Source organism: Pinus tabuliformis, chromosome Q (genome assembly GCF_031772625.1).
Source record: "Pinus tabuliformis cultivar Carrire ecotype Pingquan chromosome Q, CPIR1, whole genome shotgun sequence".
NCBI lineage: Eukaryota > Viridiplantae > Streptophyta > Pinopsida > Pinales > Pinaceae > Pinus > Pinus tabuliformis.
The window spans coordinates 386,353,730-386,425,818 of record NC_142296.1 but is presented as its reverse complement, the minus strand read 5'-3'; positions in this window follow the sequence as shown (position 1 = coordinate 386,425,818).

The following is a 72,089-nucleotide window of genomic DNA, read 5'->3' as shown; positions in this document are numbered from 1 at the left end:
AAGTGGAGGAATCACCCAACCTATGATGAAAAAGATAGTTACCAGGCTTTACAACACTGGAATACATCTCTAGCCTAGACTTCTAGATGTTGTGCGTTAATTTCCAAAGCATTTTTATATTCATTGAAATTTATTTTACAGTTGATATTTCTTAAGAAGTTTTCCTTTAATGTTCACCGGGTGATGTAGATATATAATTCCTAAATATGAAATATAAGATGATAAATAGTCGTTTACTTTATTTTTGCAATGAAAGTCCTAGCTACTAAGGAAAGAGAAGTAAAATTCTTTCAACATAGAGTAGAGAGCACATGCTAAGATGCACTATCCTAAATCAATTTCCGCATGCAGTCTAAATGCAAATGCACATGCATGTATTTGTTTTCTACTTTCTTAATGTGTGAATGACAAAAAGAATGCTAAGTACAGATCTGAACTATTTTTCTTTCAAAGCGACAGTACTAACAATTTTTCCTTCAAAAACAAAAGGAAGAGTAAGACGACACTTTGCGATTTCGAATTCAAAAAATGAAAGGAAGACCACTTTGTGATTTCGAATTCAAAAAATGAAAGGAAGGCTAAGATGACACTTTGCAATTTCGAATTTGAAAAATGAAAGGAAGACTAAGACCGACACTTACAATTTCGAATTTAAAATTGCTTTCGACACTTGAAATACCATTAATTCAAATCAAATACAATGGAAAAAGTGTAATCAACTGTCAAAAAGAGGAAGACTATTTTCTTTGATTGAAAACAACACTTGCGACACTTTCAAATCAAAAGACGACAGTTTGATTAAGCTACTGTTTGCAAAGGAGAACTGTAAATGACGAAAAATACATAAAAACATTCACAATTCTTTAAAAAATGGAGGCTGAATAATGCAAAGGAAGGGAGTTTCAATAGTGATATATTGATCATAGACAACAAAACTACTGAATAAAGCTAAAGACAATGAAGAAAAAACCAAAATCTTGAGGCAGAAACAGTCTTATCTAATCATCACACCTGTAACACAGGGAAACAGGGATGCATCTCACCTGTAGCACACGGGAGGTGCGATGCATCCAGACTGCCAATGAGAGATAGTTCAATGGTCCAGGGACGAGACTGAGCTTGGTTTTTTCTCACAGTTTGCAGCTTAGTTCAAGGATTTAGGCTGAGCTAATGATAGGCAATAAACACAAAGCATAGGGGCTGATCTAATGAGGTTACTTGAGCTACCACCAGGGCACTTAGGATGTTTGCAAGTTAGATGTTCAATTCATAAACTAACCTAGAGATTAACTGAAGCAGCATTGATCTACTTTGCAGTTGCATAGAAAAAGCAATTCAAAGGCTAGCTGGCTTAACTTCAAGCTCCATCTCTAGTTTATAAAGCAAACAAATAGAAACACGAAAACAAGCTATCTTGTCCCCAGTGGAGTCACCATTTTTTTATCAGGAAAATTAGTGTCCATTCAGAGCTGCTAGTCCCACTAATATGGGTAGCTATCTTAGAAACAAACAAACTAAAGTCACTTGTGTTTTCATTTATGATAGATAGATGAGAGAGAAGCAAAGAGTACCAACCTTAGTCTTTCGCTTGGTTCCTTGCTTGTTTCCTCTCCCATTTGACAGAGCTTTGCCACTCTTTCCTTACTTGTCCCAGTTCAAAGAACACCTGTAGAGTCAAAGCAACATCATATCATCAAAGCATAGAGATCTATAACCATAAAAAATATAGGATCAGATATATATTAACCATACAAATCCATATATAAATACAAGATTCAGAGATATACAAGAATATGGAGGAAAACTCAAATAGCTTTATTGATAGAAGTAGTAGAAGAGAGGATTACAATGAATTGGTCTAACCCAGCACCATCCTCCCAGCATGAAAGCCATCTTCACCTCATGAAAATCTAGATCACCCAACACTATGATGTTCCACAGAGAAACCAACAACACTTCCTTACAAGATACAAAATTCCAGCCTCTGGATCTCTAGGATGAGGGATTCATATATAGATATTTTCAGGTGGGTGAGTCAGCTTTTGGGATTTTGATTAGTGTCATTTCTCTGATAGTTCTTGGTTCCACTTGGATATTTCATGATATCTTACTCATCCCTGGGTGAATTCAGAGAGGCAAGTGTCAAATGGGCAGTTTCTAGAAGATTCTTTGGGTTTCCACCTAGCCAACTGCCTCTGCCATTTTTCTGCTCTCACTCATCGTACCCTACAGAAGGGATTTTTAGTATGCATCACACTTTCTACATGTAGTAGGTGAGATCCATTGCACCCTTAGCACTGAGCAGTCTGTATGGTCCAGTTTTGACTAGTTCTGAGTAGTTTTTCAGGGAGAACTTCTAGGAGATGATGTAATCAATTGACCTTGTTCCTTTAGGGTATGAAACAACACTTTTAGGGGCTTAAAAGCCCTTGGTTTATGGACATATGAGATTGGGGTTGCAGTGCCCAAATATGTCTATAACATAGTGGGTGAGGTTTTTACCTTCCTCACAGGCTTCCTTACACACATTGTTTTGATTGTTTTGGCATAAATGGGAACATCTTAAATGGACTGGAGGAGAGGGATCTTAATACACAAATTTTTTAGTTCCCCTACAAGATCAAAATCACGGTAGGAAATTAGTTTAGGTATCGTTAGTCTTTCAGGGAATGAAGGAGAAGTGACTATATGTTTTTTAGGGTCATCATGATGATCTATTTCTTCCCATTGCTTTGGTTCAGTATTATTTACAAGTGGTGGAACATGTATAGGTGATGGAATATGTACAGGTGGTGTTACATTTTCAATTGAAGGCTGGTCCCTATTTTCCTCAGGGATGATGACACGTCTTGACCTCAATTTGAGCTCATTACATTGTTTCTACTAAATATCATACTCTGGGTTTTTAATAATCTATACCAATTGGATTGGTCTATTATTAGGATTCGGGTTCGGCCAAGCTAGTAACTATGGTCACAGAAGAGGTTGAGAATTCTGTTGTAATGTATAAGGAGCTAACAGTGCAGGTTGAGGCTGAGGGTCCATCCCCATAGGTACATTAGATATCCCCAGAGGTCGCTGCCAATTAGTAGACCAATTCAAATTTTGAGAGGTGGAAGTAGACCACTAGGATTGATAGGGATTTCCTTGCCAAACAGGAGTAAAATGAGAATTCAGTCAGCCATTTCCTAGAAAAGATTGTGCTGGCCAGTATATCATAGGGAATGACAGACTCTACCAATTAGGGGAGGGTGATTGGCCTTGCTAAGCTTCCACAAGGTTTTGTTGTTGATTAAACTACAAGGAAGGAAAGAATTGAGATGTGTCTTGTGACATACCTGTAGATTTAGCTTGCCATTGTCGACCCTAGTTCATTAGATATACCAGTTTTGTTTCTTCCTCTTCTTCTTTGAATACTACTTTCAGCCCAGGTAATGATGGACATTGCTCAATGTTGTGATCTTTAGTATAGATGGCGTGCATCTGAACCATGTCTAACGAGCATTCCCGCTAGCTGTGTTTCTTTCGATAACGTGGGCAGAAGATGGCCAAATTTTGTTCTGTTAAAGCATGTTTTTAGTTAGCCTGTAGGACTTCTAGTTGTGTTGTAAGAGTGCCCAAGATATCTGTCTTAAAATCTTCTAGGTGGTTTCTGATCTCCATCAGTGTTACACCTCCACTATGTGGTTTGCTTCCTCTACTCATGGGATCTCGGCTAGCTGCTCCTGTGTGTGTGCTTCACCATGAACACCTGATACACAAAAGAATAATTTCATCATAATCTTCCTAAGAAATATATCCTTTTCCCATTAATTTTACAGTTTCTACCCATTCCTCTTTCATTCCATTAATCAAGAAATCTCTTAGGACTTCTTTCGATAGGGCAGTGTGTGGAGACCTCTGCCAATTATAATTAAATCGTTCTACATATTCTTCTAGTGTTTCATTATATTTTGCAGTCATCTTGAAAATCTCATCTTTCAATTCCCTAGTTTTACAAAAGTCCTGGTATCTTTTAAGGAAGGAGGTTTTCATTTCATCCCAAGAATTAATGGTTCTCCCTTAGCCTCATAAACCATCTCAGAGCTGTCGCTTTCAGAGTGGAAGGGAATAGTTTTAGCTTTTGGGGGTTGACGGTATACTCATACCCTCTACAGAGGACATCAAACTCAAATAGGAAACATGAGGATCCTTTGTGATCATCCCATGGAAGGTTGGGATGCTCTATAGAGGAATAGCCTTCATAGGGGCATTGGCCACCTAGTCGACTATGGGGTACTCTAACGTCGAGGTTTGACCTTGGGGTGACTGATATGCCATTAGATCAAAGATATGCAATAATATTTGGGGATTTCAAGGAGTGCTTATGGAGTAAGCAGAGAGTTAGCAACCCGAGTTGGCTTTACAACACTTCCTAGGTTTAGAATCTCATGAGATCCTTGTTCAGGCAATTGTGGTTCTACTTTAGAAGCCTCACTAGTTTCTCCTTTTCCTTCTCTTAAGTTACAGAATTTTCCATCTTGTATAGGATCAAAGTGTAAACTTACTATAGCTTGAAAACTCTATTCCAATCCTCCTACTTGGCTTTGAATCTCAACATGAGCTGTAGATGGTGAGCCTGCTGCTTGAGGGATAACAGTAGAACTTTTTCTAGGTATAGCGTGGAATCCTACTGATGCTTGAGACTCTGCTCTTCTTATGATTTCATCTATAAAGGTTGTTCTCCCAAGGTTCACCAATCCTTTGGGTTTTGTGGGTTTTGGTGGAGGATTCTGCTCTTTTTCTATCTTTTTATTTCTAGTCATTCATAAAAACAAATTCCTATTTAACCTCTAAGGTTTTGTTGTAAAGCAGGTAGGTAAGCAAGCACTTTACTTGCTAGGTACACAGGTTCTTACCTTCTATTTTTAAAACCCAATTCTCCTACAACAAAGAAATAAAAACAATCACTTGAAACACTCTCCCCGACAACAATGCCAAAATGTTGGGTCACTAAGATGTCTTTTTACAGGCAATCTTAATCCCTACATTAGTTTTCAACTCGGGGTAATTCTTTTTATCTCGAGAGTTCTAGCACAGTATGTGCAGTGAATCTAGAGGTTATCTAGTTATGAATCGTTGCAATCACTAAAGGCTAATTCTTCAATTCAATTCACACAATTCTGAAAAGAACTATCTATGGTAGAAATACTCTTTAGCACACATTGCAATTCTATGCAACTTGTTCTGAAATCAATTGAAACTGAATGAATATAAGAATTACACTTAGAATCGTTCAAATAAACTTAATACTAATAATACTCAATCAAGTAAAGAAACTATAACTATTGAATCATCACTGTTAATCTATAACAACCCAAATCAATCTGCATTTCCAAATTGAACAACAATAGTAAATGAACATCAATCAACAATCAGTAATCGAATAGGAATTGGTAATTGAACAACAAATAGTGATAAAGGATTCCTAAATAGCAAACAATCTATATTGCAATCTATAGAAGTTAATCAGTCTTATCTCTCAAGATCTATGATAACATCTATTCATATTAACAACAATCTGTTATCAATGTGAATTCACTCATTCCAATCAAAGTGCTACTTTAAGTGTATCTCATGGCTTCACTCTGAATCTAATTGAACAACAGTTTGAATCAATATCACAAATATTCATGATAAATGAAATAACTGAACATTAAATGAATAAACAAGAATAAATATAAAACTATAACACAAAGGAGCAGTTGAACTTCTTGTGATTGGGCCTAGAGTTGCTAGAAGCCTCTGCTTAATAAGAACTCAGAATACGAAGATGTATCAAACACAACCTTCATTCATTAATTTCAAGTAACAACTGACAGAGTCACTAAAATAACAATGTATATGTTTTCAAAAAATAATAATTACATATTATCAAAGTCTGAACTGTATCTAATTTCCTTTCGAGCCTATATATAATGTAAAAGAGGAACTCAATAAAAACGAATCCTTAGGATCAGGGGATCCTGAGGATTTCACAATATAAAAATTGATCATGTGATAAAATAGGAATGTTCAAACTGATCTTCTGCATCCTTGTCTACCCAAGATGCCATAGCTTTTCCCTTTTATGGCCTTGTGCTGTTCTATCAACTGGACAACTTTTTCCCAATCCGCATCTCTACATACAAAGATAACAAAGAATCAGTTTTTCATATTATATTTTCCTATTCTATCACCAAATAGTTCTATCCAACTTTAGCTGATATTTTCCTCATTTTAATCTATAAACAAAGATGATCATATAAAGATGAATGATAAATGAAGAATTTTATGAAGACAAATCATACCTTTTTCCTGTCCCAACACAGCTACAACATGCTTCATTACAGGCATTAACATGCATGTGTATTTTCCTTCCTAGATTTGTCATGCATGGGATTGCATGTGTTTCATTTATACCATGGAATGAGTTTTTCCAGGTGTGATATTATTTTTCGGCCTAGCCTTTCCATTTCCTGATAGGTTTGATGAGATGTGTTCTCTCATGCGTTTTGTGGGGGATGGCCGGATTGGATTCGAAGCTGAGTGGGGTGGATCTGTGAATTGAAAAACACATGGTGGTAGTGGTCCCTGAACCGGACTGAGGATGCATGAAGCTACTAGCCTAGTAACACCTGAATAGTCTATGGGTTGCGGGAAAGCCATATTGTGTGCCTCGGTGGGCCTAGGAATCCTTGCTAGTGAATGGTAGTAGGATATATGGTAAAGCCAAGAGGTGGATTTTCTCTTCATTGGGCCTAGTGATTCGAGGATGGAATGCAAGGTAAATCCTTGAGAGTATGTCTCGATGTATGGCCTAGTGATCCCTGGATCAGACTGTGGATGCATGGTAAAGCCTGAGAAAATAGGAGGCACTCAAATTCCTCACAGTGTAGGTGGAGAACTCTGGTGTCATCCACATTGATTGGTTTTTTTCATTTGTTCTATGAGTCCCACATTCATGCTTGGAATATGGCAGAGGGGTGATTGGAACGTGGTAGTCCCATCACCAGTTGGTTCATTACATTTATTAATGAGAAATTGATTCCCTTGATTTTCATGTGCAAATGTACTGATATATATATATATATATGGATTTTGATGGCTGATATGTTCATTATATTTATGTTCCTATTATGTTGGTTGTATGTGTATTTTATGGAAGCAGCTATGTTTGGATCTCAACATGTTTTTACTTGTGTTTGAATGGATATTGTATTTATGACCCAATAAGTGATAAGGCAGCAAAAGACATGAGGAAACAATGTTTCATTGTGATTATTAGATAAGTATGAGATCCCTACACTTAATTATGTTATTTACTCCTATAGGTTACATTTTGATGATATGTTTGACGAAATTTCTGTCATGGCTAGTCGGGGTCTGGTTATGATTTTGTTCATATTATTTCTTTTCTATCCTTGTTACCTTGTATCCTTACCAATCCTAAATGATCATTCCATTATGGGCAGTGTCGCGAGCTTTTGGTGGAAAAAGGTGGCTCAAATCTCAGAATGCTAGCATTAGTGCTGATACTAATTTGCATGGGTAGTGTCTAGGGAGCGTTAGTCTTGAAACTAACTCACCTGGGCAGTGTTTAGGGAGCGTTACCTTGCCCTTAAGTCTATCAATCCACAGTAGACCCCATGCACAGGTAGTCTAAGTGGCTGAATTGTCTTCTAAGGGTTATGTGGATGATGTTGGATGACTATATGTGATGTTCTGTCTATTCCATTTCCTTAAAGTCACCAGGGAGGCTGAATATTATCATAGTGGCCTCTCGCTGCATGTTTACCTCGGCTAGCTGATTACTTGGGTAGATGTGGGAGGAGGGTGTTACAGTTCCAACTACCCTAACCATTCCATTGCGTGGAGTCATCCATTCTTCCAGCCAATCATGCATTACCACGGGGAGATCATTCAAAGTATGCCTTGAACTCTGCAATATGTCGTTATTGTTTGTACAAGCTCAGTGACATTCTAGAATATTGATTCACCACCATATGGAGATCCATCACCATGATTACAAAGAATATCTTGTCCTCTCTTGTGCACACCAACTCCTTTGTAAACCATAGAAAACCATACCTCGCTTCTTCACATACATCTACCTCAACAGCTGAAAATTGAGAATCTTCCATCTCCTTCCATGTAATAAGTGCAACAAGAATTAGCAGTGAGGCATAGTGTAAGGCATTGCCTTCTTCCTATGCTTCCTTGAATTCCATAAAAAAAATGGCCTAAATGGACTTGAGATAGAGATCCCTGATATAACGAAGTCATTGAAGATTAGGAAGGTAAATATAGGGTCAGGGGCTAAACCGAAATACGCAACAATAGGAGATTATTAGGATGAAGATATTGTCAGCAAGATAATAGTTTTGTTGCATGAATACCTGGAATTATTTCCCACTAAATTTTCAGACATGAAAGGCATCATAGGGGATTTGGGATTTATGGGGATTCCTCTAAAGCTTGATGCAGAGCCTATTAAGTAGAGGTCTTATAGACTGAATCTAAAGTATAAGGAAAAGGTGAAAGAATAATTGTACAAGATGTTAACAATGGGGATAATTGAGCCTATTGAAGAGTCTGAATGGATCAGTGCCATGTTAGTTCAAGAGAGGAAAGTGAAAGGAGAAATTAGAATCTACGTGGGCTTAAGGAAATTTAATGATGCATTCCTCCATGACCCTTATCCTACACCATTTACAGATGAAGTGTTGGACAATGTAGGAGGAAAAGAGGCTTACTCTTTTACAAATAACTTCTCAGGGTATCATCAGGTAAGATTTGCACCAGAAGACAAACATAAGACAATGTTTGCCACATAATGGGGTTCCTATCAATATACAATGATGTCTTTTGGATTGAAGAATGAACCTGCTATATTTTCCAGAGTTGTAATTGCAGCTGTCAAGGAGTACATACACAAATTTCTAGAATTTTACTTCGACGATTGGACAATATTTCGGTTATTAAAGAAGCATGTGGCAAGCTTAATATTGATGTTGGATACATGTAGGAAGTATCAAATATCATTGAACCTAAAGAAGTGCATATTTTGTGTGCCATTTGGAATATTGTTGGGACATGTGGTTTGTAAATATGGATTGATGGTGGATCCGACGAAGATCACAATCATTGTGAACTTGCGAGCAGCGAAAATTGTAAGACAACTATGTACTACACTAGGACTACGTAATCGGATACATGTAGGAAGTATCAAATATCATTGAACCTAAAGAAGTGCATCTTTTATGTGCCATTTGAATATTTTTGGGACATGTGGTTTGTAAATATGGATTGATGGTGGATCCGGCGAAGATCGCAATCATTGTGAACTTGCAAGCAACGAAAATTGTAAGACAACTACGTACTACACTAGGACTACATAATTTTTACAATTGGTTAGTTTATTTACTTAAACATTCAGAGCATAAACCAAACATAAACATCATTTTCACATCAAATGAATAATACATAGGAATTGTCATCTCAACAAATGCTTTGTTATGTATGATGTACATACAAATTTCCCAGTTGAACTGGAAGGAAGTACAAGAATCCTAAAAGATTTTTACCAGGGAAGCCAAAAGGAAGGAAATGTTCCCTAAAAAGTTAGGGATCCTGTAACAGATATAATGATCCAAATACAATCAAGCTATACGCCTGTCGTTGGACTCTACTGCCACTTCTTCTACTATTGTTGCATTATCACTATCCATTGTTGTTGCCTCTATTACCCCTGTTGCTATTGTTGTCTATGTCTCCAATAGTCTTGTGCTACTGTTACCGTTGTCTACTTCCATTGTTTTTTTTATTCTTCCTCTACTCTTATTATTTCTCCTCCTAGAATGGGGCTATCACAATATCATTATTTTCATTACAATCATCAACATTGTTTCAAGATCATTGTCAAGTTACCATGCTACCATGCATCTATGTCTTAGAAAGACTTCCATATCACATAAACATAGGGATCACCACCATATATTGAGAGTACACTACAAACATATGTTCCTCTAGATCACTATTCATGTTAGGGTTTACAGTCATGACATAGCCAACACTATAATAAATGCATCTTCCTTTCGTCACTATCATGTCATTGTCTCATTGTCTTCTCTATTGTGCATCTAAATCATATACCAAGGTCACTTCCATGCATCTAAGGTTTTGTTAATCAAGGTGTATCAAATGATATTGTCATACAAGTTTTGTGACAATATTTCATATGTTACATTCATAAGATCATTAATCTATCATAATCAATGAGTCATTATTATACATATCTAGGTTACTATTATAGTGGTTATTTCTACATAAAACTTTGCATACATACAACGTGTTCTCACATATCAAGGATAACTATAGTGACTAGAAGATTGTCATATCAACTCTTCCTTTGTTGATATCTGTTCTACTATTGTAGAAAAAATAATGGTTCAATAATGAGAAATTTCTAGTTCTTAAAACATGTCCTCTGACTTCTAATAAATTAAGGGGTTTTCAAATACTGAAGGTTGATCTCTGCAACTACAATAACAACCTCTCAATAATCATCTTGGCACTTTATACCTACTTTATATAGGTTACTCATCTACATTTAGAGTTGGCAATCATTTTAACCACAACAAGCCATACAATATTTGGTCTCTATCATTGCATACATAGGTCTCGGTATACATCACACTATCAACAAGATTATTTTTGTATGTTACTTCAAACCTCTCATAATTCTTCAAGCATGATTTAAACTGCTATTACAGGACCTATGGGCCTTATACTACAAGACACTAATAAGACTCCATGTTCATCTATCTTCTCACTTGTTCTTAGAAAACTTCTCAGTACCCATCAATAAACAAACCAATATACAATAGTTAACAATACTATTGCACAAATCCTTGTCCTTAATTCAACCTGCTTAATAGATGATTGAGCTTCAACAATTAAACTTATAGTATTTTTAGCGCTAAAGTATGTCTCCAAAAAGCTTATCAAATTCAATTTGAGTAGAAGTGTTAAGAGAATAAAGCTCACGAACTTCAGAGATGAATTAGCCTTGTGACAATTCTCAGGATTAATTTGAAGAATTATATGCATAGTGATTCCCTTGGTAAGAAGTTCTCGTCATGGAGTTATGAATAATATATTGGATCAATACTGACCTTTTTTTACTAGTCCACGGTCATAGGATACGTTCTTGATAAATGATAATTAAGAATGCCTGCTCAGATACATAGGACATGAATTAAGAAAGAAGTGTGATCTACTATAATTGAAGGCATTCATAGAGAACATGCAATTCTAGGAGGGTGATGTAGTTAGTTCGCTGACCTAACTTCATCACTGCCTAGAACCCAAACAAATCTTAGTCAAATAGTGAGTGTGCGGATCAATAGATCATCGTAGACGATTGGGGGGGAAGTTTCACAATTTGTTTAGACTGTATATAAGTCAAACCATAGATATTGCAAACTTTAGAACTCAAATACATCTTCCCAAAAATCTATCAAGAAATGGTTGTATACAGATCAAGCTTCAGCCATTGCCTCAGTGCAAGTTTTAAACCATGATTAAATTCATTGTGACATAATTAGAACTTGAGAAGAAAAATAAAATATATTACTCAGGTGAAGTACCAAAGGGTAACAATGAATTGAAAAATTGCATTCAAAACCAAATGAATCCCTTTCCCAAAAACAAATAAAAAACAATCCAATACTTGAGATTTTCCCTTCCTGTTGAGTGTTATGCAGGCCCAAAATAGAATTATAGAGAAATAAGAACACCAATTGATTAGATCCATTTTCAAAATATCACATAAACACAATGAACCCCAGAAATAACTCTCCAATCTCCCTCTTAGACCTCCTTCCACATAGTCACAATTGTATAATAGAAGAGCCAAACAAATTTCTTGATATTCATGGAGAGTAAGGGAACACCATTTTATAAATTCTGAGCCATTATGTTGGGGCAACCTACTATAAAGGAAATATTACTTTTCAAACATTCCACAATCTTATTTTCAAACAAACTCTCTTAGTTCCATAAAATAATCACAGTGATGTCCAAAAATTATTCCCTTGGACCATAATAATTTTTTAATGTTTGGAGCAATAATTAATGTAAATTTAATTCAATAAATTATTCCCTTGATTTTGGACCATAACAAATTCCTCTACTACTAGAAATATATTTTCAACCTTAATAATTTTATTTTAAGCCCAAGAATTAATGATAGTGTTCCATGCCACCTTAGTTAAATTAGTTAATATTGTGCTACCACGTCATCAAGCAAAAATATGATGCCACCTCCTCCAGTTGTTGCCACATCAACATCCCTTGGGGAATTTGACCACAAAATGGGGCTTGGAAATTTGACCAAGCATATCTCACAAACCATGAAACCACTTGAGACACTCCACATATCAACAAAATCAACATTATGAGGAGAATCGATTGGCAAGGGTTGCCAAGGAAAACGTAGTGATTTGTTGCTTCAAAACACTGCAACAAGTGTGCGGTATATCCATCATCAAGGGAATCTAAACCCTAGAGCTAGAGTTTCATCACTGCATCATCTCATTTATGACAACTAGAATATAGAAGACATCAATGATGAAAACCTACACCTACTCGAAATCCTGCAGTTTCTCTTGCTTTAACATCAATGACAACATACTCAATAGAGAGACACCCCCTCTCTATCTTGTCTTTTCATTTGTGGACAACATCCAACTAGGGTTCTCAATTTTAGAACCAATATACTCTGTATCTTATCTATTTATTCTTGTGGATATAGATACCCTTTTCCATGGGTGTGGTTTTGATCAATGAATACCCCCGATGAATTGTTATTACAAGTTGGAAAATTAATTTCCTTTCCTATGTACCACCTAGGTGACTGTATGGGGGGAATACCTACATTACCTAGTGTAGATGTTGTACCACTACTATGGTACTCCTTAAGGGTTCATAATGAAGTGAGGGTAGCACCAGTTAAGACTATATCTAAGAGGTCAGGGTAAATTCTAATGTTACCTTCATTTGTAGGACTTAGGACCTAATCATCCCAAGCTTAACTTTAGAAGGCCCATTGATCCACTCTTTGATAGTTTGGTTTCTTTTCATAATAACTCAAAGTGGAAATATTGGACAATTGTTTTCCTTCTTTTCTCTTTATGGAATTTTAGTTGCATACTCTTTTCTTCTAGTCATCCTTAGGTTGTTTTTGTGTCATGTTGATTTTAAAATTTTAAGGTGGTTGAGAGATCAACTTGTTGATGTAGTAGGCTTTGTGGAATTTCTCCTAAGAGTGGATATTTATCACATCAAAGGTGTAGGCTAGAAAGAAATGGTTCATAAGGAACAATTCTACTAGAAGGTATGAAAGTGAATACTCATGTAGAGGGATCACCTTTAGAGAAATAACTCGAAGAAAAATGGTTTCTTTAATATCTTAATAATTATGTCCTTGGACATAATGTATCTTAGTTATGTTCACAGGGTATTTTATATTTGGTAGAAGTCAAATACACCTTGGATACATCCAATCTTAATACCAATTTCCTAATAGGGGATGATCATATGGTTGTATCTTATTGAGGGTACTCATCTTTATTCTCCTTATTTCATTATGTCTACCGTGAGCAACATTAGCACTGATGCTAGAACTAGGGTAAGGGGATTACCCCTCTTGTGTCCACCATCCCTATGACTACTTTAATTTCTATAGATATTGGGCCTAACTGCACCGCTAACTCTAGTGTGGGAGCTTAGCTTATTATGCTTTATGTTAGTGCTTTTACATTTTTTATTTCATCAATAAGGATTCCCATAATATCATCTATTTTTTCCATAATTTTCCCCTAATCCATGTATAACATGGCAAGTTCATAGACTTCGTTACAAGGTTTTATTTATAGGTTTTGCATATGATTCTAGAAATCACACACAAAAATTAGATTCCACATCTTGGTGATTTATTCTCCTTCTAGCCAGTTGCTTGTGTTTCATGGAAATTATATAGGTGTTGCAACTAAGAATATCTTGGAATGTCATGGAGTACTATGTTGCCATTGAGTTACTCCTAGAATCCATTTTCCATGGAATTCGATCTTTAGTAATTTATCTAGACTCATAGATGGTAATGTCTCAACTCAACAATATATATTTTTTCTCTGACCCATTATTATTCCATAGGTTTCTTTGGCTAAGGTTACTTTAATATTCATTCGATTATATTACTTAGATTCACATTCCCCTATTAAGAAATAAAATTGCTAATTCTATTGCTAATTATGTTTTATCCTACAAAATTAGGCCATTTATCCTGATGATTCTCAATATATCTTATTAGTATAATATATCAGTCAATAACTAAGTTTGAGGCACCTAGTATTGATACGTGTGATGGTAGAAAATGACAATGCTAGCTACCTACTCAAAACCCACAAGCATGGCTAGGGTACTTTAACTACATGGTGTTGTATCCATTAGAAAGGTCCTCCACTTATGCCATAGGGACCTATCAAGTCAATCCATTCAAGTTCCTTTAGACTAGGAATTGTAATCTCTATGTTTCTCTAACAACTTTCTCATTTCCTCTACCTTGATAATTATGGCTTAGGAAGCCCTTAAGTCTCATTACTCCAATTTCTACAATCAACACATATTTTGTTAGTACTTTTTCTTCATGTAGAAAGGATAGTTTGTTCTTGAGTCAATTATTAAAAAAAATAAAAAATGAAATAAATCAAAGGATGAAAACATGGTTACATATGTTAGCACATGCAACATCAAGAGGTAGGGCTAGCTCAAAGTATCCTCAAATGTTAAGACATGCATATAGATTGTCATCATTGTCAATGATCTATTGATTCCACCAGTGGAATAAATCATCATAGGAAATTGAAAGTGCGACTCTCCTACCTTCAATTCCACTCATTGAATCTACTAGTCTAGGCTTGTGAGGTTCTCTTAGATGATATATGTGTGTCATGACCCATGGTTGGAGCATTAGAACTCTTTCAAAAAAGAAGCACAGTATGCTCCCATAGCCTAATTTCTTCATTCGACCCCATAAGCATGTATTCAATTGACTCTTCATATAAATCAACAAGATGGTCTTTTAGTTGTACACTATCAAGTGGAGCCTCTCCACTACTAGGAACATCTATGGTCTAGATGCCTAATGTAGTGAAGATAATCTTGATACACATGGTAGAGTGAAAAATATGATCTTGATAGTTAGAATCTCAATTCTTTTAATCGATATCTAGGTCCCAAAATTTTGGGTACTTGTTTCATAGTATATTTCTATATAGTCCTCAACATCAAGATCCCTGCTACTCTTTCCTTTAAGATTCAGTACCTCTAACTTTCTTGAGAGGCTAGTGATGAAGTAGATATATTCTACTTCATTGCAATGTGGTGTATACTCATTAGTGAAATAACCTTTCTAGTGACTCCAATAATTAACCAATATTTGTAGTAGAGACCTTTATGTGTGCATATTTGAGAAGATAAATAATTTCAGTAATCTATGGTTTTTAAGGCATCCATACATCCTGTCCTTCTAGGTCCTCATTATCCACATCCTCATGCTCTTTTTCTCTCCAGGTAATTGTCATCCTAAAATCAATTCAAATTTGAAAGATATATTTAGTATTTTTAAAGTGGGTGTCTGCATATGTGTACCTTGTTTGAGATAATCACACATATACATGACTATTCATTAAGAAAAGTTTTTATAGGGCCAACCATACGTGGTCCAAAATCATGGGAGTCAAATATGCATAGACACCATTTTATTTTTCAAAAATAAACCTCAAATTTTAATTAAATACAAAACTAAATGGATCAAATCAAAGAGATTTAAGTGTATAATTACATGTATTTCATAAAATATTGATTGGATATTTAGAACCCTTGAATTTTGTGATCAAATTTGTAGAACTTTTGGCTCCAAATGAACTATGAAGGGGTAAAAAGTCATATGAGTGGTAAATTTTTGAAATTTTACTATTTATAAAATCTCAAAACCCACCTTTCTATAGTCTTTTTTGTTTTTTCTCAATAAACTAATCCTTAACCCCATTTCTAAGTGTCTTACTCAATTTTCAAGCTTTGCTATAACAATTCATCACTTTGTGATGATTTTTCAACATCTTTCGATTCACAATAAGATCTATTGTGGTAGGTGTTATTTTCGAAAAGTGTCATATAAGGTAGGAATTTGACATTGCACTCTACATTTTTGACTTTATTTTTAGTACCTAGCCATAGGATCGACCCCACTATTTTGTGACACCACCTTCCACCTATTTTTTTATGTGTCATAACTTAGTGGTAGACAATACCTTCACATGAGCATACTAGTTAGAAACTCACTAGCCATATGGTACCCATGCTACTTTGAAATTTTATGCTTGGGATTTATCTTTAGTTTTTTTATGACTTTGTGTTGCATTCACACACTTATTCTTAAATGTTATTCTAACTTATACCTAAGAGGCTCCCAAATGCTATGTTGTATTACTTCATTTGATACTACCTCTTACACTTTTGAGCTTAGTGTCAACTCTATCATGCTCTCTTATAAGTTTACTAGATATTATTTTCTTAGGTACAATACTTGAAATTATTATATTTGCAACTTATACCTAGATGGAAAATTCCCTAAGTTTCCATATCCTATATGTTTCCCTTGCATTGAGCATAGGAATGCTTGAAGCATTGGAACTAGTTTTGTTATCTTCCATAGTCATTAACACTATTGTATCAAAAGCATAATATTATTCATTTTAAAGGTTTTCTTAATGCCCTCCTTCCATTGGATATTTTCCCATTGACTCCAACTCATTTTCCCTTAGAATAAGGTTTAGAGCCCAATTTTAGTGCCTTGGGTTTTGCATTCATCAGTGGTAGATTCCCTCACTATTCAAAAAGGGAATACATCCATGTCCCCTAATCAATAGAATCTTTCAATAGTTTGAAATCAACACATTTATTCACACTTTTTGGAATGTACAAGGTATATTTATGCCAATTATAATTATTGGTGGGAAGTCATGCATTTTTTTAATGGTATACATCAATTCTTAGTAATCAAATGATTTATCCCATGTTTGACTTCAACTCATTTATTCACATGGTGTAGTGTTCTACCATTGAAAGTCGATTTTCAGGACCTTAGGTTGTGTTAGCAATATTTTTCCCTTTTTAGCCTCTTCATCTTCTACTAGTGACCTCTATCTTGTATGTTACTTCTTATTTCAATATCATCCTATATGTTAACGCCCAAGTTTTGGACAACACCACACGTTACATGATAGCGGGGCTTTAATTGGGGGTCATATATTCACTTCATTTTCTATAGATATCCTCCAACTTTATTGTTGAGACATAGCACCACTAGGTGTTATTCATAGATATGATCTATTTGAGATAGATCTAGTGTGCATTTTCATTGCCATGATTTTCGTTTATTATAGACATGTTTATGGATCGATGTTGTACTTGATTTGGTGACCATGATTTCCTTCCTCTAAGCATGGTATGTCCGCATTAGGAGATGAGCTTATTTTTTTTTGTCATAGGTATTATTTGATATGTCATCCTCTGAATTCATCATGGGTCTTCCTAACAACATCCTCCTAATTATATATTTGTATGTCAGCCATCATATACCCTTATAACCTTATACATTAGGGGGCATCTATTATAGAATCTCTTGCCATGCTTTCCTTGAGATGAAATTATTAGATAGGTGATGTAGGAGCATCATAACAAAAAAATTTAATTTTCCACATGAAAAAATTCCTTTCTTTTGTAATTACTACAATCATGATATTTAACTATTTGTGTTTGTTTGGGAGCTTATGTTGATATGTTCTCATGGGAAAAATGTAAATATTAAACCTAATGAAGTGGCATTTATATTATAGAATATGGGAAACTATAGGATATACTCAAGGCCTATTAGTTACAACCTTTTTTGTCTTAGATGTTTTATTCAGGCCAATATTGATAAAAAGGAAGGGGTCTTTAGTCTATAATCATTGCAGATGCTAATAAATAGAATTTGTAAGTGTAATCTGCATGTGGAATAATTAGGCCGATGTCTTTTTTTCTTGTCCTTGTGTATCAATTCCATGCTCTCAACTATCTTATATTTTGATTAAATTTTTATTATGTGCATGGTCTTTTTTCCTTCTTTCATAAGTGTTAGAAACTCATGATCTAGTCTAATGCAAATTCAGACCATAGAGAGAATCATTATTGGTTTGGTTAAGACAGACATAATGAAAAGGATTTTTTGGTCTGAAGGTGTTGAAACTGGGAAAATAGTTAGGCGTCAACATTTCTTACTATTATATGATATTTATGATTGTGGACAAAAGTATCTCCCCTAGGTCGGTGGCTAACCTAGAAGAATAAAGAGACAAGGAACACAATGATTTTCCTTAAAGTAAATAGATGATGGAGTGAAGCCTACTTGTAATCCTTCATACACTTTGCTCCTCCTTTAGCTTAGAATATCCAATTCCAGCTTTGATTGCCAAAATTAGAACCTACACAATCAGATAACACAAGCCAAGAGACTACGACATCTATGTAGTATCATCTAAGTACTTCATTCAATAGATCAACATGGTATTGAAATAACTGAAATAACAACATCACATATAGGAAAACAATGAATTATTTGCATTAATATAAATGGAAGGAGATTACAACCATAAGTAGAAGTTGGTCTTGTAGAATAACTACTCCAAGTTCTTGACTTGTCCTTACCTTCTCACAATATGCACCTCCAAACGCCCTAAAAGCATGAGATGATGACCACTCACTACAATAACATAAGGGCATAATAACTCTCCAAAAGCCAACCCCAACCACATAGAAGGCTACGAATATATAGAGAAGTATGGTAAGTTGGGAGTTCTTATCCAATTACCAATATAGGTTAAGAGATCCAACTTTGACGGAGGGATAGGATCAAAGGATAAGTGGTGAAAACTCTAATGGAGGGAAGGATAGGTTCTGAATTTTTTATCCAAGGTAAGTAGTTGAAACAAATTTTAGAAACTCCTAGAAGGGGAAGCGTCTAGAATCCTGATCATTCTCTCGGATTTCTAAAACCAACGCAGGTGCAAAGGGGAGCAACCTGTTGGTGACCAATGCAAGCCATAGTGGAGAAACCTGCTATTGAGCATTGGTCCTCGAAACTGACTCAGATGATGCAATTTAGGGCTGAAATTATGGGAAATGAAAGGTGCATGCTTAGGGATTTGTGCAAGATGGTGACAGGGGGGAGAAGGATGTTGATTGATCTCATTAGGAGGCTCACTGATTAGATGTGAAAAAATGGCCTATAACAAAATTCCCCTAAAGTCAAAAGTCAAAGGGGATGCCTGATGACTAAAGTGCTTTACCTTGTGAAAATTAGGGATCAAGGACAACCAACGAGCTTCATATGTTGCAATACATTTAAAACATGACATTTTTGTTTATTGAGGGAAACATACCCATACTCAGTTCATAAGCTAACATAACATGTATAGTTATCAAAAGATGTGTCCACAGATGCAACTCATGGAACCATGACTAGATGAGTGACTATATGATCACAACCATCATACATTTTGATCTTTTTATAATCATGAAATCATAGCCGAGATGGTAGAAACTAGATTCAAGGTCTTTTATCTCGTTCACACAACCAACCAATGTATGAGTCTAACCATGTGAATCATTCAGATGGAGTCAAACATGGTAGACACCATTTGATTATGAGCCAATGGTGTAATATATTAATATATGCAAGAGAAACCACCCATGATATTAATGGATCTCAAGGTACTATAGTACAATTCATATGGTGTGAATGAATCAGTTGATGTTGAACACTACACAGAATCTTTCAGTTGAAGGCCAATGATGTAAACCTTTCAGCAAGAGCGAGGAAGCTTGTCACTAATGTATTCAAGCACCAAGGTACCAAGGGGTATTTCTAAGTCAACTTCCTAGATGATGTGATGATGTCAACAGGAAGACACCCGTCGCAGGAGGGCCTTGATGTATCCCCCACCAATGACATGAAACATGTATGATGATTGAGACAAAATTATCAGAATGATACTAACATAGAATTGGATCAAGAAAGGTAGACATGAAATGAAGGATTAAGAGTATTGTAGCAGAGATCAACTGAATGAAGTCTCTTGAACACATTGGCGACACTGAATGGAGTTGGCAGCATTGACCCAAAACTGAAATGGAGGCTCTAAAAATGGTATGATAACCAGAAGATAAGCAAATTACCCAACCCATTAGCCATGAAGATGAAGCGTAAGAGTATTGTGTTCAAAAGGGACTCACTACCATTAGAAAAATGGAATCCCTTGTTTTTAAATTTCCCCAACCATACTGGTGAGTACCTCTTTATTTTTTAACAAGCTTGAGGAGGATAACATATGCTTAATCTATAACTTCATCCTTTGTATGGATCCCTCCGAGTATATTTAACGAGCCCTGAGAAGGAGTGGTTTAGCCCCATCATGTTCGATGAGTTCATCACTATTTGATGTTTTTATGACTACAGTGAAGGTAAAACTCGACATATTTTTCATGTTTAGGGAGTTTTAAAAGGAGGCGAAAATGAAAACTCTAAATGTCCCTTTTCATAGGTAGTCCCTTAGGTACAAAAAGGTAGAAAACAATACCCAAGAGAACATTTTATCCATGTTTGAATAGTATATTCCTTTTTCATAATTAGTCTATCTCAGTCCAGAAAAGGGTTAAACTTATACTAAGTAGATGTATTTTCATTTACCTTTACAAGTTTGAAAAGACAAGTGCTCAACAATATTTTCATATTTTGGGAGTCTTAAAAGAGTTGAAAGAGGAATGCAAGGGGATTTCTTTTATGTAGTTTTAAGGAGTCCGAAAAATAGATAAAATTATACTCTGTGGTCAAAATAACCTGTTCGAGTATAATGAAAACCTGCTAACAACCGTTGACATTCTCAAAACACCACAATAGGATTAAACATACCTGTTTTATAGGAAAAATGAAGAATATCTTGGTCAAAATAGCAAAGAGGAATAAAATAATGAGAAAATTATCATAAATATTCAAAAAGACTTGTCATTTTTACCATTTCACATTTTAGCTTCAGTAGTGAGCATTTGGAGCCCTTTTACCCTTGATTTTCTTCAGCTGATTGTGGTTAATCTAGGGAACAAATTCAAGTGTCGTCGCTTCCAGGTAGGAAATGAAGCCCTTATCTATCTTTCTACGGTCCATTTTTGTGTTTTCATTCAAAAACATTAAGGTTTTGGCACCCCTCGGTTCATAAAAAATTCCCTAGGACCAACATAACCCCCTTGCGTCAAAAACTATGTTGCACCTAGACATAGTAACACTGCAGAAAGAGGTGCAACGCAATGGTAAACATTGTTGGGGTGCATTTTGTGCATTTTCCTAAGTTGTATTTTAGTTTTGCCTCAAATTTTTTCATTTTTTTTGCATGGGAAAGAGCCTAATGGATTCCTTTTAGATGTTTCATGTACCCATTAGCACAAAATGGGATTCATCTAGTGAGAAAGGGAACATGAGGAACAATTGGAAATAATACTAAGAGTGGGGGTGAATCATTGTTAGTCAAATCATCAAATTTTTCTTTTTATACTCTAATTTATATACGCCACTTCAATGTAGGTAACTTGAGTGTACATGCAATTGTATTTAGGGTAACCAATGTATATCTAGCAAACTTATGATTTAGTTAATTCATCATATGTTGATCTTTAATCAGTGTTGTTGGCATTATGATGCATGTGTTGTAGTTGATGGCAACCCACTCATAGAAGAACATCTCACTTATATAAAATCAGATGAATCTACAGAAGAGATATCAGATGTGACATAATACATGGGATGCAGGACAGCTTAAAGGAATCAAATGACAAGTCCTTAGTATGACAAGTTAGCTTTGCCATCAAGTGCAAAGGGGGAGATTGTTGGCATTATGGCTCAAGTGTTGTCCTTGATGGCAACTCATACAGATGACAGATCATAGTGCAACAGGTCAGTAGCAAAGATTGATGATCAACCTACAAAGAATGAAGAAAATAAGAAGTTTGCAGGTGCACCGATCAATAGGTGCGGTCATAGGCAGGATCTGCATGAACATCATTCAGAAGATGCAGACATGTTCACAGGTTCACAGTTCAAAAGGTGCGGACCCCAGTTCACACACTTTCATGCAGAGAAAAGCGCACGCACGTGGGAAATCTTATGGTTGGTCCATGGTATTAGTCCGACAGTTTTTGATCCTATGGTTTTGGTCCGTGGTATTGCATCCAAAAGAGTTGAACCCAAGTATTGGATCTTTGGTATTGCTTCTCAATGGCTTTGGTCCATGGTTTGAGAAAGGCGTAGACTATAAAAAGGGGAAGGAGATCATTTGGAGGATATACTCACGGGTTGAATATCTTAAGGTGAGCAAGATCTGAAATACTTGTGATCGGTTGGGGAGTGATAGCTAGATCTGAATCAAGGAGAAACCTGAGCTTTATAAGGTGGATCTACTGATGGGTTAAGATCTCCTTAGTGCATGATCAGATCTATAGATCTGAGAATTTGGGGTATGCTTGAAGTCTGAAAAATTGTCTATTCCCGCAGGATCACGGGTATAGAAAAGGCGCAGGTGCGTAGACCCGTAGGCTAGAGATAGCCGCAAGTGCGGAGAAACGTAGGTCAGTGACGGCCGCAGGTGCGGAGGACCTCAGATTAGACACTGCTGCAGGTGCAGAGGCCCGCAGGTCAGCCACGGCCGCAAGTGCGGAGATCCATAGTTTTCACACAGCCGGCATGCGGATGTTCGCAGGTTACTACTGGTGAAGTTGCAGACTTTTCTTAAAATGTGTTTTAGCTGCTTTTGTCTATTCTACAGTGTTCTGGGTTCAGAATTGGTGTTTGGTTACTGTTACTATTTTTCTGGTTACAACATTCTGAGAAGTGGTTGATTGATTCAGTTTTGAGTAATGTAAAGATTAATGTTGGTTAATTATGTGCTTCAAAGATATTGATGGGTCCAGTATGAAAATTGGATGAAACGAGGCCTTTCAGATTATGATGTTGTGTTCCATGAGTATCCAATTTGAAAATGTATGAAATGTGGTACTCGGAGGAGAAAATATTGTAGGTTGGCGCCTACGTACTAGTATCTTAGCTAGTACAAAAGCTAAGGGGGTGGTAGCTCCCTTCCAGTAGCAGTTGGAAAACTTTGGAGCATGTCTGCAGGTTGCAGCCTGCGTACTAGTAAATGGATCAGCTAGTACAAGAGCTATGGGGGTTGTAGCTCCCTTCCAGGAGAGTCTGGAGAGAGAGAGAGAAGGTTGTAGCCTTCTGCAGGTTGAAGCCTATGTATTGGTATAAGTCTGCACGAGTACAAAATATTATAAAAGGAAGTTTCTTATTAAAAGAAGATAGAGACGACTTGCAACAGGTGGTTTTCACCCACATTGGGTTTCCACCTTATATCATGGTGTTCATATGTGCTTCTTGTGTGTGATGATCTGTTCTGTTTTACTGCTTTGGTTTACTATTCATATGGTTAATAATGTTCTAATGCACTCTTTAAGGATCAACTAACTGAATCATAAGTATACTGGATATACACTGGTTGCATTAATCATTGTTATGGAAGTAGCGTATATGAATCTGAATATGGAAATGGAAAAGGTTTTATTGATTTGATAATACTGATTCACCCCCCCTCTCAGTATTATTCCCAACAAGTGCATTAGTACTTCATTAACCATATAAATAGTAACCATGTGTAGTAATAACAAAACAAACCATCACACATAAGAAACACACATGAACACCAAGATTTAAGGTGGAAGCCCAATGTGGGACAAAAACCACCTATTGTAGTCTTCTTTTAATATTAGAAAAAGCTATTTACAATATTGTACTAGTGTAGACTCATACCAGTATGCAATCACCCACCTACAGAAGGCTACATTCTTCTCTCATTCTCCAGCTACTACTGGAAGGGGGATACAACCCCCTAGCTCTTGTACTAGCCAATCCATTTACTAGTACATAGGTGCCGACCTACGGAAGGATCCAACCTTCACTCATTTTCCAGCTGCTACTGGAAGGGAGCTCCAACCCCCTCTCTCTAGTACTAGCTGATCCATTTACTAGTACGTAGGTGCCGACCTACAGATTGCTATGACCTTCACTCATTTTTCAACTACTACTGGAAGGGAGCTCCAACCCCCTAGCTCTTATATTGGCCGATATGTTTACCTATACGTAGGCGCTGACCTACAGAAGGCTACGACCTTCACTCATTTTCCAACTGCTACTGGAAGGGAGCTCCAACCCCTTGGCTCTTGTACTGGCCGATATGTTTACCAGTACGTAGGTGCTAGCCTACATAAGGCTATGAACTTCTCTCTTCCTCCATGGACCACGTTTCATAAATTTTCAGACTAGATACTCTTGGAACACAACACCATAATCTGAAGGCCTCGTTTCATCAAATTTTCATACTGGACCCATTAGCAAAATTGAAGCTCAAAGGCAATCACCACTACTATACAATCAATCACTAACAACTTATCATCAATGAAGTGAATCACAATCAATCAATCTGAACACTTAGAACACTGTCACCAGAATACAGTCACCAGAACAAAAAGCATAACCTAGAGCTTTGCATCAACAACCAGAACCAACTACAACTTCAAACATCATATTTCATAATGCATACGCTACTTCGATGTGCCGAACTAGTGTGTATATGTGCTTATACCAAAGTGAACCGGCGTATAGATCTGCAAATACTAACTTAAAAATTCACTGCTATTCCAGACTTCAGTGATACCCAGATCATAACATTTACAGAATAAAACATGTGTCAGTATTCAGATCTAGACTATCCATGATCAAACCACATAATGATAATTCATTTCAGGCCTTATGATCCCGATCCATCATCCATCATCAACCACATAGGTGCATCCTTAGTTCAGATTAGGCAAAGCATCAAAAGCCCATAACCTGCATACTTGATCTAACACTTCATAAGATATTCAATACATGCACACATTGGCCTAATGATCTTCTCCTCCTTATATAGCTTTAGGCCTTTCTCAATACCTTGGACCAAAACCACTTAGGACCAATACCTTGGACCAAATACCTAGGGTCAATACCTTAGACCAAATGCCTCGGACCAAATACCTTGGATCAATACCTTAGACCAAAATACCTTGGACTAAATACCTCAGACCAAAACCTTGGTTTTCCAACATGTATGTGCTTTTCCTCCTTTGAAAGTGTGTGTATCCATATACACTCCTTTTTTACTGTTAACCCGTGTGTATACGTTTCTTGGACAAGGTGAACCAGCGTATACTTCTTAAACTACTCTCTGTATTCAATCTCTAGAGTCTGATCTGTAATCATTTGTTGTTAACCTAGTGCACTGTGAACTATCATCTGAGTGAGTTTCCATCGAGGACAACACCAGTATCATAATGGCAGAAATCTCCCCCTTTGGACTTGATGGTAACAACAACACCAAGACACTCTATCCCTTTGACATCAAGGGAAAAGTGCGGACCAAGATATTCTCCCCCTTTTATATACATTATGTTTTTGATGCTCCCTTGAGTACATGCTGAATTCTTTGATTAAGCTCCCCTTTTGTACATGCTGAGATGCACTAAAGCATCCATGCTCCCCCTGAGCACATGTAGAGTCTGAAAAAAATATTTTTCAAAATAATAACATGACTCTATAACTCAACTAAGTGAGTATGACCTTCCTGTCACCAATGACTCATACATACATCAATCTCCCAACCAAGTAGGGATACACCAATTTTGACTCATCCACCCAACCAAGTAGGGATATACCAAATGTTTATACATGACAAAAACATAAATTATTACATCATCCTTCCCATCCACCCAACCAAGTAGGGATATACCAAATGTTTATACATGACAGAAACATAAATTATTACATCGTCCTTCCCATGCATAGTGGGGTTACAAATTAGGTTTTTTGATGACCTTTACATCAAATTATATACATGACATTTATAACAAGGACCGACAATCTAAACAAGACCATGATAGTCATTATAAACTATCATATATCATATATGAACTACACCATCAGCATCAATATCAATGGCCTGTATATGTCCATCATCAAAAGAGTGACCTGAATTAGAAAAACTATGTGGATCAAGCAATATAAGCATCTTCATATACTAAGATCTTCTAACATAATGCCAACAATGCATTATTAGAAGCATATGATCCCCTTGAACCTGTGCCAATTGTTCATTGTTAGATCTGATCATTGCAAATATCAGTAAGAATCATCAAGGCATCATCATCAATCAGATATAAATCAAATTTTTAACAGCTTATGAGGACTAACACATTTCCACATATCATCAACAGATTGTAACCATCATCAAACAGAGTAGATAATTAATTGAACCATATCATACCCCATTTATTGAATCTGCTACACTAATTTTTCTTCAAAACACCATATACGTGACTGTGCAACTTCTAACTCACATATATACGTGACTTCTCATCACAATAACTGCGTATGAGAATTGGAATACTGAAATTTTACACTTTCAGCTCCCCCTGGGTTTGTTATGTCTATAAACTAAGCTATGCCACATCTTTATGATTGTACTTCCTTCTTCTTCCATATCTTCGCGTGTGATGATGTTTTCTCCTTTTGGTATGGTGCTCGAAATTTTCTCCTGCATTCCTTTGCTATATGTCCAAACTTGTTACATGCATAACATCTTACATGTTTAATATTCCTTCTGTAACTGTCAATGGCTTTGTGACCAAACATATTGCAAGAAAAACAATACCTCTTAAAGTACCTAGAAGCTGATGATCTTCTATGTGACGGTCTTGAACCATTCTACTTCTTCATCTCGCTGCAACATATCCAAAATTATGACATATAAAACATTCAACATTATTCATCGGAGGAAATAATCGACTATAACTTCCACAATTAGGAGCAAAAGATTTTCTTGGAAGACTTTCTTTCCTTGGTTGTTGATGGGGTTGACATATCATCTCCTTGTTAAGAATTTCATATTTTGCATTAGAGTTCCTTGCCTCATCTTGTGAGCTAGATTTACCTTCAATAGATTCATGAAAACCAAGACTAGTTTTGATTGTAAGAGACCTTTGACTACTAAGAATATTATCCAAAATTTTAGTACTGTCTTGAAATCGTAACAATTTATCCTTTTCCTCTAATTTACCTTTTAAGATATTTACCTCAACCTAATATTTCTCTTCCTTTTCCAGATATTACTTCCTCAAGATTTCTTCAGCCTTTCTTCCTTCTTCCACTTGTTGCCTTAATTTGAGAATCTCATTTTCTTGTTCTTCATCTGCTTGAGGTAGTTCTTCATTCTGCTTATTTTCAAGATCTTCTTTTAGAGAGAGGATCTTAGCTTCAAGACTTTCATAGTAACTGGATCTATCTTTAAGTCTCTTGATTGTTGTACTCTTTTCATTTACTTCATTTCTTAATGATGTCACTTCATCCTGCAGCTTTTGACATTGATCTTCCTTTTCCTTGTACTGCTTCCTTACATTGTTTCCTTCCTCCAGCTGAGCTTTTAATCTGGTAACTTCTTCTTTGAAGGTACACTCCCTTTTGTTAAATAGATCTTGTTGATCTTTGATTTTATCTGCGAGTCTTTTAACTTCTACCTCTATGTTTCTTTCATGATCACTTCCAATATCTTCAATATTGCATGAACAAAGAAAAGTATCACTAGAAGACCAAAAATTTGTACCTGATACTTCATTTGCTTATTCATCTTCAATTTGAGGTGATTCTGAATCTAAATACTTGCTTCCACCTAACGACCCATTGTCTCTGCTGTTTTCACCTTTCCTTTGAGATGTCTTCCTTTTCTGAGGTGCTTTCTTCTTTAGCTTTTTTCCCATTGTTTATACGGATCTCCTTCAAGCGATCAAGCTTCTGCTAAAGGACCTGCTCCAATACCAATTGTTGGAAATAATACTGAGAGGGGGGGTGAATCAGTGTTAGTCAAATCAATAATGTTTTCTTTTCATACTTTGATTTATATATGCCATTTCAATGAAGGTAGTAGTAGGTCAGCTACCAATGCCAGAGCATCTAAAATAATTGTTTTGGGGTTTTTGGTTTTAGTTTTGGAAGACCAATGAATGAAGACAACTTTAGAATTGAAATACTTAATCCTTTGAATAATATTAATATCTCACCAAAGGGCTGTTATAAAGCTTTACATAGTGATATAGATCAAATAGTGGTGAGAAGAAGACATAAAATGATATGATTATCACAGTTTCCAGACTGTAAAATAGAACAATCATAAGTATGAAAACCTTCTAAACTATGTTCCAAAGATTTAAGGCAATATACTTAAGCTTACAAAATACGCTGATGAGTTATTGTTTAGAGGGGATTAGCTAAATAGACAGTTCATTAATCCATTCTCTTAATAGATGATCACTTTAGGAGTTTATAGGAATAAATTGAGACACAATTATTCCTACCTAGATATCTCTATAAGTCATAAGCATATGAAGAAAAACATAATGATTGATAACTGGAAAAACTTATAGGATAACACAAACTGTGTAAAACGAAATTCAGAATCCTCTGCTTTGTATTAAGGTTCTAGAAAGACTGAGTACATCAAGTGTCTATAAAAGCTTCCTTCAAAGGTGCAACTAGGTTCAAAGTAGAATGAACAGTCGTGACTTAACAAAAACCATGAACAATGAACCTTGAACCGTTAACGCTTAACAACTTGAGAAGAGAGTTATTTATACAATAATGAAACTAAAAAAATATCCTAAACTAATTAAGATTTATTCTAGGAAAGGAAATATCTTCATGCAAGAAGATAGGGGTAGCTATTGAACTGCTTCTTGCTGTCCCTTTTATTCAGGTTGTGCTGGCTTTGTTGTTTCATATTTTTCCCTTTAAGTTGCTTGATTCTTTGTATCCTTTACGCTCATTGATTCCTTGATTTGATCTTTCATCTTAAACTCTTTAAACTCTGTGAATATCCTTTGACCCTGCTGAGTAACCTTTACTGTGTTCTTTTTTATTTTATTTTGCATTTCAGGTTTTTACTGTGTTTTTCAACAATAAATCACTTTAGATTTTATGTTACATGGTAAAGTGATTTAATATGATCTTCATATTTTTCTTCTAACTGTATATAGGCTTTTTTCTTTGTAAGCCTGGAACAAGAGTTTTTACCTGTGAAACACAGAAATTGTTAAGAAAAACATAGGTGATAGAGAAGGTAATTAATGGCTTTGTTGAGCTTGAAAGGATATTGGAAGGAGTCTAGAGCATATCGGAAGGTAAAACAATGGTTGTATTGGTTGCAAAGGCTTATGGAGGTTTCACTGTGTAAACGGGCGAAACAAAGAAAAATGGTGATTTTTACGTTTAAACAGAAAAACAGTTTACTTTTTGAATTATGGGGCACAGTGAACAATGGCCATTTTGTCATTATGTGGGAGGTGGTTTTTGTTTTCATTGCACTGCTTATGAGGTGCAGGTGGTTTTGGGAGGGGTCACTGAATATAGTCTGAGCCTAACATGTAGCAAGGGGAGGTTAGTGGAATACTTCTTTTTTGGGTGGGTAATGGTCAGACAGAGAGCCAACCTGAAATCACTTAGGGTCGTTAGATTTGAATGCATTGGATCGGACAGGGTGGAGCGAAAGAGCAGCGCATAGGGGCCCAATGATTAATCATGGCGGTTTGGGCTTTATTATGGTTTAAAAAATGAGATTAGTGGGTTTTATGGTTAAATAGAGGTTTAGGTTGGTTCTTCATTTAAACATAAAAAAAGTTTAGCAAAGAAATCCTTTGCAAAACAAGGTATGGCAGACTTGAAATAGTATGAATTCGGATGGATAATGATGTCAGGTCCAGGTTCATCACACATCACAATCGCAGTTTAGTGAAGGAAGGCTCATCGCAAAGGAATGCGACAGGGGCTGGACGCAATGTGGAAAATAAATCATGGATAATATTGCGTCGGGTCCGGGTTCCCATCGCATATCGGAGATCGCAATGGTAGAGGGTATATGTTCTAGCCAGGACTTGCGATGAAGGGTGTATGCAAAATGGAAATGAATTATGAATATATTTGTGTCGAGTCCTTGTCCATCACGTAAGGCATATCACAATGCGAAGGAGAGTGCATTCACATTGAAAAGCTTGCGATATGCCGATATGCGATGTTTTATTGAATACATAGTTTTATAATAAAACTAATGGTTTTGGGTTATTTAATAAAGGAAGTTAATAATATACTTGAAAGGGAATTTTAGGGGTTTAATACTATAAGTTAGTGTTAATATGAAACATGAGCAGAAAAGGGGAAATACACTAAGTATAATGCTTTTTTATGAGTTATTTTCTTTTTATATATATACATCAATGCTTAGGTTAAACATCTTTTTGTGGGTGTTTAGGGTAAAAGGGGATTTAACATAGGATTTTCACTTTTCCTAGGCAAAAAGGATTTTAACCTTAGGAAAAGGCGTTTTTTATGGAAAATGAATGAATATGAACTGTATGAAGGTGGGAAGGGGAAATTAGTAAATATAGGGATGAATGGAGATGAGGGAAGTTAATTAATTGATCTTGTAAACCTTCATTTGCTTTGTGTAATTGCCTCATGGACATAGAAACATATGGTAAAACATGATGAATGTACATTTTGTCCAATCAATCATCATACTTCTACAACCTTTCTTCTACTTTTCCTTTGCTTATCCTATCAATTTTTTCTTCATTTAATGGGTGCATTTAAGCTAGCAAACCCTTTTCCTTTCTTTTTATTTTTTTAAAAAGAAAACTATCTAATTCTAGCATTATAACATCCAAGGGCTCAGATTAAACTGATGAGCACCTTATTATTCTCTATCTAACTATTAATCTGCCAAGATTAAACAGTTTGGCTAGATCTTTATTCTCTAATTATAACATCAAATTTAAAGCATGAAGCAGTCAAGATTCAACTATTTGACTGTCATGGGTTGTGGCATTTATGACAAGCTGCACACAACCATTATTTTGCGGAAAAAATAGTAGTGGAATTTAGACTTGCTCACTTTTAAAGTTTATTTGTTTTATTTTCTTTCTAACCTAACATTTTATTTTTTGCCTTGATTTTTTAGGGCATCTAACCTAACATTTTCTTTGATATGGACATCATCATCAAGATATTTTCAAAATCATTTTATTCAATATTGTTATGTCCATATCCTAACTTAACATTTTTTCAAATATTCTATCTTCTCAAAACCAATAAATACTACAACATTGGCTCCATTTGGGGACTACTTTCTCTTGTAGAATGCAAGAACCTGAAAATCCATGTGCCTTTTCCTTAGGCTATGGAGTCCTTGCTGTAAGAAAAATCACATTGACATCTTGAAAAGTAAAAGAAAACCAGAGTATTTACAATGAAAACTATTTCAACTTCTTAGTACTGAATGTAATGTTTGAGAAACCTTCCATTTACAGGATAAGTGGAATATAGCCCCTCAAGATTCTACAGCACAAAAGTGTTGTTACCCTTCACTTCAACAATTGCTAAAGGTCTAAACCATAGATTGTCAAATTTTCCATGCTTTCCTTTCTCTTCTCTCCTAGCATCCCATCTTAGAACTAGATCACCTTCCTTAAAGTCCCTTTCCTTGGCTCTTTTGTCAAATAGGGCCTTCATCTTATTCTCATATTTCTTCAATTTGTGTTGAACTTCATCTCTGTTTTCATTAAGTTCAATAGTCTGATTTATTCTTCTTGAAAAATCATTAGGTTCATATGTTGAATCCTACAGGAATTTTAAAACAGGGAAGGCCAAATTGGTAGGGAAGATTGCATCTTTCCCATAGACTAATTTAAATGGAGATTTTCCAGTTGATCTTTTTGGAGTAATTCTGTTTGCCCATACTGCATAAATCAAATGAGGATCCCAGCTCTTTTTATGATTAGCTAGAGTCTTTTTTATTACCTTTACCAGACTTTTGTTTCATGACTCTGCAAGGCCATTTCCTTGAGGGTAGTATGGAGTTGAATGATGTAACAAAATCTGATATTTATGGCAAAAGTCAATCATTTTAACACTAGAAAAAGTTGCTGCATTATCAATAACAATTTGAGTTGGGCAACCAAATCTAGATAAGATATTCTCCTCAATAAACTTAATTACTACTGAATAGGTATCATTTCTGACTGGAATCGCTTCCACCCATTTAGTAAAGTAGTCTGTTGCAGTGAGGATCCATCTATGCTGATTACTTGAAGTGGGGTGAATCTCTCCAACAAAATCTAATCCTCATTGAGAAAAAGGTGCTGAAACTATTAATGGAACGAGTGGAAGAGCCGCTAATTTTTGTTTACTAGCAAACATTTTACAAGGAACACAGCCTCTGACCTTTGCCCCTACTTGTAAGAACAATGTGGGCCAATAAAATCCTCCCCTCAGAATCTTGTATGCTGTTGCTCTCCAAGCATAATGTCCCCCACAAAATCCTGTATGAAATTGATCAATGATTCCTTCAATTTTTTATTCTGTTAAGCATAAATATTAAAGTGTTCGGTGGATCTTTCCAGTATAAATTTGCATTTATGATGCAATAATTGACTGATTTTAACTTAAGGGTTTTACACTGGGTTTTGGAGAACGATGTTGGACACTAAAAAATGCATCAAGAAATTTACAATATCTTGATACCAGTTTGACAACAAGAATTTTTCATCAATGCATGTAGGACTGATTTTCTTTGAATGTGAGGTTCTTGTGGATTCTCCCCTTCTGCAAGGACAGAAGGTTCTTGTGTATTCTTCCCTTGTATTTCTAAAATAGAATTGATTCCAAGAACTTTGCAGTTGGATTCAGCTAGAAGCTTGGCTAATATTTGACCTTTTACTAACTTGGTAGTATTGATAGTTAGATCAAACTGTAGAATTTGAGTGATCCATCTACCTCTTTTCCCATCAGTGTCTCGTTGAGTTAGGACAATTTTCACAACACTATTAGGGACATAAGTAGTAAAGGTGAATGTAAGACATACATCCTAAATGATTTCAGGACTTGAACAATGGCATAGTCTTGCTTCTCAATGATGTCATACTTAAGCTTAGCATCTCTCATAACCTTGTTGAAAAAGGCTATGGGTTGGTCATGGGAATCTTCATTTTTCTATAATAGAATAGCAACAAGGGTTGTTTCTAAGGCAAAATAGAAAATACTAAATGGATTAGTATAATCAAGGCTGGCTAAGGTGGAAGCTTCAGAGATAGCCCTTTTTATTTGTTCAAATGCATGCCTAGAAGAGGCAGTCGATTTGACTTCATGGTCCCTTCGGAGCATGTTAGTTATATATTTTACAATCTTTGCATAATTTGGAATAAATTTCCTTAGAAAATTAATATTGCATAGAAAAGCTTCAATCTCCTTCTTGTTTCTAGGTAAGGTCAATGTTTCAATGGTAGATACTCGTTTGGGGTCAATTACTACTCCCTCCTTTGAAATTATATGGCCCAACAGTTTTTCTTCTTTGACAAAAAACAAGGACTTCTTAGGGTTCAATGATATTCCAAATTTTCTACACCTGTCAAAAACCTTCATCAAGTGCTTTAGATGTTTTTGATCAGATTTAGAAAAAACAGTTATGTCATCAAGATAACTAACCACAAATTTATTTACCTGACCAATAAAAGCTATGTCAATATCTCTCTGAAATTTTTCTCCAGCATTGGTTAAGCCAAATGGCATCTTAGTGTACATGAATGTACCCCAAGGTGTAGTAACGGATGTCTTCTCTCTGTCTGATGTATCAACATTAACCTGATTGTAACCTGAAAAACCATCAAGCATAGAAAGTCTTTCTGCTCCTGAAACCATTCAAAGTAACTGATCCATTTTGGGCAAAGGATAATTATCTTTTAATGATGCCTTGTTCAAATTTCTAAAATCCACATAGAGTCTAATTTCACCATTTTTCTTTCTAACATGAACTAGATTTTCAACCCAATTAGAATATCTAAGAGGGAGGATGATCTGAGCATCTAGAATTTTCTTAATCTCCCTTTCTATAGTTGGTAGAAGGGCTGGATTTGTCCTTCTAAGTTTCTGTTGATAAGGTTTTGCTTTTGGCTTCAAAGGAATCCTATGCTGTATTAATGAACTATCATAGGTCTTTAGATCAGCATAAGTCCAAGCAAAAACATCCTTATAATTTTGCAGTAACTTAAGATATTGAGCTTTGATCTCAGGGTCTAGAGATGCACATATTTTGATGTTTTTGATATCTTCATCAGTTCCAATGTTAATCTCTTCTATGTCATATTATGAAGAAATGGACTGAGGGTTTTGGAGGACATCATTTTGATCAAACAATTTTTCTAAAGGAATGAGTCCTTTTGGAATAAAATTATTAGATAATTGAATAATTTCATGATTAGAAATTTGGGTTTTAAAATCTGAAGTATCATTTCTGTCTGCATTTTCATTTATTTCAGTTCTATCTTCATCAATTTGTAGAAATGAAAAATCATCTTTTACCTACAAAAATGACTTCAAATGTTCATCATCTTCAAATATTTGCTAATGTTTCAGATTATCTGGGATAGATGGCCTATATTTGACTTGTATTCGATAGAGTACATCAGTATGATCAAGAATTTTAAAAGAGCTAACTGAGACAGCTAAGGCATCTGCATGAATATTCTAATCTCTGGGAATATGAGTCAAATTAAAAGCAGCGAATAAGTTTTCAACTGAATCCCATAATTCATTTTGGTAGGACCTAAGTCTAGGGTGCTTGGTCTGGCAAACATTTCTTACTTGCTTAATAATAAGTTCTGAATCAGTAAAAACACTTAATTTTTGAACTTTTAAGCTTTTGGCTAATTGCAATCCTAAAAGGAAAGCTTCATATTCAGCCACATTATTTGTAACTTCCAAGTCTAATTTACATGATTGAGTTATATTTTCTTCTTCAGGTGAAATTAAAACTACTCCATCTCCTGCCACATATTTCGTGCAAGAGCCATCAAAGAACAATTTCCAAATATCTGTTTGGTTTGGTTCAGGACTTTCAACTACCACTTCAATTTTGACTTGAGTTTTATGTTGGTTTGAAGTGAGTTGAAAACAACCAGTCTTGATCTATTGCATAAATTGGATGGTTCCTTGGCTAATCAGTCTTATAAATAGTATGTACAAATCTTACCTCTCTATATAATATTAATTGCTCTCCACCTTAAATAGGAATAGTAGCATATGACATATCCATCTGTAGAGTTCCCCCTAATTTGGCACAAGAAGACCTAGAAAGGAGCATTCCAATCTTGGGAGGGATATCTGTGACAACAATATCAAGTACTACACTTTTCATTGGAATTTGGGCAAGGGTAACCACTAGATCCTTGATCAATCCCAAACAGGGCACCCTTTTAGAATCAAAGGTGTACGGGTCATGGTAGGATATAGTTATGTCAAGTTTCAAATGGTCCATGATAGATTTTGGCATAAGGTTGTGTGATGCTCCTGAATCAAGCATACAATTATACAACATGGAATCATTTGTTTTAAGAGTTACATATAACGGAGGCACTATCTCATCTATCATGTCTAAACTAGGGCCAAAAACTACTGCTGGTTTTTCATCTTGCAGACTTATGACATCACCTTCAACATCAACCGAGGTATTTTGTATCCATTTCATGACTTGGCTTTTGTAACCAGATTTTTTAGAAAGTTCTGAGAGTGGAATTGGGATCTTAACCCTCTCTAATTCTTTTTCAACATTAAATGTAGTCAAAATGTTTTTACCATTTTGGTTAGTATCAATTGATTGATCTAAGGGATGAATAAGGGTTGTTTGAGCTTCAGCATTTTTGTACGTGGTTCAATTATTGGAGTTTTCTTTGGAGGTCTCCTAGGACCAGGCCTAGGCCTAAGACCATACCTCTTGTTTAACTCTGCTATTAAAAATTCAGATAAAGCGTGATATTAAGAGACCTATGAAGCTTCCTGATCTTCTTGAACCTGATTTTGTTGCAAGAGAGGAATGATGGCTATTTGATTAGAAGAAGAATCCATACTATTAATATCTTTAGTAATTGTCATAGTATTATCATTAGGTTCTGGGTCATCTATCAATAGAGGAGTAGGATCCTGTTGATCATTGCTAGGTCTCTGAAGAATTTGTAGTGGTCGATTTCTTTTACATTGACCTTGATTTTGGTTTTGGGGTCTAGTAACTATTTGTTGTATTGTCCTAGGTTGGGTCTCAATGTTTGAAATCCTATTTGATAGGTTTCTAAGAAGAGATGTTATTTCATCTAATTTTGAGTCTTCTGATTTAGTCTTAGAGGAACTAGAGGCTTCTTGAACAGACTTGAGTTTTCTTTGGCCTTTTCCTCCCTAAGTTTTAAAGAAGTTGAGGCTACCCTATTTGCTTCTAATTATATAGCATTTTTTTGTATATCTTCAATAGTTCTTGAAGTTATCTCTCGTAGCATAACAACAAAGTCATCATTAAAAGCTTTAGAAAATATAGACTTAGCTGCTGCTACAAGGGGCTTACAATCAGCAGGAATTTTGTGATATAGTTTATTGAATCTTTTGATAAAATCTGATACTGGTTCACCGAAGTTCCTTTTAAGCTCTTCAAATTCTATGAGGAAGTAAAAAGGATCCTTTTTCACACCCCATTGATTTTTAAATATGGTTGTAAGCTCTTCCCAATTTCTAATGGAAGCTGTTGGTAACTGCCTAAATCAAATCCTCACATTTCCTTCAAGTGACTGTAAAAAAATCTCATATAAACATTTTCTTGTTTAATATTAATGTTTTCTGCAATGTTTAGGAAAGCTTGAAGATGGTCCTCAACTGAGGGACCAGTTTTTCCATTGTACTTGGGAAGGTATTTTAAGTATCCAGCTGGGAATGCATCAAGGTTATTAGGTAAGACTAAGGCAGCATAGCTAGCCTATACAATAGGTTGGAAATCCATGACATCAGGTGGTGTATGAGGTGCTTGAGGTGTATGATGTTGTCTAGGTGGAATATGTGGTGTTTGCATGGATGTAGATGATGAAGAAGAAGTAGAGGAAGAAGATGGCGATTGAGGGGTTGATGAACTAGTTGGAGGTGAAGGAGGAGGAGATCTCCTGAAAGACTTCAAAGGAGTCTTAAGAACTAACTTTGGGACCTATAAAGGAATACCTTATTTTGTTTCAAATAGAGGATTGGAATATATAGAGAAGGTCTCCTCAGGTTGTTCAGAAGAAGAAGCTTCAGGTCGGTAAAAAATGGAAGGAAAATGATAGGTGGTAGGGGATATGAAATCTGTGGGTTTATATTCTGGTAGATTAACACCCAAATCAGATTCAGTTTTAGGTGATCCTGGTGGTAGTGTGGGTATTGGATGAGATTCTAATGAATGAATAAGGTAGGCTGACTTAAAATCAACTCCTTTATCTAGAATTTCAGCAACCCTAGGTGATAAATGGGAGTAATCAGGATCGGATGGGATATTACTATAGGGGTCAAATGATTCTAATTCTTTAGACTGCAGGACTGAAGAGGAAGAAGAAGATGGTTGGTGTCCCTTTTTAGAACTGAATTTTCTCAGAAGCCTTTCAGGATCTGACAGAGGACTAACTATGTCAACTTCTGAACGAGATCTACTATGTTTAAAAGGTTCTAGCTTGGGAGTGTGGAGTCACTTAGTTGAATGATTTTAGCCTTTCTAAACCCTTTAATCACCTTAAAGGAAAAGAAAGAATGAATATCGTTGTCCCAAGGGAAGCTTAAAAAAAATTCAAATGCCTAGCAATGGCGCCAGTCTGATGTTGTACCTCTGAGATAGTAGTAGGTCAGCTACCAATGCCAGAGCATCTAAAATAATTGTTTTGGGGTTTCTTGTTTTACTTTTGGAAGACCAATGAATGAAGATAGCCGTAGAATTGAAATACTTAATCCTTTGGATAATATTAATATCTCACCAAAGGGCTACTATAAAGCTTTACACAGTGATATAGATCAAATAGTGGTGAGAAGAAGACAAAAAATAACATGATTATCATAGTTTCCAGACTGTAAAATAGAACAATCATAAGTATGAAAACCTTCTAAACTACGTTCCAAAGATTCAAGGCAATATACTTAAGCTTACAAAAGATGTTGATGATTTATTGATTAGAACAGATTAGCTAAATAGACAGTTCATTAATCCATTCTCTTAATAGATGATCACTTCAGGAGTTTATAGGAATAAATTGAGACACAATTATTCCTACCTAGATATCTCTATAAGTCATAAGCATATGAAGAAAAAAATAATGATTATTAACTGGAAAAAATTACAGGATAATAGAAACTGTGTAAAACCAAATTCAAAATCCTCTTATTTTGTATTAAGGTTCCATAAAGACTGAGTACATCAAGTGTCTAGAAAAGCTTCCTTCAAAGGTGCAACCAGGTTCAAAGTAGAATGAACAGTCACGACTTAACAAAAAAGATGAACAATGAACCTTGAGCCTTGAACCCTTAACAACTCGAGAAGAGAGTTATTTATACAAGAATGAATCTAAGAAAATATCCTAAAACTGATTATGATTTATTCTAGGAAGGTAAAGATCTTCATGCAAGAAAATAGGGGCAGCTATTGAACTGCTTCTTGCTATCCCTTTTATTAAGGTTGTGTTAGCTTTTTTGTTTGATATTTTTCCCTTTAAGCTGCTTGATTGTTTGTATCCTTTACACTGGTTGATTCCTTCATTTGATCTTTCATCTGATACTCTTTAAACTCTATGAGTATCCTTTGACCCTGCTGAGTAACCTTTACTGTGTTATTTTTTTACCTTTAATGTGCATTTCAGGTTTTTACTATGTTTTTAAACAATAAATCGCTTTAGATTTTATGTTACATGGTAAAGTGATTTAATATGATCTTCATATTTGTTTTCTAATTGTATATAGGCTTTTTCCTTTGTAAGCCTGGTACAGGAGTTTTTACCTGCAAAACACAGAAATTGTTAAGAAAAACATAGGTGATAGAGAAGGTCATCAAAGGCTTTGTTGAGCTCGAAAGGATATTAGAAGGAGTCTAGAGCATATCAGAAGATAAAACAATGGTTTTATTGGTCATAGAGGCTTATGGAGGTTTCACTGTGTAAACAGGCGAAACAAAGCAAAATGGTGATTTTTACATTTAAATGGAAAAATAGTTTACTTTTTGAACTATGGGGCAAAGTGAACAGTGGCCATTTTGTCATTATGCGGGAGGTGTTTTTTCTTTTCATCGCACCACTTATGAGGTGCAGGTTGTTTTAGGAGGGGTCACTGGATATATTTTGAGCCTGACACGTAGCAAGGGGAGGTTAGTGCAATACTGCTTTTTCGGGTAGGTAATGCTCGGACAGTGAGCCAACCCAAATCGTTGAGGGTCATTGGATTTGAATGAATTGGATCGGACGGTGGTGGTGCGAAAGAGTAGCATGGAGGGGCCCAATGATTAATCATGGTGGTATGAGATTTATTATGGTTTAAAAACTGAGATTAGTGGGGTTTTATGGTTAAATAGAGGTTTAGGCTAGTTCTTCGCTTAAATCATAAAAATAGTTTAACAAAGAAATCCTTTACAAAATAAGGTATGGTGGACTTGAAATAATATGAATTTCGATGAATGAATGACGTCGGGTCCAGGTTCCCATCGCATATCGAAGATCACAATGGTGGAGGGTGTATGTTCCAGCCGGGACTTGCAATGAAGGGCATATGTGAAATGGCAATGAATTAGGAATATATTTGTGTCGTGTCCGGGTCCATCATGCATTGCATATCACAATGCGAAGGAGAGTGCATGCACATTGAAAAGCTTGCGATCCACCGATATGTGATGTTTCATTGAATACATAGTTTTATAATAAAACTAATTGTTTCAGGTTATTTAATAAAGGAAGTTAATAATATATGGGAAAGGCACTTTTATGGGTTTAATACTATAAGTTAATGTTAATATGAAACATGAGCAGAAAAGGGGAAATACACTAAGTATAATACTTTTTCATGAGTTATTTTCTTTTTATATATATATACATCAATACTTATGCTAAACATCTTTTTGTGGGTTTTTTGGGTAAAAGGGGATTTAACGTAGGGTTTTCACTTTTCCTAGGCAAAAACGATTTTAACCTTAGGAAAAGGGGTTTTTGATGGAAAATGAATGAATATGAACTATATGAAGGAGGGAAGGGGAAATTAGTGAATATAGGGATGAATGGAGATGAGGGAAGTTAATTAATTGATCTTGTAGACCTTCATTTTCTTTGTGTAATTGCCTCATGGACATAAAAACATATGATAAAACATGATAAATGTACATTTTGTCCAATCAATCATCATACTTCTACAACCTTTCTTCTACTTACTCTTTGCTTATCCTATCATTTTTTTCTTCACTTAATGGGTGCATTTAATCTAGCAAACCCTTTTCCTTTCTTTTTATTATTTTCTAAAAATAAAACTATCTAATTCTAACCTTATAACATCTAAGGGCTCAGATTAAACTGATGAGCACCTTATTATTCTCTACCTAACTATTGATCTGCCAAGATTAAACAGTTTCGCTAGATCTTTATTCTCTAATTATAACATCAAATTTAAAGCATGAAGAAGTCAAGATTAAACTATTTGACTATCATGGGTTGTGGCATTTATGACAAGCTACACACAACCATTATTTTGCAGAAAAAATAGTAGTGGCATTTAGACTTGCTCACTTCAGACTTTATTTGTTTTCTTTTCTTTCTAAACTAACATTTTCTTTGATATGGACATCATCATCAAGTTATTTTCAAAAACTTTTTATTCAATATTGTTATGTCCATATCCTAACTTAACATTTTTTCAAATATTCTATCTTATGAAGACCAAAAAATGCTACAACAGGTAACTCACATGTACACACAATTGTATTTAAGGCAACCAGCGTATATCCAACAAACTTATGATTCAATTAATTCATCATATGTTGATATTTAATTAGTGCATCAGTACTTCATTAACCATATAAATAGTAACCATGTGCAGTAATAATAGAACAAACCATCACACATAAGAAACACACATGAACACTAAGATTTAAGGTGAAAACCCAATGCGGGACAAAATCCACCTGTTGTTGTCTTCTTTTAATATAAGAAAAAAAATGTTTACATTCTTGTACTAGTGCAGACTCATACCAGTACGTAGACAGCCACCTGTAGAAGGCTACAACCTTCTCTCTTTCTCCAGCTACTACTAGAAGGGAGCTACAATCCCTTAGATCTTGTACTAGCCAATCCATTTACTAATATGTACGCGCCAACCTACAGAAGGCTACAACCTTCTCTCTTCCTCCAGGGACCACATTTCATAAATTTTTAGACTGGATACTCCTGGAACACAACATAATCTGAAGGTCTCGTTTCATAAAATTTTCATGCTGGACCCATCAACAACAATGAAGCTCAAAAGAAATCACCACTACTATACAACCAATCACTAACAACTCGTCATCACTAAAGCAAATCACAATCAATCAATCTGAACATTCAGAACACTATCACCAGAATACAGTCACCAGAACATAAAGCATAACCCAAAACTTTGCGTCAATAACCAGAACCAACTACAACTTCAAACATCATATTTCATAATGTATATGCTACTTCGATGTGTCGAACCAACATGTATACGTGCTTATACCAAAGCGAACTAGTGTACAAATCTACAAATACTAACTTAAAACTTCACATCTATTCCAGACTTCAGTCATACCTAGATCATAACATTTATAGAATAAAACATGCGACAGTATTCATATTTTGACTATCCATGATCAAACCACATAATGATAATTCATTTCAGGCCTTATGATCCTGAAACATCATCCATCGTCAACCACATAAGTGCATCCTTAGTTCAGATCAAGCAAAGCATCAAAAGCCCATAACCTGCATATTTTATCTAACACTTCATAAGATATTCAATACTTGCACACCTTGGCCTAATGATCTTCTCCTCCTTATATAGTCTTAGGCCTTTCTCAATACCTTGGACCAAAACCACTTAGGACCAATACCTTGGACCAAATACCTAGGGTCAATACCTCAAACCAAATGCCTTGGACCAAATACGTTGGATCAATACCTTTGACCAAAATACCTTGGACTAAATATCTCAGACCAAAACCTTGGTTTTCCAACATTTACCTGCTTTTACTCCTATAAAAGTGCATGTATACTTATACACTCCTTTTGCTCTGTTAACCCGTGTGTATACGCTGCTTGGACAAGGTGAACTAGCGTATACTTCTTAAGCTACTCTATCTCTTTAACCTCTGGAGTCTGATCTGTAATCCTTTGATGTTAACTTGCTGCACTGTGAAATGTCATCTGAGTGACTTGCCATCAAGGACAATACCTGTATCATAATGCCAACAGGAACAAGATTTGAATTCGAAGAATGACCCCATTACCATATAGGCACACAAAATTTGTGGGTTATTGAAATTATTTTGGCTTCTGAGTATGAGGCAACAAATGGAGTTGTTGAAGTACCTTGTGTGTTCATGGGATATTCAGGCACAAGCGTTCAGGTTTGAAAAGAATATTCTAGACATATAGGTAGAGTATATTTACTTTTTGATAGGATTATTACACATGGTTCCCCAGTCTCTCTTATAGGTGGAAGAAGTGGTGGCGAGATGATGAAAGACGGTGAAACACTATATTGTTACCTATTTCATACCTCGAATCCTCCCTATTAGGGATGGAAACATTAGGGGAATTTTGAGGTCTAAAATGGGCCTCCTAAGAAAAATGTACAACCAAAATAAAATTTATTAGATCCAATAGGATTCAAGATGATGATGACAACCATGGGGGATGATTCACCATTTTTGGAGTAAAAAAGTGAAAAGAATAAACAATAATAAAATAATAAAACCACATTTTCAACTCGTATTTTGAACTTATCTCCCTAAGGTTTTACTAAAATTTCAAGTGAGAGTATTCAAGATGCAAAAGTTAATTCCTCATCCAAGGAGTACCCATGGTGCATACTTTTGATGGACCCTCGTACATGAAAAATGAGAAATACATGAAAAAAATGTGATCATAATAACATTTTCATGTATATTTCTCATTTTTCTTGTGGTAGGGTCCATCAAAAGTATGAAACATCAGTACTCCTTGGATGAGGAATCAAATTTTGCATCCAAAAAGTTTTGTCCCTTGAAATTTGTGTAAACTCATAGGGAGATAAGTTGAAAATACGAGTTGAAAAAATAGTTTTTTCTTTTTTCCCTCTAAAATTTGATGATGTAATCTAATCTTATTTTATTATTTCCATTTTTGTCGTAGACTTTCCTCAGGAGGCCCATTTTAGACATCAAAATTCCCCTAATGAGATTAGCATAAAGGATGTAACCCAATTATCTTTGAGAATGATCTTGTTCATTATCGCAAGATTGACAGGTAGCTCAACTCTACATGTAGCAAGAAAATCGTACATGCAGTATTGGATAGAGTGTCTAGAGCTGACAATATTCAACTAGAGTCAGGGTATCTTAGTTAATTTGAAGGAACAACATACTAAAGAAAATAAGGGGAAGTTGAATAACTTTGGCTATGGTTCAATCTTAGTCTCGTTTTCTCTGTAGCTGGTACCACTACTGCACCATCAGTAGATTGTACTTCATCTCGTTGTTGAAAAATTGTGCAACAAGAAATGTTGAATTTAGAATGTGCTAAAAATAGACCTACTAAAAATAACATGTCTAAAAATACCAATTTGGCCAGTGAGGTCATTGGTCACATTGGGTGACAGGTGAAACTGCTAAAAATAGAAAGTTCTAAAAATAGCATTTTTGGGTCCCTTCCTATTTATAGCAGTCCCTAGTCTATCTATAGGAGGTAAAATTAATTTTGGTCTTAACAGTAGTTGGAAATATTAATTACTTAATTCAGTTGAGTTAATTAGTTAAGGAAATTTGAATTTGAAGTCTTTGTGAGCATGCACATGAGTTGTCCCATTGATTGAGGAATTTATCCTTAATTTCATCCACTGATTGAGGGAACAAGTATGAGTTCTATAATGAGAGAATCAATTGACTTAGTTCTAACTAGTCAAGTCCAGTTAGATTATTTTAACAAGTTGTTAAAATGATAAAATATAGTTTGTTAATGATTGCATGCAGGTGACAACTATTATTTTAGATAATTGAGGATTCACTCATGGACAACTGTTGCATGTTAGTTCTGTCGGAGACCCAGTTGAGTTTAGATGTGGGACAGTGTACTAGCAGATCCTTGACTATTTCTAGTAAGTAGTTTTTGCATGGTTGATGAACTAGTGTCCTCAAGGATTGCGTAGTTGGACCATTGGTTAACTTGGTATGTTTGGAATTAATTGCATATGCTTTTGCTATTATTTCCTAAGAAAACTGCACAAGGAAATAGGGATTGGACCATAGGTAAATCCTTTATATACAGGGCTTGGTTGGTTCATGAGAAATATCTTCATATCTTCATAGTTCATTGAGAATTGAATAGCTTGAGAGCTAATTCTTTTTGTATTGTGAAGAGGATTTCCACTTGATTGATAATACATGGTTGGGGTTTTATGCTGGTGCTTTCCCCTAGATATATCTTGTGTTATGTGTGATTATTTCTCTTGATCAGTTATGCATGTTTCTACTTGATGTTGCTCATGAATTTGATTATGCTTCCACTTAATGTTTTGAAGAAGTAGAATAAGTATTATGCTTTAGGACATTGCATATATCAGTTTGTTCTACAGGTGAAATTTCTACATGGTATCAGAGTTAGCTAATTTGTAGAAAAGTTATACAAAATTCTACATGGTATCAGAGCACAGGTGATCAAGAAAGAATAGTATACTAGTAGGAGAAATTCGAAGTTTATTATTCGGGATATAGATCTCAAGTTCTTATCACATCTATTTCATCGATGGAATTCTATGGTTTGTGGCTTGAGTATGCCCTTGATGGTAGCTCAAACTATATAGCTTGGAAGGATTGCATGGAGGCAGTTTTGGAAGATAATGGCCTTAAGGATTTCATTGATCAAGAAATTCCTAAGCCTACTGACAAGACTGAGCAGGTAGAATGGAGGAAGTGTGTGGCTAGAGCTAGGAAAATTCTCTTGGAGGGAGTGCAAGATCACATTGTCTCGAGCCTCCATGGGAAGGGGACTCCGCATGCAATATGGAAAACATTGAAAGATTTATATCAGAATAGCAGTGATCAGAGGAAGTTGGCACTGAAGGACAAACTTTGAAAGATCAAGTGTGAAAGGGATGAGACGATCTCTATGTGTCTGACCATGATCATCACATGCAGGGATGAGCTTGCAAGTGTAGGGGTCGTGACATCGGATGAGGATATGGTGATTCTAGCACTCCTTGGCCTTCCTAAGAGCTGGCATAGCTACCAGGACTCAGTGAATGGAAGGGAGAAATTGCCAGTTTGGAAACGACTATGGTCGGATTTGATGTAGGAGGAGATCAGACGGAGCACTAGAGATAGTTCTTTATCCATGCATGATGAGGAGAACTATGCCTTAGTGAGTAAGGTGAAGAAGGGGAAGGAAAAGGTTTCTCTTTCCAAATCTAGTTCTTCCAATGATGGGAAGAAGGTTGAAAAATAAAAAGTGCAATGCTTTCGTTGTCATGAGGTGGGCCATTATGCTACAAATTGTCCATGGAGGAAATCCAAGAAGGGATTCAGGGAAGGATCTGAAGGTGAGGCACTTTCTTCATAGTTTGAGTTGGATTTCACACTCTTCACATGCATGGTTTCATCCATGGTGGGAAGTGGTTGGTTTCTTGACAGTGAAGCTTCTTTCCACATGACTGGAGACAAGAGTTTGTTCAGTACTTTGGAGGAGAAAGATCTCTAGATACTCATAGTGATCGATAATGATGAGAAGTATAGTGTCTCAGGTGTAGGCATGGTTATTTTTTAGAGGGAGCATGGAGCTCGCCTTACCTTGACCGATGTCAAGTATGTACCAGGACTGAAGAGAAACTTGGTGTCGATCGCGATGCTGGAAGATAGAGGCTATGATGTAGTCTTCAGTAAGGGAAAGGTTTTCCTTAGACACATCATCACTAGACAGGTGAAGTAGATTGGTTCATGGGTCAAGAACCTATATGCTCTTGAGGTTCAAAATGCATGCAAAGCTTTGAGCAGCAAGGCAACTAATGGAGACTTGGTGGTTGAGAGGGAGGGTATATTACCTCTCAACATGCAGAGCCAGAAGAAGTCTTAGATGATTGTTGAGGAGCCACGATTAGTGCAGCAGCTTCAGGAGGTGATGGAGCAGCCACAACAAAGGAAGCTGAGAGGAGATCAAGTAGAGACATCTACTCATGCGAAGACCTCTAGTAGGGGGGAACCTTGAGCCAGGTGGGCAGAGGGATCACATGCATCCATACCTCCAGGTAGGAGGTGGGGTGATATAGAGTGATCATCCCAAGGAGGAGGGAAGGATCCTTGAGGTACCCAACCTCTTCGATGAGACCTTGCTACAAGAACCTCGATGTGGAGTAGCAGGAACTGACTGATTGGGTAGAGACAGATGCGGATGGAGCGGCAAAGAGAGTGAGAGTGTAGGGAATCCCAGGACAGTACATAGCTAGCAGGCTGCAACAATGCGAGAGGCACAAGTGTTTTTCACAGTGCTAGGTGGCACAGAGAGGTGTGCAATGGTGCGAGATGCATGGAGATGTTGCAATAGCACAGATGTTAGAGAGGGAGCACTTGTTAGTAGCAGGTAGAGCTTCAACATAAGAGTATGTTCCTAGCCCAACAGAGTGGTCAGTTGGGAGTGTTTTTGTTCCAAGTGTTGTTGAAGCAAGTGGACCGAATAGATGTGTTGCATGCAGAACATTCTAGAGTTATAGGATCGGGTTCAAGAGAAAGCCTTTCTTGTTGAGAGGGAATGTTGAAAAATGTGCAACAAGAAATGTTAAATTTAGAATGTGCTAAAAATAGCATGTATAAAAATAGCAGTTTGGCCAGTGAGGTAATTGGCAACATTGGGTGAGAGGTGAAACTGCTAAAAATAGAAAGTTCTAAAAATAGCATTTCTAGGTCCCTTCCTATTTATAGCAATCCCTAGCGTATCTATAGGAAGTAAAATTAATTTTGGTCTTAACAGTAGTTGGAAATATTAATTAATTAATTCAGTTGAGTTAATTAGTTAAGGAGATTTGAATTTGAAGTCTTTGTGAGCATGCACATGAGTTGTCCCACTGATTAAGGAATTTATCCTTAATTTCCTCCACTGATTGAGGGAATAAGTATGAGTTCTATAATGAGAGAATCAGTTGATTTAGTTCTAACTAGTCAAGTCTAGTTAGATTATTTTAACAAGTTGTTAAAATAATAAAATATAGTTTGTTAATTCTTGCATGCATGTGGCAACTATTATTTTAGATAACTGAGGATTCACTCATGGATAATTGTTGCATGTTAGTTCTGTCAGAGGCCCAGTTGAGATCAGATGTGGGATAGTGTACTATCAGATGCTTGACTATTTCTAGTAAGTAGTTTTTGCATGGTTGAGGAACTAGTGTCCTCAAGGATTGTGTAGTTCGACCATTGGTTAACATGGTATGTTTGGAATTAATTGCATATGATTTTGCTATTATTTCCTAAGAAAACTGCATAAGGAAATAGGGATTGGACCATAGGTAAAGCCTTTATATATAGGGATTGGTTAGTTCATGAGAAATATCTTCATATCTTCATAGTTCATTGAGAAGTGAATAGCTTGAGAGCTAATTCTTTTTGTATTGTGAAGAGGATTTCCACTTGATTGATAATACATGGTTGGGGTTTTATGTTGGTTCTTTCCCCTGGATATATCTTTTGTTATGTGTGATTATTTCTCTTGATCAGTTATGCATGTTTCTACTTGATGTTTCTCATGAATTCAATTAGGCTTCCACTTAATGTTTTGTAGAAGTAGAACAAGTATTATGCTTTAGGAGATTGCATATATTGGTTTCTTCTACAAGTGAAATTTCTACATGGTATCAGAGCTAGCTGATTTGTAGAAAAATTATACAAAATTCTACACCCATCGATCTGAGGACCCCACGAATGAGGAGGTGGATAGAACACATGAGTTGGCATGCAGGCCCAACAACGCTCAACTTTTCACCAACCTTGTTTAGATGGCTACATAAGAAATTCATCATTATTGATTATCCTTATGCAAGGCTGGATTTCAGTGATGATCCTGAGCTCGAGTTGCCTGAGGGTGAGAAATGGGATGCTTTAGGTAAGATACTTCGACCATTAAGTTTTTGAAAGTTTTATGATTATCTTTCATTTTTTAATGCTCCCAAGACTAAAATATTTGATGTTTTCATGCAGACATCACACCTGTTTGACCAATAGGTGCTACATATCTTTGTTGCCCAGAGAGACGGCTATAGGAGGAGGTAGTGAGACTAGTACAGGTCACTACACTAGGACAAGATGTGCTACGAGATCTTTATGTAGCAGAGATCTTATAAGAGGTGGAGCGCCACATGGAAGTACTGACACACTGGATTGATGAAATCGTGGTCGATCAGCTTCCATTACAACTTTAACGACACACAATTGGATTGCCTACTTGTATTGGTCAATTACTATGCAAGATAGCTCTTGCGGTGCCATTTTATCATTAACACCACTGATTTTGTCCACTTATATGTTTTGCATGTAGTTTTTTATATGGACAACATAGCCATATGTGTCTCAATGAACACATTTTGTAAAACCAAAATTAATATATATATATATATATATATATATATATATATATATATATCAAGTGTTTCGTAGTTCCTATTGTGATTTTAATAGGATGTGATGTGAATTGAAAGTTATTTACATTCTTTACAAATGTCGATCTAAAACAAAATTAGCTAGGGAATTTTCTAATGTGTTCATATTTCTATAAATATGTTCATATCGTATGAAATTGAAATGTATTTCTAGAATATGTACTGTTAAAACCATGCAAAGGATGGTGGGATTTCCCACTGAATAGATATTCACGCGTTGTAATACTATGAGTTGTCAGTAAAGCCTAATGACTATACAACATATACCATGTGAAATAGCATCAGAAAGTAGCTCAACCATTGTGCTACACTTACTGATGTTGTTAGTCAAGCGACCAATGCAAATCCCTTACATTCTCACTAGCTCCCCATTCAGAGCAAAGATAGCCCACGCTGCGGAGGATAAATTCTGAGTACTACGACTAGAACCATTGGCATAATGAATATGCAGTTTGAGAGAGGTTGACATCTGCAATCCAAAAGTAAATAGAATCAATAGAAACCATGGGAAACTCTGAATAAAACACTACAAACACACTCAACACACCTATAGATAGTATGTACACAATGTACTATGCATGGGATCAGGAATAGTATTTTTTGAGGTACAATCCATTTCTATCCCACACCAATCGAACTCCATCAAGATATACTAACTAATAAGCCCATTTTTAAAGGACACATTTAAAAATGTATGGGCCTAGCCACATAGGTTGGAACTTTCCTCGACCTAACTTATCATCATCCTGGTCATATAAGAGAATCAAATCTCCTTCTGAGATGATTCTAGGCTTGCACTTTTTTCATATTATGCTTTGATGCATCTTTTATGGGCTTCATTGGCTAATGCAACATTGTGTCGGGTTTCACCCAAATGAGTCAGATATAAAGAATCTCCTCCTCTATGGAGGTAGTAGGAAGAAGTTCAATAACTAGTTTCAATGATGGGATTTCACATTCGATAGGGAGGATTGCTTCCAGACCATACACCAAATGGAAGGGTGTGAATCCAGTAGCAACCCTAACCAAGGTTTGATATCCCCACAAGGCAACAAAGAGAAGCAAGTGTCATTCTAATTTGTGGACCCTTATCATACATTGAATCATAGTCTTAAGAAATTTGTTAATCACCTCAACTTGCCTGTTAGCCTGAGGATAATAGGGAGTGGAATTTTCATGTGAAATTCCCAATTTGGCAACTAATTTGGTCATCATATGATTCTGAAAGTGCTTCCCATGATCTATTACTATTCCTTGTGGAACACAAAACCTAGCAATCATGTGGTTAAAGAAAAAGTACGTAGTTGTTTCTCCAGTATTATTGAATATATGCATTGCTTGGGCCCACTTAGTAACGTAGTCAACAACAACAATGATTTAGCCATGCCCCCCAGCTAAGTGAGGGTTACATTTCATAAAATCAATGCTCCATTTCACGAGGGTACCAACAGTGACAATGGGATGCAATGGAGCAGACGGAGCATGGAATTTTCGATCATAGATCTGGCATGCAAATTTCCAGACTACAAGGATACAGTCGCAGAAAATGGTGGGCCAAAAGTAACCACTGCATAAGATTTTTTGTGTGGTAGCATAACCAAATAAATTTCTACCACATTCCCCCGATTGGCATTCATTCAATACTTTATTGGCCTCCTGAAGAGTGAGGCATCTCCGTGAAATTGTATCGATACCACAACAGTAAAGGGTGTCACTGATAATCACATAGTTTTGGGATTTGTACTGAATATGTTGCTGCTCTAAGCGAGAGGTATTAGGATGAAAATTCTGGGCCTGGAGATAGATGAGAAAATATTCATACCATGCATTAGATGAAAATATCAAGAACAATGAATCGTCTGGGATGGAATCTTCAGATGTATATTCAACATCAAGGGAAGGGAGACTGCACATTAGCTGGACAAAAACTAAGGATTTCTTTGACTTGGATTTTATAAAGTCTAGGTTTAACTCTTGGAGAATAACTATTCAGTTAGAGTATTTTCCCCCCAACAATTTACATGACAATATGTATGTCATAGGGTTGCAATTTGAAATGATTGTACTTTTGTGAAGCAATATGTAATGGCAAAATCTTTGGATGGCTTGAACGACCACCAAAGCTAACTTTTCCACATGATTATACTCAATCTAAATATCGTTGAGGTTCTCACTCAGATAATAAATGGGATATTCAGTCCCTATATCATCTTCTTGGACCAACACCATAACTATAGTAGAGATGGCAGTAACAAGGTACATGAAATAGTCGCGCTGATAGTCAGGGGGATATAAGAGAGACACCAAAACCAGTACATCTTCCAAGGCATCAAAAACATTCTGTGGAGTGTCATCCTAATGGAAGGGAATCCATTTTTTCAGTAAGTGAGTAAATACTTTAGTTAGTTTAGCATAGTTATGGATGAACCTCCTGAGGAAGTTGGATTTCCCTTGGAGTGTTAGTAACTGAACAAGAGTGGAGGGTGTAGGAAAATCAATGATTGCCCAAATTTTTAAAGGATTAATACAAATTCGTTGTTTTGAAATGATGAAACCAAGGATCTGACTAGAACTGACACAGAACACACATTTGTGTGAGTTGAGTCAAATGTTGTAATGTCTACAATGGAGGAAAATGGACCACAAATGCATGGGGTGATCAACACGATGCTTAGCATGATCCGGGATATCATCTAGATAGGGTTGTACGATATTATTGATGTCGTGGAAAGTGTAGTCCATCGCACTTTGAAACATCACCCTTGTGTTCTTTAAATCGAAAGGGAGCTTTCTATAAGAAAAAGTAACCATGGGACATATAAATGCAGTTTTAGGTTGGTCTATCGAGAGAATGTTTATTTGATTATAACCCGAGAATCCATCCATAAATGAATAAATCTCCCATCTAGCATAGTAATCAAGAATATGGTCAATAAACGAGGTCGAGTATTTTTCATTCAGACAAGCACGATTTACATCATGATAATCGACCCATACTTGGCTCGTTCCCTATTACTTCATGACAAGGACTGTAGGAAATCCTGTAGATTCACAAGCTCATGCAATTTACTAAATCATAGGACAAGAATTTGCTTCTACTTTCAACCAATGAAAGCCAATAGATCGATGAAAACAATAAGAACTACAAGAAGATAAATCAATGGCACATAACACAAGATGTATCTGGGGAAATCCATTGATCAAAATCCGGCTATATGCATTGCGTGTATCAAAAATATGAGTGAAGATACAAGGATTTTTCTCACTAAAAAATTTCCACACAAATATGCTCAACTCTCTTACCTGACAAGCTCGCTCTTGGACAACACTTAGCTAATTTTGCAACTCTCCAAGCTCCTAATCTCTTGCATAATTCCTAGGATGAATAGCTTATATTGAAGGGGAATTCATGCTTCCAAAACTATGCAATCCAAACATAGGATCAATCTCTAATGCATGTATGATATTTACACTCCATTAAATAGTATCACTGATAATACACTGTCCCTACACTCTAGTCGTAACTGGGTCTTTCTCTGAACTAACATGCACGAGTTTCTCATGAGGGAATCTTCAATTAACTAGAGTACCACTAGTGGATGTACCAGTGCACCAACTAGCTATTAGTCCTCTATTAGTTCCAAAAAAAAATTTAGAACTAATTTAACTGAACTTAATTCAGTAAATTGAGTGATCTAATTTCCAACTCAATTTAAACTCATACTAGACCCCTATAACATAGGGAGAACATATACATGACTACAGAAAGACTTCCAATTCGAAATTACTAAGCTATTTAAGTTAATTAAACTTAGTTAACTATTTACAAGTTGCTATGAGAATAGAATTCAATTTTTAATTCTCAGTTTAATTCAAAGACAAATTAAACTGGAATTTCTTGTTGCCATTTCTCAACACTCCCTCTCAACAAGAAAGGGATTATCAGTTACCCTGATCCTGTCTTTGTGAAACTCGAATTTACATCTTGACAATTCCTTTGTCAAAATGTTAGAATCTTTCTCCTCCATGGGAATGTACTCTAATAACATAATCCGCCTCAATACACAATCTCTGAGATGATGATATTAGATATCAATAAGCTTGGACCGATCATGAAAAACTATATTTTCAGATAGTTTGATACAACTTTGATTATCATAGTAAATCACAGTTGGATCCATCTACTAACCAGACAAACCAACTAGGATCTTCCTCATCTAGATGGCCTCACATGCTACCTGACTCACAACAATGTACTTTGCCTCTGCCAAACTGAGTGTAACCGATATCCATTTCTTGTTTTACCAAGAAACTGTCATTGACCCAATACTGAATATCCCTCCTAATGTTCTCTTCTTGTTGGATGGACTCTCTGCCCAACTTGCATCAGCGAAGCCTTGAAGCTTCATTCCCTCTATCCATCTATACCATAATCCATACTGAGAAGTGCCCCTGAGGTATCTCAACACATGATTTTCCACCTTCCAATACAGCTTGGTAGGCCTAACCATCGCTTGATTAATCTTGTTAATTACATAGAACATATTTGCTAATGTGTTCACCAAGTACATGAGTGAACCCACAAGCTTCATGTAAACAGTAGATTCCACTACTTCCCCTGAAGTAGCATCGTCCTTCCTCTAGTTACCTACTAGAGAAGTCTCCATGGTTTTGTTGTTGTCCATGCATAATCTCCCGAGTATCTCATTGGCATACTTTCCCTAAGACACAAACAACTCCCTATCTCCCTCCCATACCTCCATGCCAAGAAAGTAATGCATGAGCTCCATGTCCTTGATCTCAAACTCTCTTGCAAGGTCCTCGTTGCAAGACTTGATCAATTGATCATCAACTATCAGTATGAGATCATCAACATGAAGTACAATGATCAACAATTTACCTTCAACCACTATGTGGTATAGTTTCACATCTACTCCACTCTTTGTGAAGCCCAACCTAGTGAAGTAGATATCTATCCTAGTGTACTAAGCACGAGATGCTTGCTTCAACCCATACAACGCTAACTTGAGCCAGTACACATGTGATTCATGGTCAAAGGTCTCAAAAACTTTAGGCTTCTCTATGTACACCTATTCCTCAATCACACCATTAAGGAAGGTTGTCTTCACATCCATCTGATGTGTCTTCCAACCCAACTGTGTTAATAGTGCCAATATAGATCTCATCAATGAGGACCTTGCAACATGAGAAAAGGTCTCACCGTAGTCAATCCCCTCTACCCGTGAAAAGCCATGGGCCACAAATATAACCTTATGCTTCTCCACACAACCATCTACAGATTTCTTTAGCTTGTAAAGACAACAAGAACTCACCACTAACCTATCCCGAGACCACATCCCAAACACTATTACGAACTATGGAGTCATACTCCTCCACCATGGCATCAACCCAAGCTGGTTGTTGCACTGCTTCCTTAAAGGAAGATGACTTTGTCACAACACATTTTCCCATAAGATCCATGTATCAAGTGTACCTCTCAGGTGACCTCATCTCCCTGCATTGAGAAGTGGGTGCTCCAACATTCTCCCGTGCATCATCCAACAATCTGTTAGCCTCCCTGGTGCGCTTTCTTCCCTCTCTAGAAGACTTTGCTTGAGAGGATGTCTCCACTCCTAGATCAATTACATGTGGCTACTCCACATCAATCTGAGGTTCCTCAACCTTAGGATCTTAAAGCTCATCATACGCATGTACCTCAAGCTCGCTCTCAAGGGAAAGTCATATGGTCTTCTCCTCATCAAATCTGACATCCCTATGAACCATTATCATCCTACTAGTTGGAAAGTGCACCCGATTGTTGTGAGGTGTATAAATGTACCCCACAAATATCCCCATCTATACTATCAGCTCAATCTTCTTACATGCATATTTGGTCACATGTCAATATGTCGATGACCCAAAAATCCTCAAGTGACCAACATCTAGCCTCTTACTGGAATAAGCCTCCTCTAGTGTCTTCATCTCATGTATCTGATGCGGGCTACGGTTCTGAACTTAAACTATTGTGTTGCATGCCTCAACCCACAAGTGAAGTGGTAGGCCTTGATCATGCAACATTGAGTTCACTTCCCCTACTATCATTCTATTCTTCCTCTCGGCCACCCCATTCTGTTGAGGGTTATGCGGTGTCATCAACTCTCATTTAATCCCTTCCATTGGACAGAAGTTCTTAAACTCATTTGAGACATACTCACCACCATTATCACTCCGTACATATTTAACCTTCTTTCCTGACTCTTTCTCCACCAATGCTTTAAACACACAAAACATTGTAAAAGTTTGATCCTTTTTCTACATGAAAAAATATAACATAATACCTGTGTGTGGTCGTGGATGTTGTCGAAAATGGTCCACACACATCTGAATGGACTCACTCTATAATAGCCTCTTCTCGATTCTCTCTATCATGAAAGGAAGACTTGGTGTATTTTCCCAAAGTACACCCCTTGCTTGTATGAACTTGTTCAAGCATACCTTTGGGAATATTGGTAGAGATATTTTGCAATATCTTCAAAGCTCCATGATGCAAGTGGCCCTATTGCCTATGCCACAACTCACCAACATCTCAGCTATGCACCCTTTATGCTTTTGTGCTCAAAGAAGCACACTCCTCTACCTCCAACTTATAGATATTCTTCACCCAAATCCCTATCTTCTTTACTTGACCCATGACTGTGTGTCGAAGGAATGCCTTTCCTATCGAGAAGATCGCATCATAGCCTCTATCCTCAGGCATGGCAATGGATACCAAGTTCTTCTTTAGCGTGAGAACATACATAACATTCTTCAAGGTGAGTGGAGCCCCATGCTCCCTCTAAAAAGTAAGCATGCTAAATCTAGTAACACTATACTTCCCATCGTCACCCATCTCCATATGAATCTAGAGATTTTTCTCCTCCAGCTCACTGAATAACTCTTTGTCATGAATTATATGGAATGAAGGTCCACTATCTAAGTACCATACAATTCCAATTGTTGATGAGGCCATGCATGAAATGAGGGAAAACTATCATTCGAATTAAGAGGTTAAAGCCTCACCTTCCACTCCTCCTAAGGACTTCTTCTTGGACTTCTTGAGTGGACAATTTGTAGCAAAATGGCCCAAATCATCACAATGAAAGAACTTAGCTTTTGTAATGTATTTCTTCTTACCTCCATGATAAGAATCTGATTTGGAATGGAAATATTTCCCTTTCCCCTTATTTTCCTTAATCTCTAAGGCACGGTTCTCTTCATCATGAGTCTTTGGTGAAGAGCCATCCCTTGTGTTCCTCCTGATCTCCTCCTGCATCAAGTTTGACCACAGTTGTTCCTAATCTAGTAGCTTCTCCCAACCATTGACAAAGTCCTCATAACTATGCCAACTCTTTGGGAGTTATAGAAGAGAAAGACTCACTATATCATCCTCGGGAACCGTGATTCCAACACTTCCAAGTTCATCACGACATTGAGTGAACTTGGTCAAGTATTTTGGAATAGTCTTTCCTTTCTCCATTTTTATTTTTCAAAGTTTTTCCTTCAGTGCCAATTTCCTTTGGTCACTTTTGTTATGATACAAGTCCATCAATGTCTTCCACATAGGATATGGAGTTTCCTTTCATGGAGACTCGAGACAATGTGGTCTCAAACTCCTGCAAGGATTATCTGCCTTGCCTTTGCCACACACTTCTTCCATTTGACAAAATTATTTGCATTCAATGCTGTTGGCTTAGCTTTTTCTTGATCAAAAATCCCTTCAAGCCATTATCCTCTAGCATAGCCTCCATTCTATCCATCCAGTCTATAAACTTTGAGTTTCCTTCCAAGGCATATTCGAGCCGCAAATTGTAGAATGCCATTTGCTGATCCTGAAGTATGTCTTGAAAATTCAAATTTCACCTGTAGCCCAAAACTCAAAACTTAGAAATCTCCTCTCATATATTATTCTCAACTCTGATACCATGTAGAAAATCCTGTAGATTCACAAGCTCATGAAATTTACTAAAGCATAGTACAAGAATCTACTTCTACTTTCAACTAGCAGAAGCCAATAGATCGATGAAAACAATAATAATAAGAAGAAGATAAATAAATGGAATATAACACAAGATGTATCTGGTGAAAGCCACTACTGAAAACCCCACTATCTCTATTGCATATATCATAAACATGAGTGACGATATAAAGCTTGTTCTCAGTAGAAAAATTCCACACAAGTATGCTAAACTCTCTTAGCTCATAAGCTAGGTCTTGGCTAACACTTAGCCAATTCTGTAGCTATCTGAGCTCCTAATCTCTTGCAAAATTCCTAGGATGAATAGCCCATATTTAAAGGGAATTCATGCTTTCAAAACTACACAATCCAAACATAGGATCAATCTCTGATGCATGCATGATATTTACACTCCAGTCAATAATACCACTGATAGTACATTGTCCCTACACTCTAGTCTGAACCAGGCCTTTCCCTGAACTGACATGCATGAGTTTCTCATGAGGGAATGTTTAGTTAACTAGAGTAGCACTAGTGGATGGACTAATGCACCAACTGATTGTTAGTCCTCTATAGTTCCAAAAATAATTTAGAACTAATTTAATTGAACTTAACTCAGTAAACTGAGTGATCTAATTTCCAACTCAATTTAAACTCATATTGGACCCCTAAAACTTAGGGAGAACATATACATGACTACAGAAAGACTTCCAACTCAAAGTTCCTAAGCTAATTAAGTTAATTAAACCTAATTAACTATTTACAAGTTTCTTTGTGAGTATAATTCGATTTTAATTTTAATTTCAATTCAAGGACAAATTAAATTGGAATTTATTGTTTCCATTTCTCAATGGGGATAATGTTTGATGCCCAATCAGTTAAAGGAATGGGGTATCTGGAACGAGCCTGAAGAATCTTTCCAATTTTAGCTTTTATCCCAACAACCTTCTTGGGATGGACTAGACAAAGGCATTGTCAGACGGGTTTGGCATCAGGATAAGTCTTGATTTCATACATTACGATGTTTGGGTCGATACTTGGCCTTTCCTCTTATGTCTAGGAAAATACATCTTTGAACTCATGAAAAAAGGCTCGATAAATCTCAATTTTAGATGAAGTACAAGATGCTCTAAAGTATAAATTTTCTACTATTCCTGGTTTAATCAAAATATCGAGAGGAATTGTTTCTTAAATATCCGAAAGGTTCCTTTTAGAGTTAATCTCATGATTGGAAACAAAATTCGTAAAGGGTTTGAAAAAATTAGGTAGGTACACACCACTAAGATTAACTTCAAAGGTATCTGGGAAGGAGGAACGATGATGATGTTCATCCCATGACGCAACATTTGACATCATGATCTCCATGATGCTTTCTTCAGTAGAGAATATACTTGAGAAAGGATTAGAGGGTGTGCCATAATCTAGTGAAAGATATACCCAATTAATCGAATAAAAAGGATGCGTCGCACAAACCGAGTAGATGTCTTTGTAATATTTCTCAATGAGGCTAAGCGGCATTTGGTCGCCAAAAATTTTGATGTCATTTTCTTTAGGTACAATCCATGGATTTGCTAGGATCGTAGATGATGATATCATGTTGATATAAGAAACTGAAGTGGAAGAGTTGGGAAGGGGAGGGGAAGGGAGAAAAAGGGTTCCCATAAGTAATGAATCCTCCAATAAACAAACTCCATCATGCTTATAGGAATGGAGGGCTTCCCCTACAAGAGAGACACTTTTAGTAGCATTGGAGTCAAAGGTGAAAAAGGTGACATGATCTATGGACACAATCCTGTATTTGAGAGGAAAGGCGATCATTTGAAAGTAAGTTGAAATGACAACAGACATAACATAAAGCCATGTATGTCTTAGTAGAATATTTTAATCCAAAGGTTCGTCAATAACTTCTACTTCAATGGAGATGAATTTTTCTCCTAATTCCAGTTGGAGAGAGTTAAAAATCCCATAAGGTTTGTCTATCCTTCCATTAAAGGCTTTTAATGTGGTGCTCGATTGACTCAGTTGGGGTAAACCAACCATCTTCTAGCAAGACAAGGACATGATGCAGGTTTAGGCTCCGTCATCCAAAATAGAGCGATAAATGCTCTTACCATGGACAACGACCTAGATCATAAAAGATAATTGAGCTAGAAGTTGAGGGGTATAGTTTTCATGAGAGAAAAAGACTCGGTTGGAATTTGATGGATCGACACATCCAATAGCTGACAATAAGGCCTTCTTTTGGGTGCGGCTATTTTTTAACACCTCAAGAGTTGACATAGCCAAGTCTCCAACTACGTGGTAATTTTGGGTGGCTCTCAAACGAGGGTTGAAATAATACTTATGGATAACACCCTTTGGAGGATTTATAGTCAATTCCGTAGGAACTGAAGGTGGAAAAGGATCAGATGAAGGTCCTGCCAACTCGTAGGTTGATCAGTATCTTGACCATTCTGTGGATTTGCATTACCATAGTCCTTTTTTTGAGTGGCCACTAAGGCATCATATTTTAGCTTTGAGGAGGATAACATCAAAACTGTGTTAGAGGAAGAGGCATCCCAGGAAACCATATGGGTCTCGTGATTGGGAAATGGGTCAGTCAGTACAGTGGGAGAACTGGATGATTTAAGGAACTGATTCACTTCAGTGCGGCATGGACAATCACATGTAAAGTGATCCCTTTTACAAATCAAACATGGGTATCCATGATTTTGTTTATCTTTGGAAGATAAATTTGTTTTTTTCCTACGGTGAGGAATATTTATATTTGTTACCTTTACCTTTACTCCTGCTTTCAGGTTGTTGTTGAGACTTGCCTGTATCATATGAGATGATGTCCATCTCGAAAGTAGAAGTCGTAGGAGGATGATATGGAGGGTTTTGTGCAAGAGCGGTAAGAGAAATACCATATGGTTTACTCACTGACTGTGTATTGGAAAAACCTATATTGCCATTGGAAACATGAGATTCTTTATGAGGTGGAGGAGGAACAATATTCGAAGGTCTCATAGCATTTGGTATCTTGTTAGAGAGCATGCCTGATTGGGTATAAACTAGATCTAAATATTGAGCATGAGAAATAACATGCTCTTTGGTCATGACTCCACCTTTGGCCACATATTCTATTATGTGAGCTTAATAGATATTTTACAAACCGTTCTTCTAACACCTGATCGGGAACGTAAGTCTTGACCAACTGGCGATGAAATATCCACTCATGAATATGATCTAAAATGTGAGTAGAGTCTGATTGTTTAAAGTTAGTCAATAGTTTCATTCTAGTTTCGTATCTGATGGGAAACTGGAAATGTGTGAGGAAGGTAGTGGCTAAAGCACTGAAGTCGTGAAATGACACTCTAGGTCATTCAATATACCATTAGTTGCGGTACTTGTAAGCATTCATTGGAAAATATGGAGTTGATGGAATCACCATTAAGTGAATTCGATGAACACCGTAGATAATATGTCATAACATGCGTCAATGGGTCTTCTCTTGGATTCCCATTTAACTTTGAGATATCAAAAGGAAACTTAGTGTGAATTATCAGCCACCATGGTGAATGAGCAATGTGATTATTAGTAAGTTGAGTTAAATCTGACAATTCAAGAGTAGCCACAAAAGGAAACTGTTGATTAAAGTCCAGAGGTGGATGACCTGGATATGAAAGGGTAGCCTGGGTAATAGGAGCTCGCATTCCTAGATAAGGAGGGTTCTGATAATAAGGAACTTGACTACCAGGATATGGAACGTTTTGATAACCAGCATACAAGTGGGTTTGTGTCCCAGTCTTGGGATGGTGATAAAGTTGTTGGAATGGTTGGATTTGGATTTGATTACCTTGAAAATAACTTGATGTGATCCATAGTTTTTACCGATTGGGTTTCCATTTCCCCCTGGTACGGGTTTGATTGAGACTGTGTCAAATTTTGAAGAATTTTACCTACATAAACTTGAGGAGTACCTTGTGCAATTGATTGAGAAGGTGATGAATCTTGTACAATTTGACTAATCAGTATCTAGGGGGAACTAGTTACCATTGGAATGGGTTGTAAAGGTTGGTTCACATATATTTTAGCTTGTTGAGGTGCTGATAGATAGGTAGGAATTTACAATGATGGTATAGTTTGAGGATTCAACAATCGATCCCAATATGAACCATGTTGTACAACCAAAGTAGGTTGTCAAACACTAGAAGCCATTCTGGGATAAGGAGGACTATAACTAGGAAAATTACCACATTAACGTATACCAACAATAACTTACCCCCTATGCTAGGAGGATGGCATGATGGAGGTAACTACGATCCAGATGGTGGGTACCCAACACAAGGAGGTTGGGTTGTAGGTGTGGATGTATGAATAGGAGCCTAATGTGTGACATTCATAAGAGAAGTACTAGACATTATTCTTGAATTGGATGACATCATAGAGGTCCAAGGACTTGAAGCCACACTAGAAAAGGTACCAGATAATGACTAATAGCCAGGCGGGACGGATGAGCCACCATATAAATGAGATTTTGGTGATGTTACAAACATATATGAGGATGCGACGCTTGATGTCTTAACCATAGTGGTCGACACATGGTTGGATTTTGAATCAGTTATTGGGCATGGGATCCCCCGCAGCAGGTTTTGGGGCTTAAAGCCTGAGTTTTGGTCAAATGTAATGTAAAGACTCCGCGAAGTATGGATGCAGAGTGCAAAAGTCTATGATGAGTCATAGGGTTTTCCACCCGAAGAATTGTAAAATAATGTAAAGTTGTGTTGGCCTACTGTTTCCTAGAAAACTAGTGTCTATTTCATCTGCTAGTCCCACTAAAATGGGTAGCTATCTTAGAAACAAACAATTCAAAGTAACTTGTGTTTTCCTTTATGGATGATAGATAAGAGAGAAGTAGAGAGCACCAACCTTAATCTTTCTCTTGGCTCCTTACTTGTTTCCTCTCTCGTTTGATAGTACTTGCCACTCCTTTCTCATTTGTCCCGCTTCAAAGAACATCTGTAGAGGCAAAGCAACAAGAAACCATCAAAGCATAGAGATCTATAATACCATAAACAATGTAGAATCGGAAGTACATTAACCATACAATTGCATACACAAATACAAGATTCAAAAATACACAAGTATATGGAGGAAAACTCAAATAACTTTATTAATAGTAGAAGTAGAAGAGAGGATTACAAACCAGCTATCTGATCTAGCATCATCCTCCCAACATGAAAGCCCTCTTCACCTCATGAAAAGCAAGATCACCCAACAATGCAATGTCTCAAAGAGAAATCAACAGCACTTCCTTACAAATTACAAAATTCCAGCCCCCAGATCTCTGTGATGAGGGATCCATCTATAGATATTTGCAGGGGGTGAGTCAACTTCTGCGTTTTTTATTAGTGTCATTTCACTAATAGTTCTTACTTCCACTTGGAGATTTCATGATCTCTTACTCATCCCTGGGCGAATTCAGAGAGGCAAGTGTCATATGAGAAGTTTCTAGAAGATTCTCTGGGTTTCCACTTAGCAAACTGTCTCTACCATTTGTCTGCTCTCACCCATCGCACCCTACAGAAGGCCTTTTCAGTATGCATCGCACCCCCCATGTGTAATAGGTGAGATGCATCGCACTTTGACCAAGGAGCAGTCTGTATGGGTCAGTTTTGACCAGTTCTGAGTAGTTTTTCAGGTGGAACTTCTGGGAAATGATGTAATCAATTGACCTTGATCCTTTAGGGTATGAAACAACACTTTTAGGGGTTTAAGAGCCCTTGGTTTATCAACATATGTGATTGGGGTTGCAATGCCAAATATGTCTATAACAGTTGCCCCTTAAAGCATGAGGTCATAAATCTTCTGATGTCGGGTGAAATTCTTTATCATGAGGATCCAAGGTTTTTCGAACTGGAAGGTGACCTGTAATAAGATACAATACAATACATTATCTTCATATTATTTTCATGATCTAGCTGAGGCGGGAATTCCCATGCTCAGCTTTGTAAATTCATTTTCATGTATATAGGACAGACAATCGTTTGCTATTGTAGACTGGTGATTCTTGTAGAGCCATCATCCCTTAGCTTGGATGATCATCTATGCAGCTATGGAGTACACTTGATGTCTTTATTTTCCTGAATATACCGCAGCCCCGATGGATGAAACTAGATCCGAGGTCTTCAAACTCGTTCAATCTTCACCCAATGTACAAGTCAATCCATGTGAAAAGATGTTATGAAGTTGAACATGGAAAGACATCACCTGATTACCAGCCAATGATGTAAGCTATTAACAGGCGTGAGAGGAATCACCAATATTGATAATGACCCTCAAGGTACTACAGTACAATTCACGTGGTGTGAATATATGAGTCGATGTTGAACACCAAGCAAAATCTTTCAGTCAAAGGCCATTGATGTAAACCTGTCGCCGGAAGTGAGAAACTTGCCATTGAGGCATGCAAGCTTCAAAGTACTGAAAGGGTTGTTCCTAAGTCAACTTCTTGGATAATGAGCTTATGTTGGCAAGAAGTGACCCATCGTAGGAGGGCCTTGATGAATCCCACATCTACGACATGAAACGAAGCAAATGATTTTGTGGGGTGAAAACAATATGATGATATAAGGTTCAGGAATGCCAGTCATGAAAAATGGAGAGTGAAGGTATTACAGTGGGTGAGGTGTTAGCTGGGTTGGTGAATTCTCTGAGCGACTTCTCTTGAACATATCGGTGACACTAAAATGGATTGGTAGCGTTAACCCCAAAAATGGATGGTACGGAGGACCAATGGTGATGTGACCGGTGAACAAAATAACCCAACCTGACTCAATCATGGTGATGGAGTGAAAGTGTTATGTTCAAGAGCGATCTGCTACCAATGAAGTTCTCCAAGTTTTCTTCCCTTTTTCCCCAGTCATTGCTGACTAGTACCTCTTTATTTTTGTCAAGCTTGAGGAGGATAACATATGCTTGTTCTATAATTTTCCCTTTGGGCAAGCCTGTTGCTATGTTTTAGCGAGCCTAGCAACAATGAAAGTCGCTCTTGTCCGGATGGACAAGTTTGTCGCTATTGTTTTAATGAGTTTAACGACAAAGATAACTCGGTCCTTTTCATGTTTAGAGAGTTTGAAAAGGGATGGAAAGGAAACTCCAATAGTCCTTGTTCTTGGTATAATCCCTTAAGTCCAAAAAAGTATAAAATAATACGAAAGGGATGACTTTTCGATAGTTTTAGCGAGCCAAAAAAAGAAAGCGATCGATCTTTTTGTGGAATGATCCCTCAGGTCCAAAAAGATTAAAATGTAGAGTAGGGATGGCGCTTCTCTTTACTTTAACGAGCTAGAAAGGCCAGTAGCTCGGCAATCTTTTCATATTTTACGAGTTTAAAAAGAGCTTAAAAGAGACTCATTTTTTGAGGAACGAGTGATGTTTTCGGTAGCAACTGGTTCCAGGTAAGTTGGGAACTTCTCAAGCACAACAGTGTAAAGAGGGTGGCTAACAGAATCACTCGTCGTAGCTATTCCTCAAAAGGGTAAACAATCAAGTGGAGGCATATGATCGGCTAAAAGAGTGGAGGTGACGGTAAGAATATTGAAAATAATACTAGGAGGGGGGGGGGTGAATCAGTATTATTAAGTCAAATTATTTTCAATTGATACAAATATTTGTATATGCTACTTCAGTTAGTGAAAACAGCATGTATACGCAACTCTGGTTAATGAACTCGCGTATAACTTGCAGACTTATAATTTAATTTATTCTTCAGATGTTGATCATTAATCTGAGTGTTAGAACCATATAACAGTAACCAGGAACAGAAAAATAGAGTAGACAGTCACATAAGAGAACACAAAATATAAGGTGGAAACCCAATGTGGGTGAAAACCACCTGCTGCAATATGTCTCTATCTTCTTTCAATTAGAAACTTCTTTTTACAATGATTCTGTACTGGTGTAGTCTTATACCAGTATGCAGGCTTCAACCTCCAGAAGGATACAACCTTCTCTCGTTCTCCATCTTCTCCTGGAAGGGAGCTACAACCCCCTTAGCTCTTGTACTAGCTGAGGTACTAGTACGTAGGTGTTGACCTACAGAAGGCTACAACCTTCTCTTTTCTTCCAGGGATCACGTTTCATAAATTTTCAGATTGGATCCATGAATTTCAATAAAACATCAAGTATATCTACATCAACCAATCTCCTTTGTACAAATACTGAATCCACCAATAACTTCTCAGAATATTGTAACCAGAAAATAGTACCAGTAACCAGACACCAATTCTGAACCCAGAACACTGTAGCAATAAACAGGAGTAGAAGAGACGTACGCTACTTCACTACATAGAAACCTGTGTAGATACGTAGCTGTATCAAAGCCAACCAGCATATACGCTGTCTTCACTTGCTGAACCTGCGTGTACACGTGCCTCTGTTGTGCTAAACTTGCGTACAGATCTATAAAATATAATTTACCCTTTTACTTAATTAGACATCAGTTATATCCAGATTATCAAATTTATAGATCTAATCATGCACCAAATATAATAGATCAAAATCACACAATGATACTACTATTCAAGCCTTAAGATCTCGACCCATCAATAGAATTTAACCATCTTGTAATGCTCAGGTTCCTCCTTGATTCAGATCCATCTATACCTCACTAACCAATCACCATTATTCCAGATCTTTCTCCTCTTAAGATATTCAATACATAAGTCAATACCCTTGCCAAATGATCTCCTTCCCTTTTTATAGTCTTAGGCCTTACTCAAACCATGGTCCAAAACCATTGAGAACCAATACTAGGGACCCAATTCTTGGGTTCAAGACTTTGGATGCAATACCAAGGTCCAAAACCATAGGTTCAAATATAACGGACTAAATACCATGGACCAAACATAATTTTTCCCACATGTACGTGATTTTCTTTGCATGAAAGTTCGTGCATACGTATACACACCTTTTGATCGGTAATACCACGTATATACACGACTCTATTAAGAGGAACCTACATATACCTCATTTTCTTTCATTCTGAGAGCCTGACTTTGATCTACCATTTGAGTGAGTTGCCATCAAGGACAACACTTATGTCATAGAGCCAAACCTATGTCATAATGCCAATAAAGAACACAACCAAGGCTCAAAAGCCTGATAACAATGCAATCACAAAGGTTATTTACCAAGGGTGGATTCAGTTTTTAATGAGCTTGAATCTTTAGAAACTATGCTCAGTGCTAGGTTTATTTTCTAACGAGCTTGAACTTTGAGGAAACATTGCTCGTTGCTAGGTTTATTTTTTAATGAGCTTGAACTTCGCGGAAACATTGCTCATTTCAGTTGTCTTTAAAGATGTCTCTTATTAGTAGGTTCATTTTTTAATGAGCTTGCCCTATGTGAAACTTTGCTCAGTGCCTTCTGTATGCAGGCTAGAAACGACCAACTACAGAATTAAGAGTTAATGAACTACTAAGGTTAGGTAGGATAGTTTCCTACAAAACATTTCCTTTGCTTTGCCGGGGTATGCCAACAAAGGTGAATGGTGGATCAGACCAATCACCTAACCTAAGCAGTTGAACTAAAAGTTAGACTAAAATACTATGAGGTTAGAGTTACGCTGGTCACTTTTCACTTGTGTAGAAAAGGTTTGCATGCCCCCAGGTATAAAGAAAAGTAGAGCTTCCAGGTCACCATATGGAAGTCCTTGCATTTAAGAAAGATTGTTTCGTCTGCGGGGTAGACAAAACACTTCCTTGGCTTTGTCCATTGAAATAGACAAAGGTGAATGGTGTGGGTCGGCACTTCCAATCACATAACCTACAAGGAAATGGTGTTTTGAACCAATCACATAACCTTTGAGGAGATCCTATTTCAGATTGATCCCACATCCTACACAGAAATGGCATTTCAGACCAATCATATATCCTACAACAAGGAGATCCTATTTCGAACTGATCTCATATCCTACACGGAAATGGAATTTCAGACCAATCATATATCCTATGAGGAAATCTATCTTTTCATCTGGGTTTGCTTGCCGAAGCAGACCAGGGTACATGCCCCCTGGGTTTTGTTACATTCACCGAATCACTCACGGTAATTAGGTGGATGAACCGGTGGTTGAAGAGACATTCCTTGTGAAAAGAGACCATTTAGGGACAGTGTTTGACTCGTGGCCGTGTTTGAACCAGGAAATGAAAGCTGGTCAACAAGCTATACCATTCTGCCTTCATACGGGAAACACATCACCCGAAAGAGTGAGGAAACAATAACTCCGATGCTATAAATGTAGTCACGCCCAAGGAGTAGATTGTAATATAGTGGCCCTTGGACTACCATCACATTCAAATGAATGGTTTTCCTTCTCAAAGTTATTGGAAAATTTGGAAGGATCCCTAACAGTCGACTGGTTCCTTTATTGAAGCCTGATAAATTTCGATTCTTGAGCAGAAGCGACGGCAAACCAAGCACTTTCCAAGCAGTTGAGGAAAGGATATTCATGGAAGCCCCTTCATCTATGATAGTGCCAGACATGATCATTCTGTAAACTTGTACTATGATTCAGAATGGTACATTAGATGGTAGGCGGGGTCCTAGATTACTTGGAGGGGGGACCGAATAAACAGCCAGATGAATCTCTCGAAATGGGTAGATTTCCCCCATGTTCATCAGACTCAGTGTTAACAAAAATAATTTGAATGGTGTCGTCCTCATTCTCTTTGGAGACTATATCATCTGAAGGTGGACCTTCTGAAGGCAAGACTGGGTCGACTGCCATCTCAACCTATTGACTTGGGTCCAGTGTGGACTCAGAGGATTTATCTTCAATGATAGGAATTTCGATCGACAAAAAAGGTGTGTCGGTTGGATTTTCAACTAGCGATGGACTTGGTAAGAGTTTCTTGTATCCAGGCAAAAGTCACTACAGTGAAGCAGAATGGTTATCCAAGACACTTTTAGCTTCATCCAGAAAAGGACAACGGTGGAACGCATGATCGCCTTCACACAACCTACAAGGAAATCTAGATCTTCCTTTTTGTCCATTGACTTCATTTTCACTAGTTGATGGTGTACTCTCAACATGATCGACAGAGGATGATGACACCGGATGGTGCAAGTGGGGAGACCAGTCTCTCAAGATCCACGAGATGCAAGGAAAATCTCGATGATAGTGATTTCCTTTGCAAATTACGCATGGAGTTTTGGGTTTGGAAGGTGTGGTGTGCGGATTTTCATCGGACGATGCATGGTTGCCCCCTTGTGCGATTGGCTTCTTCTTCTTCTTCTCCTTCCCTTTCTTCTTCTTCTTCTCAGTTACTTGGTTTTTAGTATCACTAGTTTCACCAAGTGAAGAGGAAGAAGGAGAGGGAGAAGCAAAGGAAGTAGAAGGTGAGGGATCAACTCTAGCATCATCTAATTGCTGATTCAATTGCTAATGAATTACAGTGTTTTCTATGACAGAGGTCAAGAATAGCCACACTGGTAGGCCAATTGTGATTCCTAGAAGGAACAATGTAGCCATATAAGGAGCACCAATATCTCCCCAAGAAGAGAAAGGACTAGGATTTCCCCCAAGGGGAAATCCTTGATTGGTGGACTCCATTACCTCAACCTAAGATCAACGAAGGAATAGGGATGTTATTCCAAATTAAATGAATTTTATGATGCTTCGACACAACTTGCTTTTTCAATTTTTAAGAGTTGAGAAAAAGCTAAAGGTGACTCTAGTCGCCTTCGATTTTTAATGAGCCTAAAGTGACAAGTGCTCAGATGGACCTTTTCTTTTAGGGAGTTGAAAATGAATGAAAGTGACTACTCTAGAAGTCTAGACAGAGGGATTACCAAACCAATCACAAAACTACAAGATACACCTTGGTGGTAAATTAAAGAGAAATTACCAAGGACTTTACGTACGACAGTCAATCTTCCCAAATGTTGTGTTTAGTGCATTGCGATCAATAGGGTGGCAGACATGGCTTCCTAAGGATGAACGATATCAACCAATTGTGGTCTCCCAATATATACTCGACGGTACGGGGAGCAGAAGTCCGTATTGGTACTTGTCGTATGAAAGAGGAGGAATCACCCAACCTTCAATGAAAACGATAGTTACCAGGTTTTGCGACACCATAATACATCTCTAGCCTAGACTTCTAGATGATGTGTGTTAGGTTCCAAAGCATTTTTATGTTCATTGAGGTTTATTTTAGAGTTGATCTTTCGTAGAAGTTTGCCTTTCAAGGTTCACCATGTGATGTAGATGCAAAATTCCTAAATATGCAATCTAAAATGATAAACAGTCGTTTGTTTTCTTTTTAGCAATGAAAATCCTAGCTACTAAGGAAAGAAAAGTATGATTCTTTCATCAGAGAGCAGAGAGCACACAGTAAATGCACTTTTCCTAAATCATTTTCCACATGCAGTCTAAATGAAAATGCACATGCATGTATTTGTTTTTCTGCTTCCTTAATGTGTGAATGCCAAAAAGGAAAACTAAGTACAAATCTGAACTATTCTATTCAAAGTGACACTTTTAACAATTTCTTTCCAAAATGAAAGGAAGACTAAGATGACACTTTCAATTTCGAATGGAAAACTACTTTCGACACTTCAAATATTGACAATTCAAATCAAATACACTGACAAAAGTACAATCAACTATCTAAAAGAGGAAGAATTTACGACACTCTTCTTCTTGACTCAAAATGACAGTTACGACACTTTCGAATCAAAAGACGATAGTTCGATTAAGCTACTTTTTGCAAAGGAGGACTGTAAATGATGAAAAATACATTAAAAAACATTCATAATTCCTTATCAATGGAGGCTGAAAATGTAAAGGAAGAAGGCTTCAACAATGATATACTAATCATATGCAGCAAAACTACTGAATAGAGTTGAAAACAATGAAGAAAAAACCAAATTCCAGAGAGGGAAACAGTCTCATTCAATCATTGCACCTGTCCTTAAGGGAAACAGGGATGCATCTCACCTACAGCACACAGGAGGTATGATGCATCCAGACTGCCAATGAGAGACAGTGCGATGGACCAGGGACAAAACTGAGCTTGGTTTTCACTCACAATTTGCAGCTAAGTTCAGTGATTTAGGCCGAGCTTATGATGGACAGTAAACACAAAGTATAGGGGTATGATCTTATGAGCTTATTGAGCCACCACCAGGGCACTTAGGATGTTTGCAAGTCAGATGTCTAGTACATAAACCAACCCAGAGATTGACTGAAGCAGCATTGATCTACTTTGTAGTTGCATTGCAAAAGCAGTTCGAAGGCTAGCTGGCTTAACTTCAGGCTCCATCTGTAGTTTATAAAGCAAACAATAGTAACAAACAAAAAAATTATTCGCTCCCCAGTGGAGTCACCATTTTGTTTCTGGGAAAAATAGTGTCTATTTGATCCACTAGTCCCACTAAGACAGGTAGCTATCTTAGAAACAAACAATTCAAAGTAACTTGTGTTTTCCTTTATGGATGATAGATAAGAGAGAAGTAGAGAGCACCAACCTTAATCTTTCGCTTGGCTCCTTGCTTGTTTCCTCTCTCCTTTGATAGAGCTTGCCACTCCTTTCTCACTTGTCCCGCTTCAAAGAACACCTGTAGAGGCAAAGCAACAAGAAACCATCAAAGCATAGAGATCTATGATACCATAAACAATGTAGAATTAGAAGTACATTAACCATACAATTGCATACACAAATACAAGATTCAGAAATACACAAGTATATGGAGGAAAACTCAAACAACTTTATTGATAGTAGAAGTAGAAGAGAGGATTACAACCCAGCTATTTGATCCAGCATCATCCTCCCAACATGAAAGCCCTCTTCACCTCATGAAAAGAAAGATCACCCAACAATGCAATGTCTCAAAGAGAAACCAACGACACTTCCTTACAAATTACAAAATTCCAACCCCCAGATCTCTGTGATGAGGGATCCATATATAGATATTTGTAGGGGGGTAAGTCAGCGTTTAGGTTTTTGATTAGTGTCATTTCACTGATAGTTCTTGGTTCCACTTGGAGATTTCATGATCTCTTACTCATGCCTGGGCGAATTCAGAGAGGCAAGTGTCATATGGGAAGTTTCTAGAAGATTCTCTGGGTTTCCACTTAGCAAACTGTCTCTGCCATTTGTCTGCTCTCACCCATCGCACCCTACAGAAGGCCTTTTCAGTATGCATCACACCCCTCATGTGTAATAGGTGAGATGCATCGCACTTTGACCAAGGAGCAGTCTGTATGGGTCAATTTTGACTAGTTCTGAGTAGTTTTTTAGGTGGAACTTCTGGGAAATGATGTAATCAGTTGACCTTGATCCTTTAGGGTATGAAAAAACACTTTTAGAGGTTTAAGAGCCATTGGTTTATTGGCATATGTGATTGGGGTTGTAGTGCCCAAATATGTCTATAACACCTACCCATGGTCTGTGGACCATGGGATTGTATAAATAGAGCGAGGCTCTAAGAGTAAAGATAGTTTTTGGAAAGAATATAGATAGATGCAGAGGCATGGTTAGAGGATAGAAGTGGATCTGAAGTGTATTGGGTAATAATAATAGGAAGAGGCTCTGCAACTGAGTGTGCAGACCCTTGCAGCTGAGTGCGCAGGGCAGAGTCGGGTCTGTAAGTGGGATTGTACTTGAAAAAGAATACTAATAAAGATAAGTTTGATTCAGAATATTGTACATTTGTGTTTTCGTTTATCTTTATGCATTTATATTGGTTTTGATTATGTGCACTTACTTGAAAGATGAATAAGTAATAAGAACATCGGGCCTGCACAAACCAAGTTAAAGCACTAATATAATAGCGCAGTAAGGATCGAGATCAGGATAGTACTGTATTCGCACTCGTTACATAGGTGCACACAAGCTACTACCCGGAGTAGCACAGGCATGCAGGTTCAGACCACGAACCTCTAGAACCTTCATCAAGACATCCCTAGGGTGTGGAAACCTGGTTCCAACACCCTCCCATACTACTTTGGGTGAGACCTCAGTCCGCACT